Below are 72,089 nucleotides of genomic sequence, written 5' to 3' on the forward strand. Positions count from 1 at the left end.
ATTCTGTTATTATATGTTACCTTATATATGTAATCAAAGTAGTTGAATTAGAATACTGCTGTAGATCACATTATACCCTTTAATATAGAGTGTGTGAGCTGTATGTAGTGTAGTTCTCATTATACTTTTGAGTTAACAGAACATATTCACATATTAGTTCATTAGATAAATGTGCATCACTCTGTATCCTTGATCTGCTGGGAATGTGTTACACTGTTTTCTTGACATGCTTAATTGTTGAATCATGAAGAGAAGGTTGTAAGCAGGAGACTCTGTGTCTAAAGACAGGGGAGATAGATAGACCACATTCCACACCCCCACCTTACAGAAAGCAGAGAAACAACTGCCGAGGTCATAACTTAGGCGCTGTAACAGAGAAAAAATGTGATGTTTTGGCTTTTACGACTAGCTGGGGGCCACTAGAGACTATAAAAAGCTGAGCAACCCGTCACCATTTTGAGACATGTGCCTGACCCTCTGGTAGCATCTCTCCCGTCCGGACGTTGTAATGCTCTGACTGTTGAATTGTATGGAAATAAATGATTGTTGATTGAGCATTGATACACCGAGTATTGTCCCTCCTTCAGCCCAAAGATTCAAAGAATTGGGAGATTTCAACAAGGACAATACAGATTATCAACCAGAGGACAAAAATGCATCTGATAAGTTTGATGAAGAGGTTACGGGTACTGATGCTGCTCCCGCTTTTGCTGAAACATAAATCCAAAAGCGGTAACATCTTTTGGAGTGTAGTACCTCCTGGCTTACATGATAGGGCAACTGCTGCAAATGTCATAAAAATGACCTCTGTGAATACCAGGTTTGTGACATCACCAAAGAAAGAAAGAAAACCACCTTTGATATGACAGACCTTTAAGGAACAAAAGTCCAGAGCAACATTTGGATTGACTTTGATGAAGAATACCTGGATGCCTTCTTGCTGAAGTGTACAGATCCAGTGACAACACCATAGTTTCTGGGACACATCAACAAGCAGAACTATTTTTCAGGCATCTCCAAAAGTTGATTTTGTTAATCTGGACGTAGCGTTTTGTGGTAGAAACATTTCGTCACTCATCCAAGTGACTTCTTCAGTCTCAGCTGACTGCAGGTTTCCCCAATCTTATAAACAGTACATTTGCATAATGACTGAAGCCAGCCCACTGAAGGAACAATGGGCTGGGAGGTCAGAGGTGAACATAGATGAGTATCCCAGCAAGTCAGGTAAATATGACACAATGTGATGTGATTCAAAAACCATTTATGCATGGATTTAAGAAGACGGGAAGATGTGGAAAAAGCAAACTTGTGAGTGGCATCCCTGAGAAAAAGAAAGGAAAACATAACGTAAGAGCTAGTAGCAGAAAGCTAACACAAGAGCAAGGTTAATCAATCCATTTTCTTCCACTTAGCCAATTCGGGGTCATAGGGGGGAAGGGAGCCTATCCCAGTTGGCAGATGCCGACAGCCTACAAAGCGCGTACATAGCAAACTTGTAGTTTCTCCAAATTTGCATTTCTAAAACTTTTGGGCCACTTTACCTAACCTACTCTTCCACCTTTTGTTGACAACATGCATATTTAATTCTAAAACCTAAGAAACACTTAAGACGGGGCACTTAAAACCTGGCAATCAAATTCACATCCACTGGCGGAGAATCTTGGCTGCCCAGCCACATGAGGATCTCAATTATGGCACCCTGGCTGCAGCACTCCGACTCCTGACGACTGAAGATAAAATGCAGTAATAGAAATGCCATCCTGTTACAGAAGCCAGGGCTCCGATGTTGACAAGAAAACAAAACAAAGTCAATACTGAAGAGGAAAAACAATGAAGAAATGGAAAATTGTCAAACGGCAGTCCGACTTGGCAGGAGGAAAACAATCTCGAATGGCATGCAAAACAATGTCAGCGATGGGCCTGTTGTTTTGGTTGTGTCTGAGAGCACAAGTGTGTGTTTGTGACTGTGTGTTTGTGACTGTGTGTGTGTGTGTGTGTGTGTGTGTGTGTGTGTGTGTGTGTGTGTGTTGAGAGAGCAAGAGGAAGACGCTAAAAGGTAGGGCATGTTTTCTTCTGCAGCCTTTTGTCAAAGGCAGCGTAGAGAAAGGTGGCATGTGCTATCTAAAAAGCTCCACACGCGGTCCCAGCTTGCCCACCTGTTCTGCTCCTGCTTTGATTTCAGCTTGAGAGGGAAGGGGAGAGGCTTTTACTGAACAAGCTTCAGCATCCAGAGGCCTGGTGGTGAGGTTTACAGAAACAAAGTAAATTTGCCCTGCCTCCTAATATGTACCAATTCAAAAAAAAAAAAAAAGAAGTTTACATTATCTAAAGCCTTTACAAACAAGCAAAAAAAGCATTTACAAGCCACCTTTCTTTAGACCGTTACTTTAACTTTAACATGCCTCGGGATTCTTTTCTCTGCATCTAAAGAGGAAGTTGGAGGTCGTTCAAGAGGGATACATAGGAATCGTTCCGCTCCCTGAGGAGTTAAGCAAACTGAAAAAGATGAGACAGAGGAGAGAAGGAGTAAGTGATGCAGGCAGAGACAGAAACACAGTATACGAGAGGAAGGAGAAGAAGTAGAGACGGTGCACTTCAGGGCATACCCAACTTAGACATGGCCATCATAAATGATTAAAGGGCGATTTCCCATTCCGACAAGCCTACCAATCTTTGCACAGTGTAATGGAAGCCAAAGTGAAACAAGCATGGAGCACTGCATTTGCATCAAGCAATCGCCAAAGAAATGTGTTTAAAGAATGCAGGAGGAGTGGGGAGGAGGAACGGTTGCACAGAGAGGTTTTACCATTATGGTCTGTTTAAATGGAGGATATTACCTGTTTACCCAGCTGCCGAGGGCAACCAGCATTTTGTTTGAGGTCCTTTCACTAATATTCCTCCCACCGGTGGACAGTCTGGCAGGAGGGAAGGTTGCGATTCAGTCTTTTATAATTCTGTGATGCGATTCGTCAAGAGACGATGGGCCATGACCTCCAAGGCAGAGGTGGAAATTGCAACGGTGGCACACTGAAGAAGAAAAAAATGAGTGATACAGCTGGAAAGGAGACGGGACTCATCATGTAAAGCACAAAAGTGCGTGCCTTGGTGAGCACATATGTATACTGTATATTATCTGTATATTGTTTAATCTAAGAGATGAAGCCAAAGAAGTGAGGTACATTTGATACTAAATTAAGATGAAACAGGGGTAAATGGATGGAGGGGGTTGTACTATGTTGGCCCCAGTAAAAACATCATGGACCCGTCGCCCTAAGAGGACAGAAAAATGCAGTGGCTGATGTGTACCAGTCTGTACCGAGAGACAGATGAGAGTTCAAGCGCTATAACCTATAATATAAAAGATAAAGTTTTTGTCCATTTACTGTGAACCCATTTATACTTTCCTGCCATTTCACTGTTTGTGTGTTAGTTAATAACTTGTGATGTTGTATGAAAGGCAAAGGGTGGGAAGTCTTAATAAAAAGACGTACAACTTATTTCTTTCTTCCCCCCTTTCTCACCGTCTCTTCCCCCCTCTGTTTTTCTTTCTCTCCCTCTCTTTCTTTCATTCTTTCTCCCTGTCCTATCCCCCAGTCATGTCTGTCCTGTTTGTAGCAACCGAAAATAAAATAAATACATAATTATAATAAAGGTCAATCAAGTGGACCAATATGGCAAGGCCATGATGATCCACTTGGTAAAATAAATCCGCTTGGCATCTTTCTTGGCTTTAAGACAACAATTCTGATGGCTAAAGATCCAAACGGGACACAAAAAAAAAAAAAAGACATACAACTTGTGAAAATACTGTTAAAAGTTCAAAATCTATGCACTCCTTCACATTCCATTGTCTAGGCCAGATTTGGGTCTTTGACGGGACAATTCTGCCCCCCCAGGCCTTATGTTTAACAACCTTGCTCCAAAGGATGTCAAGCTTAGAGATGGATGTGAGGTGTTTAATCATTCAGGAGTGGCTAAGACTAAAGCAGCTATTCTTTTGTTTTAAATGGAACACCGAGATGGTTCTGCCTAGTGTTTCTCCTTGTTGGTGTTTTAGGTGTGTCTGAGTGGGAGAAGCTCCTGGGCAGATGTTGAGTAGCTATCTTGTCTCATTATATCTTATGAATGGTTCCAGAAGGTCTCAATATCCTCCTTAGTAGTTGGAGGTCTACGCAACTCTTCTTAAGGCATTTATTTTACAGTAGTCTGAATCAGTTGATGAGTTTATAAACGTTTAGCTTTTTACCACATGGGAATATTCAATATACTTATTGGCCAGATGTACCTGGGGCAGGAACAACAAAAGGGAATACAGGAAGAAGGTTGCTGTGTTCTGAACTATCAGAGAACATCTTGACGCATCTATGAACACAAAGCATACCTGTCTTTAGGACATTGTTTTTAGCTCAAACATACAATGTAAACCTGGTAGTTGGCTTGGGGTGAGGTTGGATTATGTTCACACTAGAAAATAACTATTCTCAAGTTTGCTTGGAATTGCACAAAGACCTTTTGGAGGAGGTGGTTTTGTTCCATGCCCCAGTCTGATTACTGTATTCACACCTGCACAAACAAACTGCACAAAGGAGGGATTTGAACTAGAGTTTGATTTAAAAGGAGGATCACAGGTGAGAAAACACTGCTGCCCCCTGACCTAGTTAAGCAGTACAAAACGGATACATGTTTTTTGAAGAGGTAATGTCAGTAGAAGGAATCTATGAGTGCAGGTAGAAATTATATATGTCTGACACATCAAAAAAAAAAAAGTTTATCTTCAGTACACATGAGGAAAACTGTTGACAGCCCCAGATGTATTGCCTGACATGTTGGGAAGTATTGAGGGGCTGATCTGAAGGTTGTAAACACCATGTTTAGTCTTAAGTTTCAGGCGTAGCCCCAAGCAGCACTAGGCTGTGAAGCAATGGGTGTGCATCTCCGAGGCCATGGATGATGGATCATTTGAGTAATGGTATTGTTAGCCAGTGGGTTTTCCATATAAATGAAGAGTCGAAAGAGTCAAACCTGAGCAGTCTTTCAGTGATAAATAATATCACCCTGTGCCCTAAAGCCTATGCATTTAAATTCATTAGATACCTTTTTGACACATTTTGCTAAGTATTATTTTATGGAATCTTTTACAAGACTAGTATTTCCAAATGATGAGAGTAAGAGAAATAAATCAGCCATATGAAAACTATTTGCAAATTTCCGGCCTGTGAGAATCTATTACACACCACTCTGTAGTTGTGCCACGGAGCACATATTCCAAATGGTGTCAAGCAATGCCTCATCTTGCTCATTTTGCATCTTTATGGGAGCAACACAAGCATGTTATTTTCTAATGTTGAATTTCCTGCAGTTTGCAACGCTAAGGGGCATGTAACATGTTTTGGCAGCTCATATAACACTGTGCTGATTGATGATACACCATGCTTTGACTGCTCTCAAAGAATGCCATGACGTTGTAATATTTCTGACCTACAGACCACCCCTGTTTGTTGTTAAATCCCTAAAGTGCATTGCTCAGTTCCCTTTCCATTTTTACATGGTCCACTTTTTTTTACTTTTTGTTGTCGTTGTTATTGTGAGATATCTGGGTCTATACTCCTTCTTCTACTTTCTATAAATAAGGCCATTACTCAACAGGCACTTTGTAGGACATTTACAAAGAGAATTCTTTCATGGAATTGCTGGGATTCAGTCAAATCCCGAAAAGGTCAGTCGTAACTGGTTTATTGCATGTTGTTATTGTAACAAACTGCAAAACAGCGATGTGACAGGATTTGATTCGGTGTAATCTTCCATCCAGTTTAATCTTCTAAACAAGGACACATATTTCATCACAGACATACATGACAGCATTCAGGCGAGGAGCTCACTAACACAAAAAGATCATTCTGTAAAAAAAACAAAAAACAAACCCGGATCCCTTGTGCAAGCTCTTATTATGATCTACAGTTACATTAAAGTGTTAATATTGCTGTTCTGTAATGGCATTTACATCTCACGGTCATGCACAAGGTATCCTGCTGCAGCAGTTATTGATGCACCAGCTGAGACAATATTGGAAGCCAAGAAACAATGGTCCCCTTTTAAAAAGCTACAAAGTCCACATTAGGAGGTTGCTGGGGCGAGATATTAAACCAGGACATTGCTGTTTGCTTCCTGTTTGGATCATTGTGTTTGGTATTTAATTTTTAGTGCTTAAACCTCATCAGTGGGGTAAAACAAAGCAAAACAATTTGGTTCAGTTTAGGAAAACTTTAAAATATGTGTCTTTTTAAGAATAACCCACCATGTCCAAAAATGATATTCACTCAGAATGCATTTTAATGTAATGCTACAGCTTGGGAGTGCAATGCTATGACAGGGCACTTTGTTCTGCCGTTAGATCAAGCTGTTTTGACAAAACAAAACTATTGAGCAGAAGTGAAAGGTATATTTAAAATGCCGGCACCAACTTTAGATGAATGGTGAAACATCAAGTGTCTTCTTCTAAAATGTAAGCACTTCAAGTTTTGGCAAACTATAAGGTGTATCAAAAAAAAATCCTGCTGTGATTCCACAATCACTCATTGGTAATCATATAAAAAGCATTTTAAAGAGGAATTGATCAGAAATTCATTTGGCATCAGATCTTTCTTTGAGTCATAGATCATGACCACTGAAGAAGGTCATCCATCCATCCATTCATTACCTGCCACTATATCTGGGTCCAGAACACAGGAACAGCAGTTTAACCAAAGCTGCCCAGACCTCTATCTTCATAACCACATCCTCCAGCTCTTCTGGTGGGATACCAATCAAGAGATGTAATCTCTCCACCATGTTCTGAATCTGCCCCGGGGCCTCATCCCAGGTGGGACATGGCCAAAACACCTGACCAAGGAGTCATTCCCAAGATCTTAAAGTCAGATGCTGAACCACCTCAATGTACTCCTAAGGAGGAGAAGTAGTGGCTACTAGTGACTACTGACCAAGCTCCTGACCCTGTCTCTAACACCGTTGGTATTCAAGGCCTCATTCGTTCAATCACTACTTACAGGTCAAGACCACAGATAAGGTAAGCTACAGTAAGTAGCAACAGTTGCTTGTGTGACAAGTATGGGAAGAGTTCAACTATTGAAACAACGTATGCTTTACATCTGAAGGGAGACACAATAAGCACTTGAATATTGTATATTTTGTATTTAAAACTTTATATTCAGTCATGTATTTTCAACTTGTTCATTTCTGAAATTGAATGATTCTTTTTGATACACTCTGTATTTCAGTGGAAAACGGAATCTTTATCTTTAACTCATTTTTAAAGGAAAAAGACAGCAGGACCAGCAGGTAAAGATTGTGCTCACGATTTGATAATCTATCACAACATCCTTCCCTAACCAATCCCACAACAAAGGACTATTTTCATATGTGAATTGTTTTTTTATGTACTTTATTTTATAACAAGACTTTAAGTATCTCCAAGTTTGTTGAACCCCTTTTGGGATATAAAAGTCATTGATTGAAGACTATAATTACCCACACCTGATGTGTGTCTGCTTGATTAGACCAGTGGGACCAAAACTTTAAATTAGATGTCTATGACATTTGTTTTATAATGCACAGTAAATGTGATTGCCTTTTTCTTTTTTCTCTCTTTTTTTTTTTTTTTTTTTTTTGCTGTATCTCTTTTTTGATTGATTTCAATTGTAACAAAAAGGTACGCCACCAGTTTCTCTTGCTAATAATTTGAGAGGGCTCTAAGGTATATCATGAATGATGAATCCCAGTGAAGAGTTAGCATTCAATTTTTCAGCAGATAATCTCGATATTATCAATAAAGATGCTGATATAGTGGGACAAATGTGCTGTTTAAAGGAAGCACACAAACACCAGAACAACTGAAGCACACAATATCAATCTTGGCATAACCCAAATTTCTTTTTCTAATCATATTTTTTTCATTATTTCCTTTTTTGCTAAGGTAATAATTCTCCTGAGTGTAGTATTATTGCCAACTAATCTAACCATTTTATTACTGAAATGCCAAACCATAACCATCCGCAGTTCAAAGGGAGGCTGCACTGCTCATAATAATCTGGAACACATGATTACAATCACATGCTTGGATGGCAAAGACGGAAATGCAATTATTCCAAACAACTGTAATAGAAAGGGAGATTACAGCAAATAAGGTTTTAAAAAAAGTCTAGAATAAAAAGCAGTATGACCAAAAATTCTAACTATTAATCCAATGAACTAGAAAAAAGCTTGAAATCCAACATTCAGAATGAAAACTGTATAAATGGAAAACTGTACAGTATGAATTTGGACAACGGGTGATATGGAAATGTTGAGCTGTTAACGATGTGCCAGCCAGTTCATTACATTCAGCTCCCCAGCTCAACTGCTGAGTAGATTGACGAGATAAGGGGAACCATGCTGGTAACTAGTACTAGCAAAATTCTACTAGGTGACATTTAAGCTATAGTATATATAGTATAGCTGACACTTTTATACTCCTTTTACCCTGAAAAACTCACATATGTTCTTTTTTTTTTAAGAAAACACTTAAAATACTTAGGGTGTTGCAGATGATAACAGCAAATAGCCTGTTTGTCTTAACCAGTCCTCTATCACAACACAATCCCAACTAAGGCTTTTGGCATTTACTCTCAGCTCTGTCCTCTATATGACTGCAAATGCCACCCCTCATGCATCTGATAGCATACAATTAGGTTGAGTTCTTGGATGAAAAAAGGAAAATATCCAGCCCCTTCATCCTCTTACCCCTGTGGAGGAGGATGAACCATAAAAGCAAAGAGTATGGTAAATAATTATCTAATAGACAGAACAAAAAGCCGGCAGGTCAATTGTGCTGCCACTTCTACCATTCAGTATAATATGATAGGAGACACACTAGTAAGGGAACACATTTATGAGTGTGTGTGTGTGTTTGGTTGTGGCAACATATACCGTGCTGTATTATACTGTGTAGTACGGAAACATTGCAACTTAGATATTGCTTTTTGTTTGAGGTTAAATTTAGAGCACGGTGTCCCTTTGCCCTCCTTTAATATAAGTGCTCGGAAACAAACCCCTATTAAGGATCCCTCTCTGTGCGTGTGTGTGTGTGCGTGCTCATGACTAAGACTTTAGCACATGTGCTGTGCGTTTGAAAGTCTTACGCATATCTGTTTGAGCACGTGTGGTAGCACAGAGCCAGGGCACTAACCTCAGGCTGATTCATATTGTCCTGTTAAGCTAGTGGCTCTACTCGTAATGCTGAAACGAGGCAGATTTGTCATAATAGGGATGAACTAGACAGCCCAGGCCATATCACAAGAATGGCCAGCTGGCGTCCAGAAAATAATAAAGTACCAGAGAGACTCTGACTTCTTTTATCTGTTTTTTTCCTTTCTTTTCTTTACAATCACACTAATGGCAATCCCTCTCTTCATGTGTTTGTCTCCATTAATGCCGTATTTTCTCCCTCTCCTCACTGTCTCCTTTACTCTCTTTCTCAGGTTTCGCTGTCAACTTTTTTTTCCCTTCTGTCCTCAACCTGCCCCACTAACTCTCCCCATCTCTTTCTCTTTTCTCCTCCATCTCCCACTTGCTCTCCCTCTTTCTCATGGGGAACAATATATATCACAGTCCTGCTCAGAGCCCTGCTCCGCTAGTTGCCACGGCAACCGACCTCATCACAGCATCTACTCCGTCTCTACCCCCTCCTTTCCTCCTTTTTTTCTCCTCTTGTCCTCCATCTCTCTTTCCCGCTCTCTCTCCCCCAGTCTCATTGTCCTTTAAAAGAGGGGGGGGGGGGCTTTAAATCGTAAGTGGGCTGCCTGGCCCATTGGTGACCAGAGCGTCAAGGTGAATCGTTGGTTAGACAGAGACGCTGACCCCAGACATTGTCTTTCAAAGACACACTATTCGACCCCGATATGGTTTACATATGTAGTCTGCAAAGCAGATGAATCTGAGAGCTCATGTATCATTTGCTCTGCCAGAATGTGTTATCTGGCCCCCTCCCATTTAAACAGATTTTCACCCGGCCTTATGCATGCCTGGCCAATCACAACCATTTATCTAATGGGGCGGGATTGATATGATGACTGACACTTCTGCACACTGTAGTCCAGTTACATTTCTTCCACCAATCAATGCTGCATCTCATGTTTCATTACTCCGATTGGTTTTAGGTCCATCCAATTGCATCCAGAGACATTTTTGGTCTGTGCCCATTGACAAACCCCCTGGAAATCAAGACTGAACTGAGGCACTCCAGACTAATTTGCATTTGTGCATTTGTCTGCAGATGCCAGGCTATTAAATATGGGCTGGTATAAAGACAAATATTTTTCAGTCTACATAAATAGCTGAACAGCAGGCAAAACTATTTGGACACCCAGACATTATACCCATATGTGATCTCATTTCAAAAGCACAAGAATTATAGGGGGTACTCGGTTGTATAATTGTCTTCAGTGGAAGGCGAGCTTAGTTGAGTCTTTTTAATATGAATATAAATGCAAACCTTGACTGATGTTTCACAGTGCTAATACTCAAACACTGACTTTGTGTATTGTGAGAAGAATAACAGTCTTCATAAGAATTACATGAAAAGTCATGGTCTTTTAGCAGACATTATTCTGGTTCATTCAGCCTGCTCCCATTAATCCTTTTCTCAACGTTTTCAGACAAAAAAATAAAAAAAATTAAAAAGGCCATGTTAAACCTACCTTATGCCACCAAATGGCAAAAAGCAGTTTGATGTAAATTTAGTCTGAAACAGCACTTTGGATAATTGCTAATCTGCTAGATTTGTATAGACAACTGTTACCTTTTACATTCTCCAGACAGTTTAATAAGGGGGGGCATGTTTGTTCTATTGCATGTTCTGATGCTAAAGTGTTTGCGGAAAAAAAGAATCCATTATTATTGCTTTAATATTCTTCTAAAACATCTTGCACTCCTAAGGGAGAAGGCTTCCCAAACATGCTGCTACAGCAAAGATTGCCACCATTCAGCCATAAGAACATTAGTGAGGTTAAGCAATAAAGTCTGGCTTGCAGTCAAAGTTCCAGTACACAGTACATTCAAAAAGTTGAATGTGACTGATGTCAAGCCTCTGTACCTTTAAATGATAATAATAATAATGAAAATAGAAACACACACACAGCATGTGAACGTTGGGCATTTTCCATTTGAAATGAGGACGAACCTTCCCCAAACGACAAGCTAGTCTAGGTCACTTTTCAAAATGACTGGTCACTAGAGGTTGTTGTGACAACAGACTCAAGTGAATGTAGTATTCTATGTAGAGGACAGGAGAAAGAAAGGTGAGAGTGAGAACGTAACAAATGTCTTTGTTGGGGTTGATAGATGGGTAGACAAATAGTTAAGAGTCAGACTCCAAAATTTACGTTCAAAGTCTGTTTGTTATTATTTTTACCTTATTACATTTAATGCACACATACATACATACATGCCCACACACTTCCACTCAACCTACATTAATGGTAGATTCAGTCATATTTCAGAAGGGCGACAAGGGCAGGGGAGCTTTTTTCCTGCTGTGGGAATTTATGTGCTATCATTATTTAACCTAATTGCACTGGAGACAAGTGGAGGGCAGCATGCTTTCTTGGAGTGACGAGTACCAGAAACCATTCATCACATGGACTCATACCATGCACACATACATACACTGCATGTGCTTTATGCAATGTGCAATACACACATGCCCAAACCTCCCTCTCTCTCTCTCTCTGTATATCTATCTATATATATATCTATATATATAGAGATATATACGTACATACACACACATACACATACATAGCCAATAGTAAAGTGATAGATGAGGCAACGGGTTTGTCGCACACTTCTCAGTCATACATTTCCACATAAAGATATTATATATCAAGACAATATACAGACATGCTTGCCAAACTTCACAATCTCTTCTCACCCCTCTCTTTATCTCGCTTAGGCTACTCACTAACAAACACATATATACTCACACAGACGTACACACTCCTTACCATGCAAAGCGACAAGACAGTTGTCCTCCATCTGTCAATGTTATTCATGAGGAAACGGAGATTCATGAGTGATGAGTTCTCCTACAGAAAAGGCCTGGCCAAAACCTCTAGCAATTTCACCTAACCCATTTATTATATGAAAAAGTGAATAAATATACCAATAATAAGTCACAAGCAAAAATTCAAGGTGTACGTTAATGGCAAGTTATTGTATATGAACTTCAAGCCTACTTCATCATGCTTGAGTCTATATGCAAGTGAATTTCCTTAATGCACAGTACAAATTTATTTGGAAGAAGAGCAATAAAAAAAATTATGAAATTGCAAAAAGTTTATTTTAAACATTTTCACTTTTGTTTGTTTGTTTGTTTTTGGTATTGTCTAAAGTTCAGACTTTGCTAAATTATACAAATAGATAAACTTAATTGTAATTATTGGCTATTGTAGCAGCAAGAGATGAGGGAGGCAGACCAACTTCCTTGTTCAGCATGCTCCTACAGTACTTATTCTAGTTTTGTTCAATAACTTTATGTGCAGTGCATCAATGAAGAATATCAGTGGTACTGAGAAAGGCCTGCTTATGGATTTGTAATTGAAGGGAAGGAAATTAAATTCCTCTGTTATGGTTCCTAGTTTGGTCTCAGGGTTTGAGTTGCAGTTTGTGGATTTGTATTTCAGTTTTTTGTTCTTTTCTGCTGGATTTTACTGCCATTTTAGTTTTTCATAGGCTGAATTTCTTCTTTTGATTTCTTTATTATTCTGTATTGTGAATCATGATCTACAGGGTGGGCCATTTATATGGAGACCATTTCGATCCGCTCCTCACGTGTTAACCTCTTCGACATGTCAATGGCTGTGAACAAAGAGAAACTTGTAAATAACTCATGACAGAATAAAGTTGCATTGAAACCAAGCACACCATTGTTTTTCTTGTGACATTACCAATAACTTTGATGTGTCACATGGTCCTCTTCCTATTGAAAAAACAAAAGTTGTATCCAAGATGGCCGACTTCTAAATGGTCACCAACCATCTTGAGGAGTTTGCCCCCTCACATATACTAATGTGCCACAAACAGGACTTTAATATCACCAACCATTCCCATTTTATTACGATGTATCCATATAAATGGCCCACCCTGTATATTGTGATGTTGAGTCCTGTTTAGATTAGACTTCCTGTTTTTCTCTATTGTGTTTTTTTATGATGACCTTGATTTTCGTATTATTATTGAATCTCTTGCTGTTTTTACTTTTTGGAATTTCTAGTGAGTGCATCTTTTGTTCAATTGTGGGTCTCTGCTTGGTATCCTCCACTATCTGTTTTTTTTTTTTTTTTAATATTCCTATCTAGTCTACTTTTTGGACTTTGTTACTTTTACACGTCACCCTTGCCTCTATGAAAGGCACCTTGTTTTTGTTGTGAACAAGCTTACAGTACCCAGGTCTTTGCGAGAAGTAGTATACTTGGAGTTGGGTAAAACATCTGGTTTTAACAATAGAAAATGAATGATGATGATTTAATAGATTAATAGACGTTGCTAAAAATGTTTTTGTAGATTAAAAAACTCATGTTTGCTTTGATTATCTGAATGATCTTGAAATTAAATGTAGCAAGGTCACTGTGTTCCCAGGTCTCTGCAGTTCCATTTTGTATATCTAAAGGAAATAGACAACACAATGAAGACACTTTGTTCATAGGAATGATATCTATGAAATGACGAGCAAATATATATATATATAAAAAAAGATGCAATAGCTCTGTGAAACTGTGGAAACCACAGCCAGATTTACTGGCTACATCATATGATAATTACTGTAAAAACATAGCTATTGTAAATTCTAATAATGGTTATGTAAATGAGATTTCTAAAAGTGCTGCCATCACTATCACAGTCCCATTGTGACTTTATTTAAAAGAACAAGATGGCTGAGTGAAATGGCAGGTAGGAAAGCTGCCATGTATCTGCCAGTCACACTCTTGCTCTCTCTTCCTGATTCTTGCTTTGTGTCTGTTGCTCTCAATTTGACACAGTCACCCTGCACCTTTCTTGCAACCTGGACTCTCCCATTACGCAGATGTCAGACACAGTTGTGATATCATCATAAAAAGTTTCTACTTTAATTTGGTCTTCTTTTTTCGTGAAATACACAAACATGCATACAAGCACTACCTTCCGCGTGCTTGTGAGTAAGCAGGGAATGGAAGAAGAGCGGTTCGGGTCGGCGGTAGTCAGACAGAAGTGCAATTACACTCACTGATGTGCTTTGGCTCATATTTTGATGCTGGAGAAAGATAAGATGGCAACAGCACTTGCGCAAAACACACACATAAACGCATACATACAGACAAAACCCCCAGCTATGATGGAGGTTGAGATGCAGACCTACTCCAAGCAGAAAATAGATGAGTTCCCTTCCACTCAACCACATGACATATACATCCTGGATAGTCTCAGGATATGTGTCACGTGAGCGCAAACCTGGAATTTTATAGGAAGTACAACTGATAACACAACCTGGGGTTGCAAATGAAAGAATAAAACATTACAGTTGGACAAGACCATTTCACTGGTGTGCTTCAGTTCTTTCAACCAGGCTGGATTTTTCAGTATGAGAGTAATGCAGAGGTTTAATGTTGGCACCTTTATAATGGTTTTGGTGAGTTCATGTTGGGAAAACAAACTGAAGGTCACTGGCCTTTTGAAGGTCATGACTGTTTCCAAAATAGTGATCAACTGTGTAAATAATCGAAAGCACAAATATATATATATTTTTAAAAATAATTACAAAGAAAAAACTATTAAATGTTAAAATTGAGTCTGAGTATTTTTTTTTTCATTTTCTCCATTACTCATTTTATGCTCCATTTTTGAAAAAGCTCAGAAAAGGGCATGTTTACTACTGCGGAGAAGAGGGAGTTAGAGTTCATGTTATGTCTAGGTTACCCCTAGGCCATGACGTGACACTTATATATCCTCTTCTTTTAACAATGCTCTAAACTAAGCTTTGAATATGTGAGGTTTCTGTATCAAGCAAAAATGGGAAAAATTTCAAACACTTTTGTACTTTTGTAGGGTGCTGAATGTCGTCAGTAAATGAAAGGTATGAACTCTAGGAAGGCCAGTTGTAATATTTCAATAGTCACAATCATTTCATAGACTAAAGTTTTACTACAGAGTCATGCTGCTTTAATATACACAGAATGTGGTTTAGTATTATCTTATTATAAATAAGTGAAAGCCTTCCTTGACATGACCTTGTCTGGATGGAAACGTGTTGGCATTGAACTTAACATTCAGCGTGAATGGTGCCTTCACAAATGCAGATTACCCATGTCATGTGCAGTAATGCATCCCCATACCACCTGTGAATTGCCAATTAAAAAGTCAGATACTCCCGTTTTCCATGCCTGGAAGATGCAGTCTCCATGATTTCCCAAAAGGATAGAGGACTAGATATGTTTTTTTTTGTTTGTTTGTTTATTTGTCTTTGCGTGACAGAATTTTGCATATGTGAATGCAGCACTGCAGTTTGATCTGACAGTGGTTTTAAGAAGTGTTTCTGCTCCAATAAAAATGATTGTGACTAGTAAAATATTACAATTCTATCTGCAGACCTAAATAACACACCAATTTCTACATCCATTGTGCAGTCCTCTAGATCCATTAAATTGATTAATGATTAAGCACAATTTGGTGAGGAAAATTTCATTTTGTTGTGAAGTTGACAATGAAGAATGGAATTAAAGTGAACAATTTCCCCATACAAGCAACTGAACAGCCTATGTTTGTTTGTGTTTAAAGCGCTGCACGTATGTATAGAGGACAAATAAAATGTGCGAATGATAAGGCTTGAAGTTTAAAGTGCTTTGAGGGGTCAATGACACTAGAGTCTAGTCACTTTATGCAAGACACTAGTCTTGCATAAATGCATTCCATTTACTATTAGCAGTCTTTTAGAGTGGTGAGCTCTGAAAGAAGTAGCCCTCTCTGAGATGACTCTTATATAAAAACTTGTGTTATTAACCAAATTAGCTTTGAGTTTTTCCACTTTCTCCTTTTCATTAGGCCCTGCACAGCTTGTCCAGGCTTTTGCCACCATTTTTGTATTACTGGCATCACACTCAAAATTAGCATAGAGTTTAATGAAAGATCTCTTCTATCTCTAAAGTAGCTAATTTTCACTGTTTACACTCACTGGCTACTTTGCTGCACCTGTTGAAAGTCTTATAAATCAAATATATAATCAGCCAATCACATGACAGCACAGTAATGGATTTAGGCATGTAGACATGGTAGAAAAACAACTTGAAGTTCAAACTAAGTGACAGAATAGGGAAAAAAAGAAATTTAAGCGACTTTGAACGTGGCATGGTTATTGATCCCAGATGGGCTCATCTCAGTATTTCAGGAACTGCTGGGTTTATGGAGAATGAAAAAAAGAAACTATCCAGTAGGGTTTCTATAGGGTATAAACATCCAGGCAGTTCCCTGATTGAAACTGCCTTGTTGATGTCAGAGGTCAGAGTAAAATAGCCAGACTGCTTCAAGTTGTTAGGAAGCCAAGAGCAAATAAACACTTGTTACAAATACGGTTTGTAGAAGAGCACATCTCAAAGCACAACACACTGAATGCAGAAGGGCTACAACAGCAGAAGAACACACCTGGTGCCACTGTCATTTAAGAACAGTAAACTGAGGCTACAATTAGCAAGGGTTCACCAACATTGGGCAACACAAAATTTAAGAAAAAACATTGCCTACCTTGAGGAGTTGATGCTGCTGCAACATTCAAATTTAGGGTTAGAATTTGGTGTAAACAACATGGAAGCATGAATCCATCAGGACATGTATGAACAGTCCAGGCTGGTGGTGGTGGTGTAATGTTGTGAGGCATTTTTCTTGGCACACTTTTGCCCCCCTAACACCAAATTAGCATTTCTAAGTATTGCCTCTAGATATCAGTTCTCAATCCAACAGAGTATGTTTTGGATGTTTTGGAAAAATTATAAAATTCATGCCCATGATGAATATATGTAAACTTTTCAGTCCTGCTGAAGTATAAAAACAACATGTTTTCAGTTCATTGTGGCTTACCAACAAACCCTGCTAAACTCGCTGAGCTTTTGACATCATACATTCAATAAGGAGACACAAATGAACTTTTGGGTTTGACTGAGGTTGTAAATCAGTCGGTCCACACAGGTCGAACTTTTCTCTTGTTCTAACCTCATCATAACCTCATTATACACGCTACATAGGTTGGATGTAATTTGTGGGTACACTTTAAATGTAAGCCTTGCCAAGAAATAGTACATAATAGACAGTGGACGAGCGCAATCACTGAGAATACAGGAATGATGATGTCTGTCATCCAGTCACCTGTTATGTAAGCTGACCAATGAAACAACCTCTCAAGCTTGCATTACTCCGCATTTTCCAGCCTGTTAAAATTACAACCCTGTTATGCAGCAGTCTCAGTCAGTGGATGTTTCAGGATGAAATAGCAATTTCCACTTCCAGATGCATATGATTGCTGTGACTTTTTGCATTTTGACTTATCACCTTCTATCTCTCAATCAGTCCGAAGATGCCGGCTCATATCTATCTGCCAGCATGCCCATCAACCACTGGAGTTTTACTTTTTGAAGATCTGTGCTTTTCTGTCTAGACTTCCAATTTCACTTTTGTGAAAGTTTCACAGACACGTCTTACTCTTTTGTTTTAAAACACATTTGGGGTATTGACGGTGTACCTGCTTTTTCATTAAAATCACCCTAGTTGTTGGGAATCACCTATGTAAGAGAAAAAAATTTAAGGCAAGACAAAATGTCTGAAATGGGAACAATACAGGAGAACTGGAAAGCACCAAAAAATAGATGTAACACTTTGGTCTGTTTCTGAGACACCTTGACAAAAGGAAACAATTTGCAATATCTGCAGCCTCATCCAACTGCAATATCTTAACATCACCTTGGATGCCCCTAGTCCTTCTCAAATGTGCAGCCCACACAGGAAGTAAGAGCTTACAGTAGTCCTGTACAGCTGTTTGGCAAAAATACTCTTTCACAGGTAAAGTTCATGGCTCTGGTCACAAATACAATGTGCTACAACATATACTTCACATCTGCTTTTCCTGTAACTCACACCCACATACCCCATGGTATGTCCATTTTCTAAAACCTATACCTACTCTGGTAAGGTAGCCTTAATGCACAGAGTGCATTATGATGTTAACAATTGCAAAAGCTCAACAATTCGCTGCTATGCAGTTTTAAATTAGCCTTGAAAGGTTTAGTGTTTTCCGAAACATCACAAGTGATATTTTTCACTTGTTTTTTCTTACCCTGACAATCTTTACCTCCTAAAGACTAGAAAATAACACAGATTGTGTGTGCTCAGTGCTAGTCTAATTAAGCCTGTCAGACAAAGAGCGCTGAAAAAAGTTTTACAGGATGAAAAAAAAAGGATCTAAATAATAGAGAAAACAACCCAATATGACATCCCTGCATGTTTCCAGAATCATTTTGCATTACTTTAACAAGTAGCTGCTGACAAAATTATACTTTATGAGCAGATATGTTTTATGTTGCAATTTAACACCGGATCCATTGAATATGCAATGTCATTTATGCCAGAGTTCAAGTTTCTTTTTTGTTTAAATTTGTTTTTGTTTCATTTAGCTTGCAGAACAAGGGGGGAAAAGGCAACTGATGTGACAACATTAACCCCTCTGTCATTTTGTCATACTTCTGTGTTTTCACACAGACACAGATCATTTGTCTTTTATTCTTTGTGTCAAGCCAGGAGCCCCTGCCAAGCCTCAGCAGAGGCACATTTTCAGTGCCTTTTGTTTGTCTATCAGCAAGATTATACAGATGATACTTGTTGAAATGCTTGGGCATGGAAAAGGGAAAGTGTGTGTGTGTGTGTGTGTGTGTGTGTGTGTGTGTGTGTGAGATAAAACAGGCTGTTCTTGTGAAAATGTTCCATTGAGTTTTTGAGGGCATTTTAAAAATGAGTACTAGTAAATCAATAACTGAAAAGTGGCTTAGGCCTCTGGAGTCAACGGACACGTCCATGCATCTAAATCACATGACCGATTTAAGATGACCTGGCAGCCTTGCTCAGGCTCTAGTTCTTGTGTCAAAACTATTTACCAGGTTTTAATCATAGCTTTGCAGTTTGGTTTACTGTACTGACAATTTGTTGCGTATAAGTCCTACACCACAAAAACAATAATACATTTGTTGTCTGTACTGTGGCCACATTTTACTTTGAATAACACAGAATCGTTTTTCAGATATGTTATCATCCAAAAAGTGTGATCATGATACTGTTGTGCAACGGATCACGGTTGATCTGTAATCTGAACCGATTCCACTCCAGTTCACAGAGTTGGGACCACAAATAATTTCAGAGAACCGTTGACCCAGAGCAGCAAATAGCTGCGTGTCTGAGGTAAAATTGTATTATTTTAGTCTTTCTAGATCATTGTATATTTAGCACCAGTGCATGTTTTCATGATTTAAGTCACAAGTGCCCTTGTTGCTGAATGCAGTGCTGTGACTGGTCAGATCTGTTTATTATGATCCCAAAAATTGGAAGAATCATGCTTGCTTCAAATAAATATATGCCTCAAATTCATCCAGCAAAATTACAGAGTTGATGTAAATAGTTGCATTAAGAAAATATCTTTAACACACTGAAGTCTACAGGCCTTTAAACACCGGACATGTAAAATCAGAGTGTTAGAACTAAGAACCGTAAGTTAACACAAACAATAATTGACCAATATGTTGTTTCAATAATTTTACTTCCTTCACTATTGCAAAAATGTACATTCATTATGAAGATATGATAATGTACTCATTTTAGATTGTTTGTCCTTCCATGTTCTTTAACCATCTCAACAACTGTTCCATTCAGTCCATTTCAGCTACAACTGCAAAAAACGTTGCTTGGACTATCAGTTCTTACATTGTTTCCAGTTTCTCTCCTACAATGGGGGAAATGCACAGATACAGACTCAGGCATGTTGGCTTGATAATCTCCAAGAAGGCATTCAACACATTCAATGCATTCTCAAGCATTCTTCTCTAAATTAGGTTAATTCAGTCCTGCATGGGTGTAAAAATAAATAAAGCTGATGTAAAAGTTTTTTTGTTTTTTTTTGTTTTTTTTGGGGGGGGGGTCCCAAAAACTGCATCTTAAACATTCACTTTAAGGGGTATCAGTGAATTGTGTAACTTAGCTTATTTTGTTTTAGCTACAATTTCTCAATGGGGTGTGCAGTAGTTTATACAAAATCCACAAGAAGACGCGTCAGTAGAAAACATTCTCACTCCAAACTTGCCACATAAACACTTGGTCAGAGTCTCTTCTAGTCACATTTTAACAGAACCATATTAGCTTTCAACAAGAAGTTCAAGAATTAGTGCTTCAATCACAATCTGGATCAGTGTTGAGAGTCCTAAAGTGAATATTTTCCTTTCTGCTTTTTCTGTTGGAGTGGGGGACAGGTGTGTTACAGCTTCACCAGCTGCAACTGCTTCAGTAATCAGTACCTCTGCAAATACTTAGCCCTGCCACCTTCACATTGCCACAATGCTCTCTTTGCTACCATTCAGTGCAAATGTTTTAGTCTTCTGTTCTTTTTTTGTTTTGTTTTTTTGCAGTTCTGACTGCCTGAATTTATAGTCGACCAGTTTGTCTGTGCTACAAATGAACTTTGTTTGCTATTCAACCTTGCCTGCATCAGCTGATAACTTAACTGATAACCCTCCTTTGGTTTAAATATTGCATGTTCTGGCTCCAAACTTGATGATATCAAAAATGCTAGCATGGAAAATACAGCACACAAAGCAGAATTTTGGTGGCCTCCTTTTTATATGTAGTCCTCAAGACTGAAGAGCTCACCAGTGGCAGGCTTGTAAAACTGCTGCTTTTAGGCATCTCCGGTCAGTGGATCTCATACAGTAAGCCCTGTGTTTATTCAATATCAAAAATACTCTGCAGATGTTCATTTCTATTGCTTTCTTTTTTTGTTTGGTTTTTTTTTCTATATGGGATTAAATTTTTTACAGTTCTTACAGTAGGACGCTCACTCCTTGCTGTCCTTGTGGTCTGTTTGCATTTGTGCTGAGGTTTCATTATGGAGTCGTTAAAAACATAAAGAGCTGACTCGAGTGCTCTGTTGTCATGTGATCTTACAGCTCTGACACTGGAAAGTCATCTTCAATTGCAATGCAGGGGACTCGTTTCTTTTAATCATCCCTGAGAGCCTTGTTTCAAACACTTGAACCGTGGCATCAAACCTCAGAGTCAGTCTACCTTTTCAGAGTGTCTTGTCAGAAAAGAAACGCTGTGGGGAGTGGCTTTTTATCTGCTGCTTTGTCAACAGAGACTAGTAAGAATCTGCTGAGGGGAAAGATCTCCAAGCATGTAAACAAATTACATAATCACTTGTTCTGCTGTGCCTCAGAATACCTTGGTATATCATTGAGTGTTTGTCTTTTTGTATTCATGATATGAATGCTTCTAAAAAAGGAAGGAATGTATAGCCTGAAATCAAGGACATGCTGGTATTTAATAAAAGGATACATTAAGATTGTAGCAAGTATGTTGACAGTGCTTCTCTTTTGGTTAGTGTGAAATAGGTCACCACGCTCTTTTCGGACAACAGCAAGGGTGGTGACAATGTTTATATCTCTGATGGGCGAGAGTGTGTGACAGGTTCCTACCTAGGGCAATGCAAGAGACTGGTGGAGGCCTCAGGGTGTAAGAGCAAAGTGTCTAGGAGTGTTGTCTGTATCATGACAGCAACCCTTGACGATGTTTGGTCTTTTTAGCTTAGGACGTCTGGCCTCAGGATTGACCAGCAGCTCGTGGGAGTGGTGTACTATGAGTTATTAATGTCATGAATTGACCAGACCGTTATAATAACTTGAGCTAGTTTGGGTTTAAAACTGGCTTTAGAGAGATCTACATTGATTATGATCATTTTTCTGAAGATCTAACTCAAATAACCTATTGTATATTAGCTGTCACTGGGCTGTAACTGCTTTCTAGCTGTAACTGCAAACTAGCAAACTAAGATGTATAGTTACAGTAAACTGTATCTGTGCACAGATTAGAGTCATTGGCATTTCCTGGTAATTGCCACAGTTAATCACTCAAATTAATTTGACTTGCATTTTTATCAAAAACAAAAACAGATTCTATGTGTCCGTTATGTGCCATTTTCACACTAAATGCATTAAAATATCATGTCTACATGTCTATACAAGCAGCTGATGATGCAAGTAGTGATGTTCGATTCGTGAACAAATCGTTCAATACTCGAGAATCACTTTACTGACTCGTGAATCATTTTTCACATGCCCAACTGACTCATCCCTGTTTCTGTTAGCAAACTAATTCGCTTAGTAGAAATATATATCTAGCTTATAATTAAAATTGTGGGGGGGGAAATAACAGCCAATTTCTTAACAAAAGCATTTCTGCTCTGAACTGGAAGAAAAAACCCTGAGTAGAAACTCAAATCAAGAAAATAGCTTCTCGCTTCATAGTAGCATCGCTCTGCTAACATGCTAACAGCACATTTGAGCTACTCACCCCCTCCCTTCCTGTGTTGAATCGTAAGCGTAAGCAAATCACTCAGGACTCGCTCACCCCCTCCCTCCTGTGCTGAATCATAGAGCGAACGAACGAATCACTCACTCGCTCATTCACCCCCTCCCTCCTGGCTCACAGCTTCTTCTTCTTCTTGGTTGGCAACCAATGTTAAGACTCTAGAATCTGTCAAATAAAATAAATATTATTAAACTTTCTGGTTTTGCTGTATTGAGTCTGATAACCGTTTCCAGGCTAAGTTTAGCCCCAAAATTGCTTAAGTAAGTGTAGTTTGTTTGGATTTTTTTTTAATCACACAAAAAACCTGTTATAAATGTATAGAATATAACAGATTCCCCCATTTAAAAAAAAAAAAAAAAAAAAAAAAAAAAAAGACCATTCATACTCTTTTGATCTATAGTTGGTAAATGCCCGAAATACAAAAACAAAATACTTAATATAATCATCAGATATATAGAACTCTATAGAATTTTATGCTTATTTTAATAATAACATGAGAGAGATTGTAGCTGTTTACATAATTTTTCACTTCATAGTAGATTTACATTTTGTGCTTGACAAGTGAATTCTTTTTTAACTTTTTTCCCCCCATTAAATATCTGTAAAAAGAGCTGCCCCTTATTTCTTTGAGTTTTGCTTCCATGGAGTGATAAATCCAGATCTGAAAATTTTGGTTGAATTGTCATCAATATGAGTGATGTCAGGAGCGAGTCTAAGGTAAGTATCTACAACCATCTGAGGCTCTGTCATGGTCTGTGTTTGCATTTCAGCCAGCAGTGTTAGGGATTTTGTCAGAATTGGTGGAAATATGAATGCAGAAAAGTACCATCAGATTTTGATCCATCATGCAGCACATGCTGAAAATATGGAGCAGCTTCCAAAACACTATCAATCCAGTCCAAATGTAGGAGGATAGAAAAACATACAATGAAAAACTTCCATCAGCGTCCATGTTTGAGGCTTTCTCATGGCTTAGGGCTCGAAAGAACTGTAAGCCTGGAGAACTATACCTGAAGACTAAAAGGAATTACAAGAAAGTTGCCTAAACTCTTTTAGGCATGTTGAGGAATAAAGGCTGGCCATACTATATTGAAATTTCATGCGTATTAGAATTGTACAAACTGTGTTTTTGCTTTATATGCTGTATTTTTATGTATGCTTGCTCTTGTTATCACTAAATCGCTACACCTAGCACCTAGCATGTCATTTACCTTACAAAATACAAAGAAATGAGAGGTGGCTCACGACTTCACGACTCTGATACAGAGTACTATGCAAGGGTTTGATTGAGACTATGTTTTAGGTCATATTCCATGTCTGCCCCGTGAGGAAAATCATTTCATAAAAATGAAACATCACTGACCTGAGCCATGCTGCTGAACATATTTACAAAATTGTGTATATATTGCTTTTAGTTGGCTGTCCCTGTGTTCACTGAGGGGTTACAATATGCAGCCATGTGTTCACAGTCTCACCTAACCTCTTCTAATGTCTGCACTGAGAGCAGCATTATATTTGACATTTAGTTCTGTTAGCACCAATTACATCATCATTGAATATTGGGGTGTCTAGGGTGCTTTATTATCTGCATCTCCCTGTCAGCTACATCTCCTGCTTAATTTTATTTGTTGTTAGCAGAACCCATTGCATCTCTACTTTCATTTAAAATGAGCATTAGGGTTGCTGGTAAAACCTGTCCATTCCAGTGTTAAAAACACATGCAGGGCTAGGTAGAGATTAAAGGGCTAACACTCCTAAAGGCAACATAACCTTCTTTTTAAGCTGATATAATTTGAGGAAAATTCTGCTTCAGGGAAGAATGATTTCTTTCAAAATCGCCTTGTGAGCAATTCATGCTCAGCTGCAATGAGTCCAGATACATCAGTCTGGTGTCACACCCACACATTCTCATGTCATGGAGAAGATGAAAATGCCATGAGCAAGTGACTGATACTTGCCCAGATCCTCGCAATGGCTTCACGCAGGAAGAGAAGACACCGCACACAGCTGCATGAATAATTTCAGCGGGTGCCAGGGTCTTGTTTTTCACAGAAGATAAAATGAAGAACAACAAGTACTACTTCCGCTTTTTTTCTCCCCTATGATTTATTCAGAGTTGCACAACATTTCAACTCTCAGTCAACCCTGATGGATACTATACAGAAAAGACAGCAGTTCAAACATAGCGGAGGATTTAATTAATGATAGGAACAATGTGACTTTTTTTCTTTCAAGGAAGTGAAGAAATTCATGCCATCTTTTGACTACATGTGCACCACCATAAACACACAACCTTTAAAAGGGTAGATTAAGAAAAAATAATCCTGTAATACATTACAAAGACACACTAGTGACACTGGGCCGATGGAAGCGCCTCTGCCAGGTGACTGATACCTGCCCAGATTTTGTTAATGCCACCATTCCCATGACAAATGATCCCAGCAGACAGCTGTAATGTGACTTCATCTTCTGCTAGTGTCATTACACACAGCCAGTCACAAATCAAGGCCTTTCCTAGCACTGATGAGCAGAAAAAAATAGTTCCTGATGAAAGACTTACTCATACAGGTAATCATAAATCACAAATCTCAAGAGAAATGGAGCAGAAATCTGCTTCAAGTGGCTTGCTGTGAGGCAGCTGTATAGACTTTTTTTTTTAAATGAAAAATTTATTTATATAATGATAAGAATAAGTCATTATGTTCTAACATCTTTTAAAGTCTTTGTCCAAATGATGATTCTTGGTACTTGATTTGATAATCAGGTTCATATTTTATGCACCAGTGAAATTCCCAGAAGACCTTGCACATTCTCCTTATTAATGTAATAAGAAATGATGGTTATCTTTAATCTTCAGAGATGTTTGAAGTAGGGAAAGAAGCCCTTGTACACTATATTCATCTATATTTATTTCTTCTTAGACTTCTTTGAAAAAGTGTGTCTTCTTTTCATTAAATTTTTAACATGTTTAATAATATGTAAGCCAACATTAGAAAGAAGTCATAACCTATCCTCATGATGCCAATTCATAATTAAAAAATTGAAAGTTATGTTGTTTCAAGCTTTACCTTTAAAATATAGTTGATTGTTCTTTAGTATAATTATTGCATATTTACCTAAATTTATTCTTTTCGCTTTTCTCAAACTATTTATAGATTTATTTTCTATTTACAAATATTTTATATCCAGTATTTTGTTTGCGGAGTTTAGAAGCTGTTTTATTCATTCTTTCAAAGGATTTAGCAAATAGAACTGTGTAATAAATGTACTCTCCAAACTATCCGTAAAAAGGTTGCACATTCTAAAGTGATAAGTATGTTTACATGGTACATGTCACATTGAGTTGCACTCAAATATCAGCCTCCAAATACAAAAAGTGAAGTGCTAATAGCAGCTGTTGTAATGGCCACGAGGCTGGCTCCAAAATCAAGTCAAACGCTAGTCAAAGTCAAACCCCATGTCCAACATTCTTATGTTAAGAAGCAGGTTTATGGGTTAGAATTGTAAAATTTGTTATAAAGGGGAAACTATCCATTGTAAACCAAGACCAGGTTGAAAAGCTAGGGTCATGGCCACAGGTGTTCTGACATGTACAGCAGGGCTAGTCTTCTATACTGTGTCTGTGTCATGCTGTTTTAGTTTGTTTTGTAGTTCTATATTGTCCACAAGGCTTAAGTGAATCCTCGTTCCTTTCTATGTTCCCAGGAAAATGTAAAATAGGTACAGTGAGCCCATGAAATGTGCAAAAATAAATACAAGCTTGAAAGTCAATATTTGTGTAGCAGCACGAGTTGGGAATAAAGTAAATACTCTTCACAGTTTAAAAGACAACGCCACCCTGGGAATTTCACCCAGAGAATACTGGAAGTAACACTAATCACCAAGAAGGCAGTTAGGTTTGTTATACTCAGTACAGAGACGAGGTTCAATTATAAAACAAGTTGACAATTTATTAATTATTTAAAACAGCATATAAAAGCACCATCATAAATATCAATGTACAAATATGCTTAAAAGGGTATTCAGAGCCGAGGCTTACCAGTGGAGGGGCAGGGATGCCACGCACAAACTCAAAAAAGGAAAACTCACCAAGACACAAGTGCAGCACACTATCACACACTCACACTAATAAACCAAAAAAGGCAGGTGCGTACACTCAAAAGATCCCACCACCAAGGCACCCTAGTCTCCTCCACGTCGGCACTCCGCATCTGAATAAAAGAAACAAAGAAAATTTTAATAGATTACAACAGAACTAATATGCGGCGCTGGGGGATAACCCAACTGCAGGACCACACTGGTGATCTGCAGCTAGAAAAAGGGCCTCCCACCAGTAGCGTAACGGAATCGCCGTATTGCTCCAACTTGCCGTCTGCCCGACTACAAGTTAATCTTCCAGTCAATCAATATGCACGCCAGCTGACTCGCGTAGCATGCATATGGCCGTTGTCCACGCCGACGTCCACTTTAAAGGCTGGCAGCAGCAGGAAAAGTAACCTCGCAACAGGAACAGACGGTAAAAGCAAAGCAGCAGCACTTCAGTTAACGTAGCGTTCTGTAAAACTAAGGCCCACACTTCTGAGTAAACAGTGTCATGAATCATGAATGGAGTGGCTCATAGCAGACTTCTACAGCTACGACCAGCCGCGATGGAGGCTTCAGAAGGATAACCCGCAAATGATCTCTGCAACACCAAGGGAAGTCAGGTGACCAAAAAGGAGATCACAGGTAAGCGATCCAGGAATGCTCAAATGGCCACTATTTATACCAGCACCCCCCTAATGTGCCAGGCCGAAAGTGGGTTGAATTGAGAAATAACATTCACCCTGCCACATTTGGTATGGCCAACTTTATTCTAGAGCATGGCCTAAACTCTCTTAGACAACTTTTCCTGTAGTTTCTTGAAGTAGTCTTCAAGAATAGTGATGGATCAAAATCTGAGTACATTTCTGTGTTCATAATTCCATCAGCTTTGAGAAGATCTCCAACACCAGCGGCTGAAATGCAGGCACAAACAATGGACAGGTTTTTAAAGATGGCTGTAGATACTCGTTGCACTCTAACTAACAAAACTGTCACCAAGACTGGAGAACAAACTTCCTTGGCAGGTGTTACTTCCATTTTGGCAAGTAAAATTTGAGAATCTTTTTCGATATTCTCTGTCCACTTTACACACACATCCCAAAAAATAAAAAAAGAAACAGATGATAACATTTAAAGTGTGTATCAAATAAAACAATGGCTACATCCATCTATGATCTAAGGTTACAGTGCTCTGTCCATTTCCTTCTATCCTTAACCACATGTGAAGCCTTCACCTAACTTCAGTTTTCTCTGTTAGGCCGCACTTTATCTCCATTTGAAGCTCGGGATCCAACAATTTAATTTGCTTATGCCTTATTCCAGTGAACCAACTGACACCCTTGCTTTTGATCTTTCTGTACAATTCCAAGGCTCTGAACATGTTAGACTAGACTCCTCAGCAGCCTTCAGCTTGGGGTTTTCAGTGCTATATTTCAGTATTCCACATTTCTGTGAAGCAAGTTTACTTTGATGTCTTGCCATCCTAAGGTTGTTCCAAAGAATGTCTTCCCATTTATTGAAACTGGTTGTAAGTAATTGTACAAGGCGGGCATTCCCACATAAGTGGTATGAGACTAACTAAAGCTACTAATCTCTGAAGATTTGACAGAATCTGAATTGGATTTTTTTTTTTTGGATTTTTTTTAGCTATTCAACTGACATAAAATACAGAATTCCTTTGGAAATTGTGCATTTAAATTTTTCACCAAGGTTTATATAGTAAAACGAGTGGTGGACATAGTGACTGATAAGTTCTGAACTGATCATGCATTGTCTTCAATTGCCCAAATCAACTACTGAGGATGCAGCAGCACTGGTTAGCAGACAGCATCATTGCAATCCTAGCTTTTCTTTACTTGCTCCCTGGACTTTTTTAGAATTGATTTTAAGATTTTACTGATCACTTTTAAAGCACATCTGGTTCTGGCCTCAAGCTATAGAGCACAAATGTTGACCCATATGAGCCAGTTTGCAGCCTTAGATCCTCATGTGCGGCCCTTCTGGCTGTTCCAAAGTTGAGGCTTAAATCTAAAGGTGACTGTGCTTTTGCCATCAGGGCCCCTCAGCTTTGGAGGGATCTGCGTGTGGAGATAAGGCTGGTAGAATCAGTGGCTTCCTTTTAAATAGTAATGCCCCGTTATACCAACTTGCTTTTAAGAGTTCATTCATTCATTTCATTCATTTATTTGTTCATTTTCAGGCACAACAAATACCTATATTGAACATAAAATGCACAAAACAAAAAACAAAAATTGCCTGAAAAAGGAGTGGGACGAAGAAAACTTATTAAATCCCACCCCTATACTCACTCATCAACAAAAAAAACAAACTTCCCGCAGCTACGCCCATCATTGCATACAGACCCATCAACAGCCCCGGGCACATACAAGCATCTAAACGGCAGCTCGCAAACAACAATTAGAGCCTTCATAACTGAATACAGAATATATAAATTATAAATTGCATTACCACAGGTAACAGGCAGTAATAACTACAAGTAACAAACACACATACATATACACTCTAAAAAAAGATCTGCTGGCTTAACGTAAAAAAATTAAGGTAACAATTTGCATGGATCTTTTTAAGTTACTTCAGCTTAGCCACTATAGCGTAAATGCCACAAGAGTTCTTTAGTTAGGCAAACTCTATTCCTTACGTACAAACAACATGATTTGCTTTGTCCTCTACAAGCTTAATTAAGTTGAACCAACTTAATTTTAATTGTTTAAAAATTACTCCATTTAGTTATTAAAACTTATTTTTTTACTTTTATTCTACTCAGAAATATCCATGCAAATTGTTACCTTAATTTTTTTGAGTACTAATAACTTACAATAACTTATAACTTACAATTATACAATAAATTACGCATTGAAATTCCAGTTTTATGATCAAACTGTTTATTAGAACACCAGTCCACCATTCCAGACTCATTGACATTTCAATAGCAGACAAAATTGTTGCCTCCATAAAATAAATGACATAAAACACCCCTGTAAATCTGTCTCAAAAAGACTGAACATTTTGACAGTCATGCTCTGATTCAAGTTTGTTTGTGTTAAAGTGATAGTTTAGGTTTTTTTAAGTATGAAGTACATTGTGAGTGTATTACACACAGTAGACAGCAGTCAGCACATTCCTGCCACCGACACGCACGATAGGCTCAGTTTGTTTGTGTGACTTTGGTAAATCTGAACTAACCCGAACTAACACCAAAGTCACCAAATAACACAATTACACTTACTGATCAAGGCAGCAGGAGACCAGCAACTCCTGTGTGCTGTCAGGTAAAATTGCTGTTTTTGTCCATGGACGCTGGTGGGCCAGAGCGATTGAAACAACAAGCAGTAGAACTTCTCTTTCCTCACAGAAAAGGCTGTCTGATAGCAAAATAAAGCAGTAAACATATTCTTGATATAATGTACATTTAAACTGACATCAGTTTTATTAGGATGGAGGCTCATCTTGCATGCCGGTGGCCCCGTCTGCTTCTCCGTAGGTGGAGCTTACTGACTGCCATCTACTGTGTGTAATACACTCACTATACATATGTACCTCATACAGCCTCACTTCAAAAGACCCGAGCTATCCTTTTAAAGTGCATTATTTTGAACTAGGTGTACTTAATGCTCAACGCTCAACTTTACACCTACTGCCTACTGTACAGTATGTAACACAACACATTGCAAACAACAGTGGAACATTTCCCATTTAATTTGAGGATAGCCTCACTCTTCACATTTTTTTAGTACAACAGTTTACTTTTTAGTGACATTACCTTAGGACTGGCTTTCAGATCATCCAGCTCGAGGAATATCTTTTGAAACACTTCAAAAGTGTTTTTCAGTTCTTTTGGGTAGCTGAGGTTGAGTGCATATATCAGCCCCATTAGCAAGGCACAGGCTCTGGGTACATCCAGGTCTGCTAGGACTTCTGTTCCTTCAAGTATGATCCTTGCGTTGGCTGGATCAGACGTTGTGGCACCTCTGGTTACAATCTTCATCACTTCATTGGTAATATCCCCGCCACCATCCTGGTAGGTCAGAATCAATATAAATGTTTTAAGTAATCATACTTATACATGAGAGTAACACAAAATAGGGCTGCAACTAACAATTTTCTCGATTATCTGATTAGTTGTTTGGTCCAGAAAATGTCAGAAAATGGTGAAAAATGTCAATGTTTCTCAGAGCCCAATATGATGACCTCAAATGTCAAACATATTCAGTTTGCTGTCATAGAGGAGTAAAGAAACCAGAAACCATTCACATTTATGAAGCTGAAACCAGAGAATTTGGACTTCTTTTTCTAAAATAATTACTCAAACCGATCAATCAATTATCAAAATAGTTGCCGATTAATTAAGATAAGATAAGATAAGATAACCTTTATTAGTCCCACACGTGGGAAATTTGTTTTGTCACAGCAGGAGTGGACAGTGCAAAAGTTATGAGGCAAAAATTAGAATACAATAAGAATAAATACAGTACACAACTGTACAGAATAGAATAAAATACTATATACAGTAGAATAAAATAAATATACAATAAGATAAAAATAGAATACAAATACTATATACAACTGAGTAAAAATTTAGAAATCAATTAATAATAGATTAGATCGTAGCTCTAATACAAAGTATAGTCATGTCTGATTTACCTGCTCTTTGAAGAGATCCTCCTCCTTTTCCCTGAGATACACCACTAAGCCACGGATAGCGACCTCTCGCCTTCTCTCCACAGAATCATCCTGTGAATAAGAAAAAGAATGTCGAACTGCTCTTCGAGGAGGATGGGTTTTTGATAATTACATCAAAAAAAAAAAAAAAAGATTGACTTTATATGGCCTGAACTGTACCAATTATAGATTTCCAGTGATAATCAAAATAATGAATTGATCATTTCAAAGAGCCATTTCTCTGAAATGATCAATTCATGAACTTGAAAAATCCAGGTAACAAATAGAAAAACTGCAAAATCTTGCAAATTACTCTGCCAATCATGATCCACATCACCTATAATTTGTTTTATTATTAAGTATTTATAGTTTTAATTGATATTTGTGCCTCAAGCTCTAAACAATAATTTGACATAGTTGAGTTGTAAACAGCTACCTTTTAAGACTCAATATCACCTATTGGAAAAAAAAAAACTACATTTCATTCATTCATACCTCTAGCAGCATGTTCTGGATGCGCCGAATGCGCATTTTTGCAGCCCCTCCTCTTGAGGACAGCAAGGACATTATTTTCTGAGAGTACTGGTCCAGCTTTGCCATGAATGTTGTTTCCAGGTTAACAGTGGTGATCCTTCTGAATTCTTGGTTTATCTGTATAAAAAAAAAGGCACAAATAGGCACAACATGTTAATGTATACAATTTACTTTAAAAGAATACATACTGCAAATTATCTTATGGAAAAATATTTACCTGAACTGCATCAAAAAGAGCAGGCCATCTTTCTTTCAGGTCATTGATTTTTGGTGCTTGATTGACAACTTCCTGCCTGCGAATGGAGAATGTCTTTCTTGGTATTTCAAATTTGCAAATTTTACAGATCCACTTCATTTTAAAAACAAACAGTTTAAATTACTTTAACTTGGGTGATTCAGAAGGCTGTAGTACAAACAACTTGTGCTACATCAGCATTACAGTAAATTTTAATTCATTGTTTTTGAATATTCAAGATGAAAAACAAGAAAAATGCTTGTAAACTACTGCAAAGAAATGGGCAAATTACACGCAATCAATATTCACGCTTTTTTAACTATAGTCTTTAGTCTAATCATTATCTCACAGGAAATCCTTATGACATTAAAAGTTAAAACTATGTATATTATTTTTAGTGTTGAGTTTCTCCTAAAAGTTGCTTTATGTTTCCAAATCAAAGATATTTTTTCTTAAGTGATACAACTGCGCTTATGTATCTGCAGTTAACACCCAAAAGAGCAATATTATATTTTATGTGCTAATGCACATTCAATGTAATGTCATTAAAACAACTAGTTTATGAATGTTACTTAAGATCTTTCTTGTGGCGTTTCTACAACATGGCGTTCGCTTCCTCGCCCGCGTTTTTTGACTGAACTTTGACACAGGCTGTTCTTCAGCTAGGGCTCAATTAACAAACTTCAATCTCACATAAAAATAACTCTAGGACTTAAACATCAAAATGCATCGATGTTAAACCGAATGTATACTCAGTAACCTACATTTGTTTAGTCATGAATGTAAAACGGCCCAGCCTTTTGCTGGTCAAACCTTCATCAACGCTGCAACGATTTCAAAGTAGAAAGAAGAAAAACGTGTATTACCCTGTCTTTGCAGAGTTAAAAACTACGGCTACAGAAGCTCAGTGTCAATTAACACCATTTGGCTGCCACCTTAAAACAAAACTTAACAAAGACTAATGTTACGGTCGAATTACTTCACAAGTTAGCCAGAAGTGTAATGTTACTAGCTTATCACCACCACTCGCCGAGGAAGAGTTTAGTGTTGTGTAAAAATAGATTTCTTGCAGTGCGTGTTGATAGAGTTAAAGTTAGAGTTATTAGCTGCTGTGAATAAAACAAGGCAAAAAATTGTACTCACCACAAAGCTTTAACGTTTGATAATGTTCCGTACAAAATGCCGCTTCTCTGCTTTCTCTCTTTGCCTCCGTTTCTTTCGATCAGTGGTCTGAGAGCACAACATGTCCGGGCAAGTCAGCCTTGTACTCAGCTTTTAAAGGACGCTTACGAGATTTTTAAGTTGTATTAACTGAATACACTTTCATGTTAAGTTAACACAGAAATGTCTGTTCAAAATCGATATATTACTGAGCTAAGACTGTTTTCTTTATTTTCATTTCGACCAACTCATTAAATTAAGTTATCAACTGATTACAATGTGTACATGCAACAAACTTAATTTTTTATGCAGAAAAAGCTATTGATTTTAAGCTTTACTTACTAAACCCATGAATCGTTTTTTAGAGTGTACATACATATATATCTACACACACATGTACATATATGTACATACATACGCACACTTTTTTTTTTTTTTTTTTTGGAATCCATACCAGCAATGGTAAGAGAACAGACATTACAGAGCACACTAAAAGCATCATTGAGTATACTGTGACCAGACCAACTGTTTGTAGAGAAATTTAAATCTATGAATATTTTTGCATTGTTTCAATTGTAAACTCAGACTGTTCCAGATTTTCACACCACATACAGACACACAAAAACCTTTACGGGTTGTTCGAGTTCTGGGTAATTTGAATTCTCCAAAGCCTCTCACATTATAAACCTTTTCTCGAATTTCAAATCTAGTTTGTAAATTTGCCGGTAAAAGTTTAGTAAAAGCTTTATACAAAATTATGGATGTATTGTAATTAACCAGATCCTGGAATTTAAGTAACTTTGCCTGAAGAAAGAATTTGTGAGTATGATCTAGATAACCAGCCTTGTGAATAATACGCAGTGCTCGTTTCTGTACTGTGACTAATGGATTAGTTGTATTTTTATATGTGTTTCCCCACACTTCCACACAATATGTAAGATATGGAAGAACCAGAGTACAGTACAGAGTACGAAGTGCATCTTTATCAAGGAATTGTTTCACTTTGTTCAAAACTGCGAGGCTTCTGGAAATTTTGGTTTTTATGTGTCTGACGTGGGGTTTCCATGAAATTTTATTATCAATTACGACTCCCAAAAATTTGTTTTCACTCACATTATCAATTGGTACACCTTCAATGATAATTGGTAATTCTACATTATATTTTAAATTACCAAAAAACATTGCTTTAGTTTTATTTATATTTAATGATAATTTATTTATGTCCATCCATTTTTTTTATTAATTTTAGCTCCCTGTTTACGGTCATTACAAGATCAGTATAATCATCGCTACTGAAAAATATGTTGGTGTCATCTGCGAACAGTATGAGTTTAAGTACTTGAGAAACATCAAAAATATCATTTATGTATACATTGAAAAGTTTTGGTCCCAACACTGACCCTTGGGGAACACCACATGTAATACCAAGTTTCTCTGAGTGGTAGTGCCCTATGCTAACATATTGTTCCCGACCCGTTAGGTAACTTTTTAACCAGTTACCAGCTTTCCCTCGAATACCATATCTTTCCAATTTATCCAATAATATTGAGTGATTGATTGTGTCGAAGGCCTTTTTGAGATCAACAAAAATACCAACTGCATATTTATTTTTATCCAGTGTATCAGTAATTTCTTCTACTGCCTCAATTATCGCCATTGAAGTGGTTCTTTGCGTTCTGAAACCATACTGACCAACATTTATTATTTGATGTTTTTCAAGGAATTTTTCTAATCTTGAATTAAAAAGTTTTTCTAGAATTTTTGAGAATTGAGGCAGTAGAGAAATAGGCCTATAATTGGTAAAACTGTGTTTGTCATTACTTTTATATAGTGGTATTACTTTCGCAATTTTCATTTTTTTTGGAAAACAACCGGACTGAAATGATAAATTACAGATATATGTTAAGGGACTAGCAATATTCAGAATAACCTGTTTAACTACAGACATATTTATGTCATGATAATCCATTGAAGACTTACTTTTACATTTTAATGTGATATTTATTACTTCTTGCTCATTTGTAGCTGAGAGGAACAGTGAAAAGGGATTTGATTTTATATTACTGATATTTTCATTTTTATGACACGGGATGTCTGCTGCTAGTTCAGGGCCAACATTTATGAAGAATTTATTGAACCCATCGACAATATTACTCATGTTGTGATTTTCACCATTTGCATCAGTAAAATATTCAGGATATGATGTTCCAGAAGATCCTTGTTTAATTAAGTTGTTTAACACATCCCAAGTTCCTTTTATATTGTTTTTATTTTCATATAATCTTCTTCTATAATAAAGTTGTTTGCTCGTTTTTATAATATCAGTCAATTTATTTCTATATGCTTTATATCTTTGTTCCACTTCTTTTGTTTTTACTTTGATGAACTGTTTATACAGATTGTTTTTCTTTTTGCAAGCATTAATAATTCCTTTTGTGAGCCAAGGACTTATCTTTTTTTTCTTTTTTTTCGTTATATTTTGTCTTTCCACACTATGTCGGTATTTCTGTAGATATAAGGGAACAGTAGTAGAATGATGAATGTGGTAATGATAAGGATTGTTGCTCCTTTTATGGCAACATCCCTTCTTCACATTTACACGTGTTCCAGGAGATTGACAAAACATTTCCAAATTTGTTCGGTCTACCATCACAGCCATTTCTGAATCCAGAAATCCATTTTTCAATGGTGTGTCAATGTTTTGCAATCTACAGGGAGTGCAGAATTATTAGGCAAGTTGTATTTTTGAGGAATAATTTTATTATTGAACAACAACCATGTTCTCAATGAACCCAAAAAACTCATTAATATCAAAGCTGAATGTTTTTGGAAGTAGTTTTTAGTTTGTTTTTAGTTTTAGCTATTTTAGGGGGATATCTGTGTGCGCAGGTGACTATTACTGTGCATAATTATTAGGCAACTTAACAAAAAACAAATATATACCCATTTCAATTATTTATTTTTACCAGTGAAACCAATATAACATCTTCACATTCACAAATATACATTTCTGACATTCAAAAACAAAACAGCATGGCTGGCAAGAAAGGGTATAAAAGAAGAAAAACTAATGACATGGCCACCTTGTTCACCTGATCTGAACCCCATTGAGAACCTGTGGTCCATCATCAAATGTGAGATTTACAAGGAGGGAAAACAGTACACCTCTCTGAACAGTGTCTGGGAGGCTGTGGTTGCTGCTGCACGCAATGTTGATGGTGAACAGATCAAAACACTGACAGAATCCATGGATGGCAGGCTTTTGAGTGTCCTTGCAAAGAAAGGTGGCTATATTGGTCGCTGATTTTGTCACGGTTCGGCATGGCAAACCGTGGGGGGTGTGGGGAAGGAGGACCCAGGCGCGGTGCTCTATGTACAAGCAGTGCATTTATTTACAGTGGATTGGAACAAAACAACAATAAATCCCCGTGCTTTCCCTGACTCCAGTGTCGTGTCTATTGGGAGACAAGAAGATAAAGGTTTGTAAAGTAGGGCGAATGGTTTTATTACACGTTACAGGACTAGACAATGCACGCTTAATGTAATGATAAGCTCCCTTCAATGTTCCTGTTAATGACCTCACATTTAAATGAAAATAAATCAATAAGCAATCATATTTATCCTAATAAGACATATTTATTCATACCACTGACTGATGACTGTCATCAATCATCTTAACCTTTACTACAGTAAGGCTAGTGTCAAAAAATCAAAAATGGAAATGCAGACATTCAAATGTGTCGGCCAGTATTGATTGAACCTCAGTCTACAGTCATGGTATGTTTGAGACTGACTTTAAAAAAAACAATCAACTGATTTCTAGAAATACCAAGAAGCAGGCAAAAGCTTATAAATGTGATACTAGACAAGAAAATGAAGCTTAAAATGTGCCTTTTTTAAAAGATGACTCATCTCGAAGGAGAATCTGAAACTAAATAAAAAAACTTTTAATAAGTTTTACCTGACCTTCTTATTGTTAAAAGTAACAAATTTTCCTCTCTACCAAAATCTCACACAGGCTCAAAGCTTAAAGAGGAAATTTCATGACGGGAGGCGATTTATTCATGGCAACAGTTTTCAATATACTGCTTTTGTTTGAGACTGGTAACAATTACAATTTAGACTTTCACACTCGGTGAGCCAAGGGGGAAAAGGGAATGAGACCACATGGAGTGGTGGATGCTGCAGGGATGTCTGACACATGACAAATAGATGGCGAGAACAAACAAGGTTGTTTGGTATAAGCAATGGTAAAGATATATGAGGAGGGGTTCCTGCCTTGCTGGTTGGAAGGCCACTGCTGGAAATTTGGATTGAAAGTATCAAGGAGGCAGAGGGCAACTTAGGAGAATTTAGGAAGGTCGGTCACCTGGCGAGAGAAGTTTCAGGGGAAACACGTAGGAAGCCAAAGGTCACGCCTCCCTCTTGTAATGAGTAGCAGAGCCTAGAGCCTGGAGAGAAAAATCTATAGTCTGTGTTGTGGACTGAGAAACCTCTAAGACCAAGCTGTGTGGTTGACTGCAACCATCACAGGCAGGTGGTTGTTTAGGATATTGCTGAGACTCTGGAAGGTTAGTATTTTTTTATGTCACCCAGAAATGTTTCTATTGATATTTTAGTGACTTTATTGTTGCTTTGTATACTGTATTTACATCTATTTGTGCATATTTCAATTAATTTCTACATTCTCCTACTTAAATTTTTCTAGCAAAGTAAAAAGTAATGACTGGAATAAGATTTTCATTAGTTTATTTGAAAATACAGGAATAACAATGGCGAGACGTGAGCATGTGGCGAGGGAATCTCTGATGAGGAGACACTGGAAAGATTGGTTAGAATTTGAGTGGGTCAATACGGAAGTGGAGTGAGAGGCTCGGGAGGCAGGAATTGCCAAGTGAGCGTCCAGGTGAGGAGTAGGTGAGTTGGTTCCAACCTGGTTTCCAGTGATCCAGAGAAGTCAGCAGCAGGTAAGAGCAGTCAGCAATGTTCCCTCTAAGCTGCGCACGTGCACAATTGCACACTGCTGGCACGGTCTCTGTGCACAGAAAAACTGTGTTGCGCACAAAAAAAAAATCTAACCTGAATTGAAATTAAAATGAATACTTTAACAATTCTGTTTCGCAGTGTTAGTCAGTGAGTGACTGGCTGCTCCCGTATGGGATTAGAACAATGCCACCTTATCCCATAGTCCAGCCAATAATGCGATTCACATTCGTATATATGCAGCTAATCAACGTCGTTGACAGGCTATGACAGCATCCTTATGTGCCGACACCGGTGTTTTAGCTAGCAAAGCGGCGTGGCTGATGTGGAGTGAAGCCACGTTAATGACAACGTGTACAACCATTGGAGATGTGAGCAGGACAGACGGAACAATTGACGGAAAAAGTGTGGACTTTATACCAGTTTTTAAATTGTGTTGATAGGCTACGTAAAACCAGAGTTATGATAAAAAATATATGCAATGTTTGGTTTTCTTCCCGAATACTATCTTTGTTTATATTTACTGCGGGAAGAAACGGTAAAAATTGAATTTAATGAGGAAAATGCTTGAAAGCACTCTCCACCTGTGAGCAAAAACAAAACCAAAAACCCCACCATTTCCTATTGGTTGAAAAATGTACCATGTCGACCAATCCAGGGCTCTAAACTAACTTTTTGCCATGGGCGTACCGGTACGCCTAACTTTAAAAAGTTAGGCGTACTGGCACAAAAGTTAGGCGCACACAAATTTTATAATAATTTATATAATATAATGTGTTTTTCTGGATACACTATGCTTTTTCAGCATTTAAAGATTGATGACACCGTGTCAGAGCACTGGCTATGAATGTCAGAAGGATCAGGCCTTAACTTAAAAGAAAAGTTAGCAATAGTTCTTTTCCTATTACAGCTACATCCATGTCTGTCGTGCCTAGGCTGCTCACTAGGGCTGGGTATCATCACTGATTTCTATAATCCATTCGATTCCGGTTTTCAAAGTCCCAATTCAATTCAACTTAGCCTCGGACAGTCAGAAATATTACAATTCTGATCATTTATCAGTACTGACTTCATCAGAATTGTGAACATCACAGCAGATGCCTTTGTTTGAAAGTAACTGAGAATAAAACACAGAAAAACATGAAGGAGACTTTCCTGGTCTGGCTTTTTATAAGATAAGATAAGATAAGATGACCTTTATTAGTCCCACACGTGGGAAATTTGTTTTGTCACAGCAGGAAGTGGACAGTGCAAAAGTTATGATGCAAAAATTAGAATACAATAAGAATAAATACAGTACACAGCTGTACAGAATAGAATAAAATAATATACTATATACAGTAGAATAAAATAGAATAAAAATATACAATAAGATAAAAATAGAATACGAATGCTATATACAACTGAGTAAAAATACAACGATGCCAGAAAAGATTATTGCACTTAGTGTTATTGCACATGTGTGGATGTGTGTGTTTGTTCAGTTAAAGTCTTTATTATGGAGTCTGACAGCAGTGGGGAGGAAAGACCTGCGAAATCTCTCCGTCCCACACCGTGGGTGCCGCAGTCTCCCACTGAAGGAGCTGCTCAGTGCTGTCACAGTCTGCTGCATGGGGTGGGAGACGTTGTCCAACAGGGATGACAGCTTAGCCGCCATTCTCCTGTCACTCACCACCTCCACTGGGTCCAGAGGGCATCCTAGAACAGAGCTGGCCCTGTTCAGTCTCTTCCTGTCCCCAGCAGAGATGCTGCCGCCCCAGCAGACCACACCATAAAAGATAGCAGAAGCCACCACAGAGTCATAGAAGGTCTTCAGGAGTGGGCCCTCCACCCCAAACGACCTGAGTCTCCGCAGCAGGTACAACCTGCTCTGCCCTTTCCTGTAGAGGGCGTCTGAGTTATGAGTCCAGTCCAGTCTGTTGTTCAGATGAACACCAAGGTACCTGTAGCTGTCCACAGCCTCAATGTCCATACCCTGGATGTTCAGTGGTTGCAGTGGAGAATGCTTGTGCCTGCGGAAGTCTACCACCAGCTCCTTGGTTTTACTGGCATTGATCTGGAGGTAGTTCAGCTGGCACCAGTCCACAAAGTCTTGAGTCAGTCCTCTGTACTCCTTGTCGTCCCCATCAGTGATGAGGCCGACTATTGCAGAGTCATCAGAGAACTTCTGCAGGAAGCACTGGGTGGAATTGTTGGAGAAGTCTGCAGTGTAGATGGTGAAGAGGAACGGAGCCAGAACCGTTCCCTGTGGGGCCCCCGTACTGGAGACGACCCTGTCCGACACACAGCCCTGAGTCCTCACATACTGTGGTCGGTCGGTGAGGTAGTCCAAAATCCAGGTAGTGAGGTGATGGTCCACTCCAGAGTTCTCCAGCTTGTCCTTCAGAACCGAGGGAAGAATAGTGTTGAAGGCACTGGAGAAATCAAAGAACATTATAGCACATAACCTTAAAAATATTCTACAATGTTCTGCATATAAAGTTTAAATTTCTTCAGTATTGAACAACAGAAAAAATAAGCTTTCTTGTCCGAAGTCATTTAAGTGAAAAAAAGAAAAAGAAAAGAAAAAGACAGCAGCCACAGCGCTGTAAACAACTGTAGACTGGTGGGTAATAAGCGAATGAATAATACAGAAAACAGAGATTGGAGACGGAAACTGTTCTTGAAGTACAGAGAGAGATAGAGAGAGAGCTAGCTGTGCATGAAGTGTAATTTTAATAGTCGTGGAAGCAAAACAGCAAAATTCATGACGACATTGGCCAAATGTGAAGCTCAGTTTGCTGCTTCTTTTGCTGCTGGCTCGGTGGATTTTGGTTGGAGAGAGACAAAACCGGCAGCTCAGAATCAGCGCAAAAAGACGTAAACACAGCGCGGACCCGACGCATAACTTTTTTGAAGAAGTAACTGTATAATTAATTGCCCAACATTGGTCTTTATATACTGTATTTTGCAGACAGAGAGTTACAGGACTCTCTCAGAGACCACAGACTCATACTCATAATACAAGTCAGAGCTTTATATTTAAAAAAAAAAAAGAAAGTTGTGTTTTTGAAATTGGAGTTCAAGTTATTTTTACTGCTAATAGTGTGAACATACTACACAAAGTCATGAACAAGATGTTATGTTTTTCAATTTTCATTGTAAATGGGCTAAAGCAGTTAATTAAAAGTAGTCTAACATAAATGTAAATGCTGTAATTTGATTATTTTAATAAACCATGTAACTTGGATGGATTCGATGTTGGCGTGACCACAGTGCACACGTCTAATGTTGCTCACAGTCGACCAAGGGGCCGCTCAGGGAGTTTGTGTGTTCGCTCAGACACATGAAAATTTAGAGGGAACATTGGCAGTGAGTAGTTTTGAGTCCGGAGTAACGAATTGCCAAAAGAGCTGATGATTTTTGACATGGAGACCAGCGTCCAGAGAGAAGAGTTACAGGTGAGTAGCTTGGAGACTTGGCATATGAGAAGAGAACAAGATAAGCCTGACTAATGGCTTTAAACAGTTTAAAACTAAAATCCAAAGTTCTGCTTTCTTTTGATTTGATCAGACCAAGCATGAGTCACCACTAGCAATCACACGTTTTTGCTTTTTCAGAATTGCTTCTCTTGCTGGTTTACATCGCCGCCTCTCTTCCATTGAAAAAATTTCTGTTTTGAATTAATTTAGGTGAGTGCTGCATTATTACAGGGTCATACAGAACTTTTGAGCCTCAAGGCCTTTAGTTTGTACAAGCTGTCATAAAGAAAAGAGAAAAATATTAAACTTTGGACTTTTTAGTTTTCTTGATGATACATTTTGTTTTACACACATACACATAAATGGGTAATTTTTTTCTTGAAGCAAAAACAAACCTCAGAACTAAAAACAAAGCACACCATATCAATGTAGCCATCAGTTTACCCTCATGCATACAGCCCTGCATATAGATGTGATTGATCAGTCAACAGAAACAATAATATACTGTGTGACTATCTTTACTTCCCAGTGGTTCCCATACAATAGATATTTCCATCAGCAGACAGTTTGACTTCTTACAGCAGGGAAAGCACAAGTGGAATTGGTGATGGCAGAGTTCCATTAAGTTTCCCAATAATTCATTACAGTTTACATGCATGCACTAGAAGCAGGCTTTCCTAAGTGGGATACAGCTTTCAATAACATGCCTATATTTTTCCTTCTGTGACAAGCCAGTATGTCTAATGTCAACCTGTGAGAAAACATTGCCAAAATGATACACCCATTGCCCTGATCCTCATCTTCATTTTGCAGTTTTCACCATAACTCCTATAAAACACAGGAATCAACAAATTATTGAATTACTATATGTTGTCTATGAATACAGGACATTGTAAGTGAAAATACATGCTTTCATACCACTGCACTTTGACTAACTTGAATTTATCCCTGGATTTCTGGGCTAATTTAATCAGCTGGTCATTACCTTTTTAAAATGCACCTTTATTTATAAATATATATTGAAAGTGGAAAGAGAAATCAAGATTTTAGTGCAAACTATTTTTGTTGTTTAGCTTTCTAACACACATTTAGCACTTACATACTGACACACTTGACTCTTTTTAGACATTTGACAGCAGTAAAAATAACCTGCATCATTCGTTTAGCCTGAAATTTGATGACTTTACGAAAAGTTACCAAAAATACATGAAAATGAAAATATTTAAACATTTTACAATTTTCTACAGGCGATCCACATTTTGTACATAATATAGATGTGCCAAACAGCCTCTAAGGATTTTAGATTACCACAGAGGGCCAAATCACAGATCAATGAAACACTTTCCATGTTAAACTTTAACACTGTCCTGGTAAAAAATACACAAAACATGTTTCAAGTTTAAAGGGGGCTCAAGGGAGCCCTTGACGCTGTCACTAGAACTGTCTGCAGACCCGCAGGTCTTTGAAACGGAAATGGTAAACAAGCATAAGATTGCACATGTGCTATATGTTAAAATTAAAGGCACCTGAGCTGCCATTTCAGTGAACATGGGAAACACATGTGCTAGGCCCACACATGAAGGTTTCCTACCATTGACAAGTACAAATTATTTTGCAATTACAATTTTAAGTTTTGTGTTCTCAGTGTTAATAAATGCTTGCTTTATATCGATAATTATAGATGCTGGTTATGAGGATTTTAAAAAAAATATGGTACAGCAGTGAGGACATGGTTTAATGGTTAGATAATAAATTTAAAAAAAGAAGTACATGAGGGTTGAATAGCAGTCAAAGAAAGGATTATGTTACATTTAGTTTGAAATGTACATGTCAAGATGATGTCTGGATCAGTGTGGAAGTGACTGTCCTCTGCAGGCTTTGTGTTGTTTTTTTCATGGTGAACCTGGCATCAGTTTCAGTCACACTCATTAGAAAATTAAGCTCCCCTCAACACTTTCTTGTTAAAAGAAAGTATTAGAATAAGAGAACCCTTGTAAATTCTCATAATTATGTCTAAAATATTCCACTTGAATGAAATACAGTTCAGACTTTGGCACACTGGAAATCAACTGATTTGGAGTAGTATAATTTGTATGCAAATAAATTAACTGAAAGGTGCATTTGGGGCTTAGAGGTGTCCTCTGTCTTATACTTTGAAGGCACTCCCTACATTTATAGAAGTTTTCACAACAGTATATTCAAAAGGCAACAAGTGAGCCAGAAGATGGAAAGGTATATGGAGCAATATCACACGGGGATAATAAAAGCTCAAAGACTTGGTTTGGTTTTCAAAATTATATTATAAAAACTGATATATCACACATGAATTCCTCAAAACACAGTCGGGGCTTCAGTATGAAATTCTTCCTTAAGCTGTCAATTTTGGCATAAACCTATACCAGAACAAATAATATCTACACAGAGAAGAAATGGTAAACTAAGGCTATTCAACCCAGCACTATACTACTTTGGATCCCATACTATTTCCACAAGACTAGTATTTCATGGGGCACTCTAGTATTCTGCAGTGATTGCTGAGCTGTCTGGGATCTTAATCTTGTGCAAATATGCCACACATGGTAAAAAAAATTCCCCACAAATTACCTGCCATATTTTGCCAATCACATAGGCCCTGTGATAATTAGTCCCATGCAAAGCAGCATCTCTGTGGTCTCAGGATTTTTGTTTCTTTTTGCAAAGTTTTTCTTTTGTGTGCGTGTGTTCTGTGCACCCTTTGTCTACACAGATTCTAAATCAGATCCATAAAGGCTACATTGGCACACTGGAAGTCCTGACAAAGCCCTGACTAATTTGCACCCGACATGGAGAAAGGTAGTTTAAATCTCCTTCCCCCTTGGAGGGTATGGAGAAAGCATTTGTCTTTAAATATTCTCATAGTAATTGTGTGCCACCCATCGATCTGTAGCTGGTGACCACAGGTGTCAGTAAATCTTTTATCACCCATCATTTTCTGGAGCCAGAAGTGAGAACATTTGGACCACAAGGTGGACTGCTACTGCTAGGAACCTATAAACTATATAACCATAAACTGTATGGGTGCAGTGCACCTTTCTGTACTTCACAGAAGATGAAGTACTGAAAGTACATTCCAGTTCAGTAGCTAGAATTAGGGAAGTGATGCCTAGCAGACAGCTCCTGGCTTCAGCTGTCCATTGCCTTGTGACTGCAGTAGTTATTAGTAGTTATTTTGTTAAGAGTGGAAGCCATCTGCATTATCAAGACTACGTAAATATATGTATTATTTTAATCCCTCTAAGACAGGAATGTCAAACATAAGGCCTGGGAGCCAGAATTGCCCTGCCAAGACTCCAATCCAACCCGCTGCATTTTAACTGCATTTTCATAGGTTTTCCTACTGATAAACCATGCGTTTCAACATAGAAGTCTGTGCCACAGAAGCAACTTCAGGTTTGGACAATTGCACATTCATTTTGTGAATTTGTAGGGTCTTTACCTTACAATATAAAGCGCCTTGAGGCAACTGTAGTTGATATATAAATACAATTGTGTTGAATTGAACTTCATTTTCAGGCCTGGAGGTTCCCACTTGGTGAATTTGAGTAAGACACAGGCTTTGATCGTCCCATGCGAATGTGCATGGGGGTAATGACAATGCTAATTCTGCAAATAGATCATAAGCGACCACTCAGAGAGCAGTTTGTTAGTATGTCTGGACTAAAACAACCCTCCTGTTACCTGCCACCTCCATCATAGTTACTCGAGGGCTGCAGCTCAAGTTGGCCCACTTCTGATTTTTCTCCCCATCAAGTGCAATTCAGATCTGATGGTTTCTAATGAGTGTGAAGACGAAAAAGCTGCATGGTGTTGCATTTTATTTCCCCCAGTCCTCATCTGTACTGTGTGGATATGCAGTTTTAAAAAAAGAGATCCCAGGGCCTCTGACCTACATGCAAGTTGTATTCAAACATTGGCCAGAATTCATCAGTGTTTCCATGACGATAGGGTGGAAAATCTTACTGTACTGTACATCATTCATGTGAGACGACTGTCACATTTTCAGTGCCCGCAGCAGCTTGGCTTAATTCCCAGAACTAGGTCTCTCTGCACAGAGGTGGAAGTAAAGGAAGCAGTTAAGACGAGCGCTATTGTCTCTGCACTGTCTTTCATACCGGCACCACCGGCTTTAATGGTGTAATTTTAAAACTGCATAAAAGTTTTACCCAGTTTTAGTGGAATAATTTTCACTTTAGGGTTTATATCAGTAGCATACAAAGGGGTGTGTGTGTTGATCTTTACTCCTTTCGATAGACTTCCGGTTTGGTGAAGCATGTGAAGGCAGTACCGTCTCAGCTCCTCGCAGCGACAATTTTAAAAGTTTATATTCTTCAGAAAATTGAACCTAACCAAGACTGAAACAGCTTACATTTGAAACCCAAACATATTTAATGAATGCCAAGGAAGAAAAAGGCGACTATTATGACAGATAATGAAGATGACGTGGCCACCTCTCCGACAGTGGATAGCACGCCGCTGACTAGCATAGCCAACATGCTATAAGAGCACAGAGCCAGCATCTCAGCCGACTTTAAAACTTCATTTGCAACCCTAGAAGCAAGGCTTGATATGATACAGACAACGATTACAGAACATGGTCAGTGAATGAATTTGCTTGAATCCCACGCTGAACTACAAGAGCAACGACTTCAAGCCCTGGAGGAGAGGTGTGTAGCATTGGCATAAAGTAATACTAAGTTAAAAGCCAAGACTATTTATCCAGAAAGCCGTTGCCGCAGAAACAATATCAGGATAATTGGTCTCCCAGAGTCAATAGAAGGACCTAGACCTACAAACTTCTTTGCTGACCTTCTGGTTGAAGTACTCGGTGAACAAATTCTTCAGTCCCCCCCTGAACTGGATCGAGCCCATAGGAGACTCATTGCTAAACCACAATCTGGTGCTCGACCTAGACCGGTAATAATTCGTCTTCATCGGTATCAGACCAAGGAGCTGATTATTCGAGAGGCTCGCAAGCAACGAGGCAAGCTCCACTATCGCAGGTCACCAGTTCAGATCTTTGAGGACTATAAACCTGAAGTCGCTGAGGAATGAGCTAAATACCGATCGGTGATGGCTGACCTCTACAACTTAGCCCTACGGCCAACACTTCTCTTCCCGGCTCCCTTACAGATTACTCTGGAGAGCTGCGAGAAGAAGAGATTTTCATCACCTGAGGAAGCCACTTCTTTCGTGGGAAAATACCAACAAACCCCAGGACCTGTTTAACAAACTTTAAAACCTTAATGCTGTTTCTCTTAAGGCTAATGCGAGTAATGCCAATTAAGTTTTCTAATAAGAGGAACTGATTCTGTTTCGGTAAGTCTTTAAACGGAGATGGGAGCCTGAAAAGTCTTACCATCTATTGTTATCTTAAGGACAACTGCGATGTTTGTTATTTGGTTCAGTTTAAAGGTCCTTAAGGTCTATTGTGATGTACCAGAATTTTCGACTGATGTAAACCCATCAGCCTAAAGGTGGTGTTATTTTCACTTATTTTAGTTAAGGGCTGTCCCAGTTGATTCAGAAGTAATTTGTACTGAAAGTTAACTTATGACTGTATAAAATGCTGTAATTTATTTTATATTATACTTCATATTCAAGGTTAAAGCTTGGAAAGGTATTATAGAATTAAAATAAAAAGTTATAAAGTAACAGAGGTTAACCTTTGAGATCAATGTGAGTTCAGTTTTGGGTGATTAATTCCCTGTGGGGTATTTTTACTTTAAACTTATACTTTTTCAGTTTTACATCACTATTATATGAAAATTATTATTAAAAAAAAAAAATAAAAATAAAAAAAAAATAAAAAAAAAAATATATATATATATATATATATATATATATATATATATATATATACGCTCCTGCCTAGGGCGTCTGTATCCAGTAAGGGTCCTAAGGCTAGACCCCCTATGCTAAGCAAGCCTACCGCAGACATGAGCGAGACAGATAAATATGAAGGCATGCCGGCTCGGACGTCGCCCGGATCAACAAGGTCCGCGTCAGGTGTTGAGGAACCAGGGCACCCTGACGAAAAGTGGGCTACTGGAACAAGAAGGCATCGGTGGGCAAGAGACGAAAACAGGGCGTTGTTGGAATGCTACTACGCAAGTAACCCCGGCGGAAGGGGCTACATGAATAGGATGAGGGACCTATGGATTCTTCGATACCCAACATCCACAATGACAGCGAAACAACTAGTAGCTCAGTGTTCCAACATTCGAAAGAAGGGACTGCTCTCACAGCTAGAGATTGACGAGGTACAACACAAATGCTACGGCAAGGAGGAGTCAGGACGCCAGGTCAGGGGGGAGATATCATCACCCCCACCCGAGATTGGGTACATAGCCCCAAGTGCGATAGGAGAAGGATCGTTGAGTGCGAGAGGAACTGACCTGAAAAATAGGATCATGGCCAAGCTTGAAACCTGGATCCCCCGTAGCCGGTTACCAAGATTACGTGAAGTACCCTCAGAAGGTCTGCTAGATGATGTTAATGCAGCACTACGGGCAATACCTACAACCACGATTACAGACACTAACAAGCTGATCTACAATACGGCAACAGTGATCAGTGAGATGCTTGGCTACAAGTTGAACAGCGACAAGGGGCAGTACCCTCCATGGAGAAGGAGGCTAGAGGGCAAGATCAAAGTAGCACGGAGGGAGGTTAGCCAACTAACGGAGTTGCAGAAAGGTGCGACAAATAAGGTGCCTAAGAAATACAGCAAGCTGTCCATACCTGAGGCCTTGGAAACTGCCAAGCAAAGACTCACAGCCTTGGCCAGCCGCTTGAGGAGGTACACCAGAGAGATAGAAGGCAGGAGAATAAACCAGCTGTTCTCCACAGAACCAGCAAAGGTGTACTCTCAGTGGCAAGGGATCAATAAGAGAACAGCACCACCAAGGCTGGAGACGGAGCAATACTGGAAGAGCATATGGGAGAAGGATGCAACCCATAACGGCAATGCTCAGTGGCTAGAGGATCTGAGGGCTGACCACAGCGACCTCCCTGAACAGGGTCCAGTAACCATCACAGTGGCAGATATCCAAGAAAGGGTCTCCAGTATGAAGAGTTGGACAGCACCAGGGCCCGACATGGTTCACGCCTACTGGCTGAAGAAGCTGACTGCACTCCACGAGCGTCTGGCAGCACAAATGAACCAGCTGCTAGTTAACGAGAGACACCCGGAATGGCTAACTGAAGGCCGGACGGTCCTGATCCCCAAGGACCCCAAGAAGGGACCGGTCCCCTCCAACTACCGACCAATAACCTGCCTCAGTACTACATGGAAGCTCCTGTCAGGCATCATATCGGCTAAGATGAACAGGCACATGGGTCAATACATGAGCGGGACACAGAAAGGAATTGGCAAGAATACCAGAGGCGCAAAACACCAGCTACTGGTAGACAGAACAATCAGCCGAGACTGCAAGACCAGACTGACCAACCTGTGCACTGCCTGGATTGATTACAAGAAGGCCTATGACTCAATGCCCCACAGCTGGATACTGGAATGCCTAGAATTGTACAAGATCAATGGGACCCTAAGAGCCTTCATCAGGAACTCAATGGGGATGTGGCGTACAACACTAGAGGCCAACTCCAAGCCCATAGCACAAGTCACCATCAAGTGCGGGATCTACCAAGGAGATGCTCTGTCCCCACTGCTGTTCTGCATAGGCCTGAACCCCCTCAGTGAGATCATTAACAAGAATGGCTACGGATACCGACTACGGAACGGAGCAGTTGTCAGCCACCTCCTGTACATGGATGACATCAAGCTGTATGCCAAGAGTGAACGAGACATCGATTCACTGATCCACACTACCAGGCTATACAGCAATGACATTGGAATGTCATTCGGACTGGAGAAGTGTAGTCGGATGGTAACAAAGAGAGGGAAGGTAGTCAGAACTGAGGGGATTGAACTACCAGAAGGCAACATTGCAGACATAGAGGACAGTTACAAGTACTTGGGGATCCCACAGGCGAATGGGAACCATGAAGAGGCCGCTAGAAAAGCTGCAACCACCAAGTACCTGCAGAGGGTCAGGCAAGTTCTGAGGAGTCAGCTGAATGGTAAGAACAAGATCCGGGCCATCAACACGTACGCCCTGCCCGTGATCAGGTACCCTGCTGGGGTAATAGGCTGGCCAAAGGAGGAGATAGAAGCCACTGACATAAAGACAAGAAAGCTCCTTACCATGCATGGAGGGTTTCACCCCAAATCCAGCACCCTGAGGCTGTACGCTAAGCGGAAGGAAGGGGGCCGGGGACTGGTGAGTGTCAGCACCACAGTCCAGGATGAGACAACGAACATCCAAGAATACATTGGGAAGATGGCCCCAACTGACCGAGTGCTCAGTGAATACCTCAGGCAGCAGAAACCCAAGAAAGAGGAGGGAGACGAGGAACCATCATGGAAGGACAGGCCCCTGCACGGTATGTACCACCGGCAGATAGAGGAGGTGGCTGATATCCAGAAATCCTACCAGTGGCTGGACAAAGCTGGACTGAAAGACAGCACAGAGGCACTAATCATGGCAGCACAAGAACAAGCTCTGAGCACAAGATCCATAGAGGCTGGGGTCTATCACACCAGGCAAGACCCCAGGTGCAGGCTGTGTAAAGATGCCCCAGAGACAATCCAGCACATAACAGCAGGGTGCAAGATGCTAGCAGGCAAGGCATACATGGAACGCCATAACCAAGTGGCCGGCATAGTGTACAGGAACATCTGTGCCGAGTATAACCTGGAAGTCCCGAGGTCAAGATGGGAGATGCCCCCAAGGGTGGTGGAGAATGACCGAGCTAAGATCCTGTGGGACTTCCAGATACAGACGGACAAAATGGTGGTGGCTAACCAACCGGACATAGTGGTGGTAGACAAACAGAGGAAGACGGCCGTAGTGATCGATGTAGCAGTTCCGATGTAGCAGTCCAGCTTTGTCCAGCCACTGGTAGGATTTCTGGATATCAGCCACCTCCTCTATCTGCCGGTGGTACATACCGTGCAGGGCCCTGTCCTTCCATGATGGTTCCAGACCAGCTAGCTCCACTTCTACTGCAAATGTTTAATTATTCGTTTGAGCAAGGAACTCTGCCTTTTTTAAAAATTAAAGAAATAGTGGCTTGCATGAGTGTAGGTGGCAGAGACCCACTGAGCTGCACATCCTATCGGCCAATATCACTCCTCCCGGTAGACGTTAAAATTCTTGCAAAAATTCTAGCCCGGCGACTAGAATCGATTATGCCCTCAATGATCTCAGAGGACCAGTTGGGATTTATAAAAGGAAGACGTTCATACTCTAACATAAGAAGACTTCTTGGTGTCATTCTTTCTCCATCATCCTCTAACGTTCCAGAACCCATAATATCTCTTGACGCCGAGAAAGCCTTTGATAGAGTGGAGTGTGGCTATCTTTTCTTTTCTTTAAGACAATTTGGTTTTAGCAATCATTTTGTTTCATGGGTCAAATTACTGTACTCCGCACCTTGCGCCTCCTGTACCTGTCTGTACAAATAATCAATGCTCCACTCCATTTCCACTTTTTCAGGGGACAAGACGGGGGTGCCCACTCTCCCCGTTATTATTTGCATTAGTGATTGAACCACTCTCAGTAGCTTTAAAAATGGTGAAAGAATTAGGAGGGATTGATAGATGGGGTATAAAAATCAGGTGTCGCTCTATGCAGATGATTTGCTTCTTTATGTGAATGATCCTCTACTAAATATCCCACACATTTTATCAGTATTAAATTCTTTCAGCCATTTATCGGGATATAAGCTTAACATCTCCAAATGCGAATACTTTCCAGTTAATCAAATGGCTGCAGACATACCAACATCAACTATACCCTTTAAAATAGCTAATTCGGGGTTTAAATATCTCGGAATTGCAATTTCACGATCTCTGAGATTAATGCGGGAACAGAATATTACTTTACTTACAATGAAAGTTCAGTTTGATCTTCTTTGATCTTTGATGGAACTACCTACCGCTGTCTTTAGCTGGTAGGATTCAAATTATTAAAATGAATGTATTACCTAGATATCTATATGTATTTCAAAGTTTCCCCATTTATCTGCCTAAATCATTTTTCAGAACTATAAATGACGCTATCTCATCATTTATTTGGGCCGGTAAACGTCCAAGGGCTAGTCGCTGCCTTCTTTATAGGGATAGATCAGCTGGAGGATTAGTACTGCCTAATTTAATTAGGTATAATTGGGCATCTAATATGTATAATATATTATTGTGGTGTACGTCTCCCTATACTAATTGGTGCGAGAGTGAAGAGGTTCCTGTTCCTCGTCATTACGTGCTTTAGCATGTGATACCTCACAATCATCCCTATTAAGCCGGTCTTCCAATCCAGTTGTCTCTGAAACATTAAAAATTTAGTCACAAATAAAACGCCACTTTGGCTGGCTCACCCTCCCTCTTGCAACCCCGATCTGTAACAATCACTTATTTGTTCCAGCAAAGACGGACTTAAGATTCTCTGTTTTAGAACATAAAGGACTTGGTACTCTAGGTGATCTATACATTAATGAGGTTTTTGCAAGTTTTAACGAACTAGTTACTCGATTTAATTTCAATAAATCTGATTTTTTTTCTGTACTTCCATTGAAAGAAATGTTCAACTTTATTCCCACAAATCCCAACTTCCAGTGGAATAGATTTGGTTCTCAGAGCCAAAACTTTGGTAAAGGGTCATATTTCTTATCTTTATAAACTAGCTTCTCCACCTAGTGAATCTCTTTTATACAGGACCAAGATGAAATGGGAGTCAGAACTCCATATGAGTTTTTCTGAGTTGTTCTGGGAGGGAGCGGTAAGGGCCATTAATTCGTCTTTTAGTTGTGCCAGACTTTCATTAATACAATTTAACGTTTTCCACAGATTACACTACAGTAAAGAAAAACTCTCAAAATTATACCCAGATAAATTTGATGATAAATGTAACAGATGCTCACAGATACCTTGCAATCTTACTCATATGTTCTGGGCGTGCCCTAGGTTGTCTGAATTTTGGCATCAATTCTTTAAAATAATTTTGGATATATTGGGTATAAAATTGACTCTGACTCCACATATAGCTATATTTGGCAAACCACCAAATAACCTTCATACAACAGCTATTCAAAATAACCTTATTGCCTTTGCTTCTCTCATCGCTAGAAAAAGAATTTTGTTGTTGTGGAAATCATCTCAGCCACCATTAATTAAAGTCTGGCTACAGGATATCTTAGGACTCTTTAAACTGGAGAAGATAAAATTCTCCATCAGAGGTTCATCGGATAGATTTTTTTACTCACTAAAACCATTACTTAAATACTTAGAAAAGTTACCAGGACAACAAATCTCTCTGTAGTCCACCATATGACAGTGTACAAATTTTTCTGCTATTCCCGGCAGTGGCTGTTCTACCTTGTGAGCAATGTTCCCTCTAATTTTTCATGTGTCTGAGCAAACACACAAACTCCCTGAGCGGTCCCTTGGACCACTGTGAGCGACATCAGACGTGTGCACTGTGGTCACGCATCCATCCATCCAAGTTACATGGTTTATTAAGATAATCAAATTACAGCATTTACATTTATGTTAAACTACTTTTAATTAACTGCTTTAGCCCATTTACAATGAAAATGTAAAAAAAAAAAAAATCTAGCCATTGGCCTGTGTAGTATGTTAACACTATTGGAAGTAAAAATAACTTGAACTCCAATTTCAAAAACACAACTTTCTTTTTTTTTTTATATATATATAAAGCTCTGACTTGTATTATGAGTCTGCAGTCTGGGACAGAGTCCTGTAACTCTCTGTCTGCAAAATACAGTATATAATGACCAATGTTGGGCAAATAATTATATAGTTACTCCTCAAAAAAGTAACTCAGTTTGGCAAACAAAGTTTTTTGCAGCTATTTTTTTAAATGCGGCCAAGGCATTTTTAAATAAACATTTCAAACTATTTACAGAACAATCAGCTGTTCTGCATCAAATTTGATGCCACACAAATTATTTGTGCCACTCCAAAAAATAATTTCTGTCCACTATGAGATAAAGGAGAACAACAGCCTGATACCTGCAGGCCTGACAACAGGAGATGTATCACTCCTGTAACACCTGTAACATTCAGCAGTCGCCTCATTGTTCTGACACACACAACAAAACTATTGACTACACTACACACTAACTACACAACATTTTTGCTAAACGTCTCAAATCTCTCTCATCTCAAAACACCGCCGTCACTCCTAAAATTTCCCCCCGTTTCTTAACAGCTAGATGCCACGTTGCCATATCATTTTTTGATTGGTCGACATAGTACTTTTTTGGACAAATAGAAAAGAAAGAGGGGGGTGGGGGTTTGTTTTTGCTCACATTCGGAGAGTGCTTTCGAGCCTTTTTTTCTTATAAAACGCTGTTTTCACCGTTTCTTCCCGCAGTAAATATAAACAAAGATAGTATTCAGGAAGGAAACCAAACATTGCATATTTTTTTAAATCACAACTCCGGTTTTACGTGGCCTATCAACACAATTTAAAAACTGGTATGAAGTCCACACTTTTTCCGTCAATTGTTCCGTCTGTCCTGCTCACATCTCCAATGGTTGTACACGTTGTCATTAACGTGGCTTCACTCCACATTAGCCACGCCGCTTTGCTAGCTGAAACTCCGGTGTCGGCACATAAAGACGCTGTCATAGCCTGTCAACGACGTTGATTGGCCGCGTATACGAATGTGAATTGCATTATTGGCTGGACTATGGGATAAGGTGCGATCGTTCTAATCCCATACGGAAGCAGCCAGTCACTTACTGACTAACACTGCAAAACAGAATTGTTAAAGTATTCATTTTAATTTCAATTCAGGTTAGATTTTTTTTTTTGTGCGCAACACAGATTTTCTGTGCGCAGAGACCGTGCCAGCAGTGCGCATTTGCGCACGTGCACAGCTTAGAGGGAACATTGCTTATAAGAATACTTTATTTAAAGATATTCCAGCATTATTAGTTTGTTTTGACCGAGGAGCAAGTAATCATTAATATTAATATTAATATTGTTACTATTGTTAATATTGGTTAAGATTTGTATCAATACTGATTAATGTTAAGACCTTGTTTTTTGAGGCTAGCAGATGTTGATTTTTAGTATTAAACTATCAGGCTACATACCACTATGTTATTGTTGTTTTATTTTTATTTTTTTTTCATTTATTTATTTATTTTGTATGGGTTTTGCATTTTTTTTGTATGGGTCAATTCATTTTCTCTATATCATACCCATTTTCACATTATTGGGAGGGAGTGGAGGGTATTCAGGTACTCATCCCATTTGTTTTTTTGTTTTTTTTTGTATGTTATAAAAAAGAAAAAGGAAAAGATTATTACCTCTATATGTACCTATGTGTTTTATGACAGTTTGGTATTGAAAAATAAAAGAAAGAAATTATCTTTACTCCTTTCACTGCAGTCTTTTAGCTTATTTTTTACTCTGCTGACTGTAAACTTGTTCACATGAGTAGATGTGAAATGAGCAATATTCAGAGACAAACACACAAGAAGATCTTAACGCCATACCCTTCTGACCCTGTCGCTTCGGGGAGTCACGTGACTTTGTCTGTGTTGGCAAGGCAGCGTCTCTGACAACACGGATGTCATATCTTATTGACCAATCCTCCATGCTGGCATTTGAGCGTGGGAGAGGGATTGGGAGGAAAAAAACATTACTAACCTCAGCCCTGTTGCATTTTTTTTGTACACTGAGGAAGGGGGGACATAAAAAAGGAAGATTAAGACACTTATATGCTTTACTGTCACAGCAGTGCAGAAGCACTTAACTATTCTTCATCTTTTACTGCTGCAGATTTTAACCCACTATCCCTCAATCAGATTATCTTATTATTTTCCAGATTCTGATAAATCCTGAAGGAAACGGGAGATCTGATCTTAATATTTTTCACACCTAAATATAGCTGTTACCTGTCAACTGTAAGTTAGCTTTAATTTAAAGCACAGAAGTAGCTCTTTCAAGCTATAGAAGACCATTTAAGATTTATACATTTCATCATCTCTCTCTCTCATCATCCCTTCCTTGTTATCTCATTCTCATTATCTCTTACTCCTCTTCCTTATTTGCCTCCTCCACCACTACTCTCTTTTCCCTCTTTCACCTCATCACAAACCTCAACTGATGAACTGAAGCGAGGTTCTAACATGTGAAAATGTGTATAAATGTGCTTATTTTTGAAGTATTGTCGCAGTTCCTTTCTGCAGATTTGTTAGATGATCCTTCCATCTAACAAACAATAGCCAGCTAAATGGCTTTTGTCTAATAATTATTAGCTCATAAACAACATTAGCTGGTAAGAAGCTAACATCTTGCCAGCTAATGTTAGGCTTGAGGGTGCTAAATATCACACTTTCTCTCTGATAAATTCTCACTTACTGAATAAACTCTCAGATGATGTGAGCATGTAATCAAACAGAGTCTGACAATGTTAGAGCCACGTTGAAGAAATTTTTTTTGCTTCTGTTAGCTAAAACGGCTAACAGCAGCAAAAATGCTGGTGCTTACTAGGGATGGGTATCGAAAACCGGTTCTTGTTGAGAACCGGTTCCCACTGTTTCAATTCCGTGGAATTGTTTGCCATTTTTGCAAACAATTCCCTTATCGATTCCAGTCGCCCCGAATGACGTCACCACGTTGCGGAGCGTCATTTACCTGCCAGGAAAGATGCCGGCCCAAACACTCAAAGGTTTGGTTATACTTTATGAGAACGGATGACAACAGGGCAACTTGCAATACTTGCAAAGTAGATATTTCGTTTAAGGAAGGAAACACTACGAATATGCAAAAGCATTTGCTCACAAAACACACGATAACCTTAAATGAATGTCGTGTTTTTAACTCCGCTCCGGACTCGTGAATCTCAACCCAGCAGCAGCGGTAACGTTTGCACGTCCTCTCCCGTTAATGCGGCAGGTAAATAAATCAACTAACAGTGCATATTATGTTAGCGCGATCTGCCTTATTACAAAATCTGCCATCACTGTGCATTTATGTGACCATGATGAGAGAGACAGACAGAGTATGGCTGCCTCAGATGCTGGCAGTTCTCGCTGCAGTCTACCGGTAGCGTCTCCTTTCAGGCCAGGATAGACGAATGTCACCGAGCAGGGACTAAGTTTGTGGTAAAAGGCTTGCACCCATTTGCCACAGCAGATGCCCCCGATTTTCGGTAAGTGAATGTGTTTAATTGTAGGCAGGGACATTACTGGTTATTCTGTAATTGCTACAGAATAATTTATGTTATACTTACTGTTATTCCTACAGAAGAATATTTATTTTATTATTTTACATTTACAATTTTTTTTCCTGGGGACCCTGTGACCCATTGAAGAGCCATAGGCTGGATCTCTTAAGATCTCACTGTTTGGTTTGTAAGGCCATGTTACTCCTAAATTTCTATCTTGTTCAAAGAGAAGATATAAAACAAAGTTCTAAGTTAATCGACCTTAGTGTTCTCCTTTTTAAAAAGAATCGATAAGAGAATCGATAAAGAATCAAATCGTTAAACAGAATCGAAAATGGAATCGGAATCGTGAAAATCTTATCAATACCCATCCCTAGTGCTTACCAACAGAAAAGTTCAGATATCTTCAACAGCTCATCTTAGTATCATCTGTCATTGGACAGAAGTGACCTTCACTCACTCATTGACTCATATTGGACTGCTTTAGCAACCTCCTCCAGAGTAAATAGGTATGGATGCTTCTTACCCAGCATTTTGATGTAAACTGTGATCTGTGAACCTACACTCACTACATCAATGATGATGAGTGTTCTAGGTGACTTGCAGATAAAAAAAGTAAAATATCGAAACATATTTGATTTCCACATATCCAGTTTTATTCCTGGTTATTTGCTAAGTATTGATATGAATAAAATATGTTAAAATATAACATATTCTATATAACAAATATAATATTGTCTAGAGCACTTTTATACACAGACAGTAGTACAAATACGTCAGCCAGCATAGAGTTGAAAAAAACAAACAAACATACGCATTAGCATGAGCAACAGCTTTTATGCTCTTGATTTCACGATGAAGCAGCCTGTGTACTCATTACAATGTTAAAAGATTTTGCACAAAAGTTGAGGTTTTTTTGTTTGTTTCCTGAAGACAACATCTCTTTGATTGTAGCCCGGCTCACTGTTAATGGATCTCTTTGTCTTTTTGTTTTGTTTTCTTTGCAAAGTACATTTAAATACTACTAGTGGGTAGCACCGTTGCCTCACAGCGAGAAGGTCCTGAGGTCGACTCCACTGTCTGCGCAGGGCCTTTGTTTTGTGGAGTTTGTATGTTCTCTCTGTCATGGCCGAGGTAGACTCGAAGGAAAAAGGACTCAAAAGCAGGACGCAGAACAGCACAGAGAACTTATAAGTGGAAACATTTATTTTTTGACAACAAGTGTAAGCGAACAAAACTAGAAAACGGAGTCGTGTGTTTAACTTGTGCTAGGAACAAACACCAAAACTAAGGGGCGCTTATGCTACCTGAGTTATGTAAACAATCAGTGATTTTTCAACTGTGGAAACTGCAGTTCTGTGGTTTTGGCCAAAGGGAGAGTCAGACTGGATGGCTGGGTCCCGGGAAAGGTTCAGAGTCACTGAAACAAGAGTACATATGTTCAGGTGTGGTCCTCTAGGAATACTGGCAGCTATTTGTTTTGAATATTCCTTTGCACTGTTTATTTGGCACAGGTGGATCGGTGGCGTGGAGGGGAGAGTGGTCCAGGTGAGTGGTAAGTAATCCGAAATTCCTGACATTGAGGCAGGGAGGCAGGCAGGTGTGTGGAGTGAGTAAAACAGTGAGACTGTCAGGAGGTCGAGCGTCCGGGTGGGGGTTCTATGGTGGAGATTTGCATCTGGTACTCTGGTCCGTAGCTATGAAAGAGAGACACAAGGTGAGACAAGGTAGTTTGCTAAGACGTGTACAAAACATAGCAGTGGCATGCACTGAATGTGGTTAGGTTAACTGGTGATTGTAAATTATCCATAGGTGAGACTGTGAGTGTACATGGTTTTCTGTCTCTATATGTTAGCCCTGCGACAGACTGGTGACCTGTTCAGGGTGTACCCTGCCTCTTACCATTTTGTACCTTCTATAGATCCAGTATCCAGCGAGATCCTGATAGGGATAAGTGGAAGAGAATGGATGGATAGACTAAATATATGATGTGTATCTCAGACTTCAATGGAGCCTTTTCAGAGATTACAAGCAAACAGCAGAATAACAAAAGTGTGAAAAATAAGAAGGTGTAACATTAGCCATGTTACTTTAATCCATCTGGCTATGGGTATGGCTTTGGGAAACCATTTTTTTTTACATGTAATTAGGAAGCAACAAGTGCAACAAGATGGAAAGGTGTAGAAAAATAAAAACTGTAAAGCTTTAACAAATGAACTACAGGCATACAGAAATAAAAAGAAAGTAGCAAACCAGCAGTAAACCTTTTAAAAGCCGGTGGCTCAGGAAAGAACTGCTACTCTTGCCAACCTCCAAGTTAGATATTTTCTTCCCTTTGTCCACATATCCTGTGGCTGAATTTATTGATTTCACAGGACAGTATCCCACTAACAAACAAACAATAAAAGATGACCTAGCCCTCAACTCTATCCTTCCTCTCCCATTACAGTAAAAAAAGAAAGACAAGGAAAAAAAACCAGATTGATTTTTGGGTGGTGGGAGTGGGGAATGTGCTGCGCTTTTTATTGAACTTTTTCATTATGATTGCTGTAATGCAGTCTCCATCCTTGCTTATCTCATTGGTTCAAATGCAACTAAATCTGGGAAAGGGGATTAAGATAATAGGGTGCCGATTAGTAAAATTAAACAACGTGCATGTTTTAAGAAACTGTATGTGCAGTAGTAATGGGTCGGTCGTGATGCGCAAATCATGAATGAATCGTTCAATACTCGAGAATCACTTTACTGACTCATGAATCATGATTCACAAGCCCAACTGACTCACTGACTCATCCCTGTTGCAATGTATCTAGCTTATAATTAAAATTGTGGAGAAAAACACAAAATCCAGTATTTTAACAAAAAGATTTCTGCTCTGAACTGGAAGAAAAAAACCCTGAGTAGAAGCTCACATCAAGAAAATAGCCCCTCGGTTCACGGTAGCATCGCTCTGCTAACATGCTAACAGCACATTTGAGCTACTCACCCCCTCCCTAATGAGTTATTCGTAAGCGAATCACTCAGGACTCGCTCACCCCCTCCCTCCTGTGCTGAATCATGGAGTGAACGAATCACTCACTTACTCACCCCCTCCCTCCTGGCTCATAGCTTCTTCTTCTTCTTGGTTGGAAACCAATGTTAAGGCGCACTACCGCCCCCTGGCTCACATTTCAGTGGACATTTAGATGAGAAAATATATATTTAACACCATCCATCCGCTTCCGCTTATCCTTTTCAGGGTCGCGGGGGGCGCTGGAGCCTATCCCAGTTGTCATAGGGCGAGAGGCGGGGTACACCCTGGACAGGTCGCCAGTCTGTCGCAGGGCCAACACACAGGGACAGACAATCATTCGCACTCACATTCACTCGCACATTCACACCTAATGGCAATTTGGATTTTCCAATTAACCTATCCCCACAAGCTGCATGTCTTTGGACGGTGGGAGGAAGCCGGAGTACCCGGAGGGAACCCACGCAAACACGGGGAGAACATGCAAACTCCACACAGAAAGACCCCGGCCTGATGTTGGAATTGAACTCAGGACCTTCTTGCTGTGCGGCAACAGTGCTAACCACCGTGCCACCGTGCTGCCTTATATTTAACACATTTAAGGAAAATATTAATAAAATAAAAATAAACAAAATACATGTTTATTAAGCAATTTTGATAGGAAATTGCTTAATTTTAGAAATGTTTTTGCTCTTTCTTGCTCTATAAAATAGTTGGGTTTTTTTTTTAGAATCATTCATCTTAGCAGTAGTTTACATGAAAACACAAACAAATTAAGTTTGAGTGAAAATGTAAATTTTTTGCACTCTCTGGTCAACTGACTCAGTGAATCAAATGACTCAAAAAATCCGATTCACTTTGGTGAGTGACTCATTAAAACTTGATTCAGTAAAAAGAATCAAATTTACCATCACTAGACGGGAAACAGAGCCTTGCGTTGCATTTGCCCCTCCCCCCTCTGCTCAGTGCTGAGCTGAGGGGGCGGGACGGTAGTTACACTCGCAACAGCAGTAGCACACAACAAGAGCAGGAGGCAGAGGGAAAGAAAGAGAGCCGGGAGCGACAAGAGAAAACACTGTCACATTGGAAAGGTACAGTAAAGAAAATGAGTGACACCAAGAAAAGAAGCAAAGTCTGGAACCATTTCAATCTTATCGACAAAACAAAGGCAGAGTGTAGAGTCTACAAGAAAAGGATATATAGAGCCGGTTCCACAAACAACATGGACAGGCACCTAAGAACTGTCCACCCATCAGTGCAATGGGAAGAGAAAACGCAGTCAGTTGAGTGTGATATTAATATTTCTAAATGCCAACCTTTCCCTTAACCCTTTAAGACCTACCATAGAACCAAGTCCGCCAGAGCTTATATTATATTTTTACATGTTGTAGACCCATTTTTGGAAGCATTTCAAGTTGCTATACATCAATACAACCATTACAGCCTAAATTTTAATAATATGTATACATTAAGTGCATAGTAATTGCATAAATTGCAAAAAAGTGCAATAAGCTACAAAAAAATTGAAAATCGTTTTTGTTTTTTTTAACATATATTTCTAGTTAGAGAAATTTAAGGGGCTTATCCCTCAAAACTGTAAATACAAAAAAGTTGCACAAAATCGTTTCCCACCACAGGAAATTTATTTTGAGTGCCTTCATAGTTTTATTTTTGAAATGCACCAATTTTTATACACTGCAGGAAAACGAAAATAAATATTATGGTGCAAATTTGCAAAAAAGCCGCATATGCATCAAAATAAACTATTTCCAGCAGTGCAATATTAGTCCTAAGCATCTCAGAAACGACACAGAAAGTCATAAAGTCAAACATAACTTTTAAAAACACCAGTATAGGCTCATGAGACCTTGATGGTAAAAAACTACATTTCCCGCGAAAATGACGTCACTTCCGGTTTCGGGCACTTCATGGCGGACATGCAATAGTTCGCGCTGACGTCTAATTCAACGTAGGAAGTGTTACGAACAGCTGATCGGATCGGCTATCGAATATTATGCTTTTGTTGCTGCAAGTGCTTTTTATGCAGTTTTTGCAAAGCTATATGTGGAAGGAAACCATGATCTAGGACAAGCTGATGGCATAAGATGTAAGTACAACTCCTCCGGTTTCATATGCAAAAAAAAATTATTGCGCTAACTCACGTGGTTGCAGTGCTACTGGGATTTAAAAGTAGTTGCGCAAAACAGAGCGTGCCTGCTCTGACCGGTTTTAAAGGGTTAATTAAAGATCTGGGCGTTCTTTTTTTCCCCACATTTTAATTTAGATTTTATAGTGTTGTGGTTTGCAGTGTTTTGTGTTGTTTCACTTTAAATTAGTTTAAAAGGAAAAAGCTGAAAATTTAAGTAGTTAAAAGTTGAAATGTATAAAATGTAAATAGTTGGGTTTTGTATTTTATAATTTATTTATTACATTTTATGTGGAGTGAATAAATAAAAGTATATTTACAGTGCCCTCTAGAGACAAAGCATGTACAAACTCCAGAACACAACTGAAGTGCTCCAGGATGCTAGGGGCAGTATTGAGCTTTTGTTACCTAGTGGCTACACAAGCCAGGAAGTACCAACAATCGGATTTGGTGTGTGGTAGTAACAGGTAAATTAAGTGTTTTAAAGTTATTTGAATATATATGAGTGTTTGTGTATTAACACAAAAACAATAGACATATGCATTCAAATGTGTAATTTAAGTGATCTAGGTAGCTCTGTTTTGGAAGTTCAGTTAACGCTAGAAATGTGTTTTGGAGTTTGTACATGCTTTGGAATTTCTAGTGCTTTGGAGTTTGTACGTGTTTCGTCTCTAGGGGCCCCCCATAAATATTTATATAAAAACATACATAAAGAAAACTACGTTTTTTTACATTACTAATTCCTTTTGTGCATAATTTTATATTGTTGTTGATAATTAATTCATTAAAGCAACAAAATAACCTGAAGAGCCGGGTGGGAGCCGAAAGAGCCGGATCTTTTTAGTCAGCCGAGCCGAAAGAGCCAGTTCTCTAAAAATAGATGGAAATCCCATCACTAATGTGCAGAGTCATGTGTTCTTGGGTGGTGTTTAGGCTTTTAATGCAGGGTAAATTGATAAGTCCCCCTCATGGAAGCCCTCATGGAAAGTGCAGTAGATTTGATCTCTAGATATCTTGTGTCGTGATTTGACAAGTTTCTCCTAAAGATTGAATCACAGGCCATCACTTTTTCATGTTTCTCAATTGCATGACTGTAGATATGAGAAACAATAATGCAGAGAAAATTTCTTTTTTAATTATTAGTGTCATAAAATGTCAGAAAAAAGTTATAAACTTTCATAAACTCACCTGATCCTCAACAGATCAAACAAATTACTCTAAATTTACAGCATAACCTTTGAGAAAAATGAACAGATTTGGACCTGATTTTAGACTTTGATTATTGAAGTATGACAACTTTTTAGACATGAAATCTTTGGAACAAGTTCAAGCAAAGTCTAGGGAATGCTTAACTCTATTTACAATACACTCAAGAGAAATATTGGTATATACAAAGATAGTAAAGCCTTTATGACGGAGGTCTGGGTGGCCCTGCTTATACAGCTACCCTTGATATGGATAATGGGCGAAATACAGGAAAGAGCTTCCCCCCACATGAATTGCACTGTGGGGGGATTTTCAGTTGAACATACACCAGCTAAACCTCCCTGAACCAATTAAGCCAGATGCTTTCTTTTGACAAAATGGCCCCTGAAATGGCCAGGTGGGATCTGTGATGTATGACTGAAAGAACTGTTGTAAAAAGTGACCCCTTGGTAGAGAAAATAATCGAATCTGAAAACGAAATGATTGGCTCATTAAAGTTCATTTTAAAATTTTGAATAGGAAATCTGACACAGTGACGCGAGCAGCCTGCCAGCCCGAAGATACTGCTGTTCCTTTCATTGGATATGCCATTTAGTTTATGATAATCCACAGAGATTAGGGAGATCAGACAGAAAACAGTATGTTTGGGCCACTGGATTCAGAATCTAAACAGTTTTGTTCTTTTCTAAACCAAAGACTTTTCTCAAATAATACAGGCAGTGATGTCATGTTCTGAGTTTTTGCTTTCAGTCTTTTCTACAGTGTTTCTCAACTAGGTTATATGTATGTATACAGGGAGTGCAGAATTATTAGGCAAGTTGTTGTTTTGAGGAATAATTTTATTATTGAACAACAACCATGTTCTCAATGAACCCAAAAAACTCATTAACCCTTTACAGCCGATCGGAGCGGGCATGCTCTGTTTTGCGTAACTATTTTTAAATCCCGGTAGCTCTGCAACCACGTAAGCTAGCGCAATCATTTTTTTTTGCATATGAAACTGGAGGAGTTGTACTTACATCTTATGCCATCAGCTTGTCCTAGGTCACAGTTTCCTTCCACATATAGCTTTGCAAAAACTGCATAAAAATCACTTGCAGCAACAAAAACATGATATTCCAGAAACACGCTTTGCCGATCCGATCAGCTGTTTGTAAAACTTCCTACGTCCATCAGCGCGAACTATCACATGACCGCATGACCTGCCCAAAACCGGAAGTGACGTCATTTTGCGGAAATGTAGTTTTTTTACCATCGTGGCCTCAAGAGCTTATACTTGTGTTTTTAAAAGTTATGTTTGACTTCATGACTTTCTGTGTCGTTTCTGGGATGCTTAGGACTCATATTGCACTGCTGGAAATAGTTTATTTTAATGCATATGCTGTTATTTTGCAAATTTGCACTATAATACAGTATTTATTTTCGTTTTTCCTGCAGTATATAAAAATTGGTGTATTTCAAAAATAAAACTATGAAGACACTTAAAATAAATTTCCTGTGGTGGGAAACTAGTTTGTGCAACTTTTTTGTATTTACAGTTTTGAGGGATAAGCCTCTTAAATTTCTCTAACTAGAAATATATGTTAAAAAAGCAAAAACGATTTTCAATTTTTTTGTAGTTTATTGCACTTTTTTGCAATTTATGTAATTACTATGCACCTAATGCATATTATTAAAGTTTGGGCTATAATGGTTGTATTGATGTATAGCAACTTGAAATGCTCCCAAAAATGGCTCCACAGCATTTAAAAATATAATATAAGCTCTGGCGGACTTGGTTCTATGGTAGGTCTTAAAGGGTTAATATCAAAGCTGAATGTTTTTGGAAGTAGTTTTTAGTTTTAGCTAATTTAGGGGGATATCTGTGTGTGCAGGTGACTATTACTGTGCATAATTATTAGGCAACTTAACAAAAAACAAATATATACCCATTTCAATTATTTATTTTTACCAGTAACACCAATATAACATCTCCACATTCATAAATATACATTTCTGACATTCAAAAACAAATCAGTGACCAATATAGCCACCTTTCTTTGCAAGAACACTCAAAAGCCTGCCATCCATGGATTCTGTCAGTGTTTTGATCTGTTCACCATCAACATTGCGTGCAGCAGCAACCACAGCCTCCCAGACACTGTTCAGAGAGGTGTACTGTTTTCCCTCCTTGTAAATCTCACATTTGATGATGGACCACAGGTTCTCAATGGGGTTCAGATCAGGTGAACAAGGTGGCCATGTCATTAGTTTTTCTTCTTTTATACCCTTTCTTGCCAGCCACGCTGTGGAGTACTTGGACGCGTGTGATGGAGCATTGTCCTGCATGAAAATCATGTTTTTCTTGAAGGATGCAGACTTCTTCCTGTACCACTGCTTGAAGAAGGTGTCTTCCAGAAACTGGCAGTAGGACTGGGAGTTGAGCTTGACTCCATCCTCAACCCGAAAAGGCCCCACAAGCTCATCTTTGATGATACCAGCCCAGTCTTGACGTTTCAGCTTGTGTGTCTTGTTCAGTGGTGGTCGTCTTTCAGCCTTTCTTACCTTGGCCATGTCTCTGAGTATTGCACACCTTGTGCTTTTGGGCACTCCAGTGATGTTGCAGCTCTGAAATATGGCCAAACTGGTGGCAAGTGGCATCTTGGCAGCTGCATGCTTGACTTTTCTCAGTTCATGGGCAGTTATTTTGCGCCTTGATTTTTCCACACACTTCTTGCGACCCTGTTGACTATTTTGAATGAAACGCTTGATGATCGCGCTTCAGAAGCTTTGCAATTTTGAGACTGCTGCATCCCTCTGCAAGATATCTCACTATTTTTTACTTTTCTGAGCCTGTCAAGTCCTTCTTTTGACCCATTTTGCCAAAGGAAAGGACGTTGCCTAATAATTATGCACACCTGATATAGGGTGTTGATGTCATTAGACCACACCCCTTCTCACTACAGAGATGCACATCACCTAATATGCTTAATTGGTAGTAGGCTTTCGAGCCTATACAGCTTGGAGTAAGACAACATGCATGAAGAGGATGATGTGGACAAAATACTCATTTGCCTAATAATTCTGCACTCTCTGTATATATATATATAGTTTGAAATATATCTATTAGACACTGGTGCTGACAGAGAACTATGAAGATAAATGTTAGAAAACATTTGAACAAAATATTCTTTGATTACTGAGCTATTGTTTTTGCCAGTTCTTTCCCTTTTTTCGTTAACATCTGCTTACCTGAACCGACCATGTGTTAATTTGCATCTCCAATACATCAGAAAGAGACACACACAGACACACACTCACCTTCTCTGTCCCTCTCTCGCACAGACACAGCCACCTTGAAGGAACCCTGTTATCTGCACAGCACATGTTGTCATTGCATATCCAATACATCATTTGCTTTGCACAAATCAAGACGACTGTGCCCTACTTAAAGTAAAGTCAGGGCCGCTTCCACTTCAGGGCAAGTGAGTCAGTACTGACTAAGATATGGTATTCTTTTCGGCCCACCTACACTCTGTAAGCCAATAATCACACCCGTGCTGTCTAACATTGTAAAAAAACGTTATTAGATTTTCACTTTTATATTAATTTGAAAGATACAGGTATATTAAAGCTGACAGCTGGCAGTGTTCTAGACCTCTGGACAGTCCTTCAAGAAGCATTGAAAATGGCAACATAAATGTGAAAGTGGTGATGGAGAAATCAATGAATTTTCTTATTTTGCTGTCACCAGGGAAGTATCATTTGACAGCTTTCAGAATACACAAGCATTTTACCTTGTTTCCCACAAATGAAGTAAGGCAGCTGTGGCCTACTTCACAGGACAAAGAGTAACATTTACTTGAGGGTAAGTGAATCACTATTAGCTGCTGTAATATTCAGGGGAAGACCGTGACCACTTTAGTAGCTTATCACGAATGTAGACAAGGGTTAACTGGTTGCATTAATTAAATGTAGCATTTAACAACAGTAGCTTTAGCAGCCTTTTAGTAAGATTTGTTGATTTTTTTGTTGAGTTTTTCCCCTATACCCCATATGTATATATATTCAACATGAAGTTAAGGAGTTTATTGAAATATAAGAAAGAAGTTGCATTTAAAATATTGGAAACAATGCTGTCAAATTTGGTAACTTGGTATGTGAAAATAAATTAAAGACATGCATAGCTCCCAGGCGAGGCATTCTGCTTACAGATGATTCGTCGCACTACCAACGTAAGACTGATGTTGTTGTAACTATTATTTTGATGGTCATGAGCAGCAGGAATCAGGAAAATGATTCTAGATCGTAGGCAGATAGAAGCCACAAAGAAGTTTTGTAAAGAGCACCATTAATTTAAATCATCATAACTTTGACATCATCTTCATACTCTTTAAGACACCAAATTTTTTCTATGACACTTCTTTTGTCTTCCATTTTTCTAGTGCCCTCAAATCTTTTAATGACAGACTGCACATCATGCTGAGGTATGCCAAGTTTTCACCTAAATGCTTGTCAAAACGTGCTCTCACTGGCAATTTTATAAAGGGTAGAAAGACAAAGCATGGATGGAAACTAAAGAAATGGGGAAAAATATAAACAGGCTGCTAGTAACAAATTGCCTAAAGATACAAAAAAATGTCCTTATGTATACACAACGCTGGTTCATCCTTCGAGTTAGGCATCTCTTATGTTTGAATGATTCATAGATCAGTGTAAAGTGTCTTAACAAACAGAACCCCCCCCCCCCCCAAAAAAAAAATTAAAAATTAAAAATAAATAAATAAAATGAAATAAAAAATGTATTCCTCTGGTACAACTGGACTAAAAATGTGTGGGAAAAGTAGCCAATGTCGGAAAGTAAAGAACATTGGTCTGGAAGACTATTATTTAAGACCGCTTCAAGTCTGGTTCTTTGAAAGGAAAATCTAAAGAAATGAGGGGTAGCTCAAGACTTATGTACAGTACAGTCAAATACATGTAAGGCATTTAATATGTAGGTAACATTTCCTAGTTTCTGTACCTGTTTACTTAGTATTTGGCTAAAATGCAACCCTAACCCTACCCCTACATATTAAGCTAACATTTTTTGTGTACTGTATGTCCCAATACAGAACATGGTTGGTTTTAACTCAAGAAAAAAATGGTGTACTACTTTTAGTTTTTATCAGTTTATAGACGGGTATATCTGGCAAAAGGTCAACGTCCTGACTGATAAAGGCAAATTCCAAATGATGTCTTGCGCATGAAAGTCTGCATAATAGAATGAAATATATCATTTTTTATGCCTCAAAACATCTTAAAAGTGCAGCCATGACATTCTCCTAGAACTGCAAAGTTGTGTCTGTCAACTTAGAGACATGAAAGACCAACTTCATCAGTGACACAGATCAGTGGTTAGAGGACCATGGCAGTGTACTGTATCTGTAACATTAAGGAAATGATACAACTTGACATTAAAGTTCAGTGTGTGACACTGGTGTGCCTTTCCACTCATTTACCACATCATTAATTTTCACTTTAAAGTCTCCTGACGACACACAGAAAACTTGCTGTTAAAAATAATTTGTGAACCTTGAAATCACGAAATCCGTACTGCTGGAGGTTGTAATATTTTATGTTCAGGTGGGGTGTGGGGATTTTGGAAGACGTTCAGTGCAGACAAACGCTTTCATCTGCAGCCATTTACAAGGAATTGATTTCAAAGAGTCACCCGCTCTTACATCATCTGGAGCGAAACCCAATCCTGGTCCTTGTAATTGATGTCCATCGATTTCTCATATATATTATAGAATAATATTGATATTGATGGCAACTTTAGTTTTACTGCACTCAAAAAACAGTTGAGCTAAAATTAAACCAATTCAAAGTCGTGGCCTGTTTTATTACCAACTTTTATCAGTTAACTAAGAGCATTACAGCAAGCATGTAAGAGGCATTCAGCCTGGATTATCCATATATAATACATGTTTGACACATGAGCTGAGACAGCCATGTGGTTTTTTTTAGGTGGCGAGGTGGCTTCTAGCCGTGGCATGTGACTCACTATCAACTAACACATTGCACGCGGCGTCCAGGCCCACCCACTCTGTCTGAACCATATGTACATTGCAGTCTGCATTCAGTTTTGAGATGCCCTAGAAGGGAGGCAGAGCATCACAGTAACAGCGTATTGCCTGTGCTGTCTATGCGGGGGGACCATAATAATAATAATGATTCATGAATCCCAATTATGTTTTCATTTAAATCAGAGATTAGTGTCTAGCAAGGGGCAGTGAGTGTGGTGGCTGTGGTGTGGGCGAGTGGTTGGCAGGCACAAAGATAAGGCAACATCTGTCTGTAACACCAAGCCAAAAGAGAGAGAGAGTGATGGCTGACTGGCCACAATGCACAGAAACAAAGAGATCTGTATGTACGTGTGCGCACATATACAGACATTTTGGCACAAACATACATGCTTTTATAAATGGCTGCCCATTACCGAAGAAATTCTTTTTATATTCATCTGGGAGAGATCCATTTTTTATGTCGTAAAAATCAGCAAAGAAAAAAAATCAATGGGAAAACCTTTTTATTTTCCTCAATTAGACGAACTACAAAAGGGTTAGAACACGAATAGCTTTGCGTGTTTGTGTGTGTGTGTTAGAAAGATAGAGAGAGAGAAAGAAAGAGAAAGAGCAAAAGAAAAAGAAAGGTAAAAGGCTTTAGATTTCTTCTGGCAATTTCTTTCTTGGCAGTATTCTCCGAATCGCTCAATACAATCTCTCTAAAAGTTTTCATTTATCAATTGTTTTCTCTTTTTTTTTGTTTTGGTCTACCCCCCCTCGTTCTTCTTCAAAAGGCCTCAGAACAAGTGAGCCGGGGCCAAGGAAAATCCTTCATTCATTAATGAAAGGCATCTATTACTGTCAAACAGCGACAGAGTTAATGTAAATAAATGAATTCTCCAACCCACTTAACTGTGGTTTATTATGAGCGAGCAAGGCATAATTGTGTTTCTGATCAGTTCAGATAAATTCAGAGGCACAATACCCCCACCCTCAGTGCCACTTCTCATTTGCATGCCAAGATCTGCAACTAAGGGGGATATATCAGATGGCTTATTACCAAGGCTTCAACTAATGACACTGGAATATGACAGGAAATATATTAAGGCAAATATGGTAATTCTAGGCTTTGTAGGGGGGAAAGCCTCTTAAGTAAGTCAGCGGATGCTGCTTCTGCTGCTTATAAGTGTTAGAAAACACATTTCTGAATGTTACAATCTTAAGAAACCCATCTGCATTTCTCTTTAATTCAAACCAACCTATAAATGAGTAGAAGCGATTTCAGTTTCAGCGCCTCAAGCCCCAACATGAGGTAAATGACATTTTTGTCAATGTGTGCTCTAGAGGAAAATGTAAGTTGGGTTTAATAGAAAAGCATGCAAGTCTGTGTTACAATTTCGCTCAACGTACTGTATCATGAACGCAGGCGTATTTAGCATAAGTTGTTCCAGTGGGAATTGAGCCCAGAACCTGTCATTTTTTACACGCCAAGCAGCTGAGCGTCATAATTTTGTTGACACGGTTACCAGGCTGTTCATATGCTTTAAATTAACTCAAGTTATAAGACAGCAGGTTTCTAGCTGACGAATAAAAAGCCACTCGCTGTAATAGACCTTCGGTCATTAATCATCGGTATGCTGACGGCTTCACTCGCTACAACAATGACCCCACTGACTGAAGGTACAAGTGGCAAAGAATGGCTTGATGAACGCGATCAGATCAAGGTAATAAACGTCTCTGATCTCAGCTTGTCTGGAGCTGGGCCGTGTAACAGCTCCAACTGTAAAAAGTTGAATTGTGGAATTTCTTGGGAACACAAAGTCTCATCTCCCACACTGATCTTCAAAAAAAAAAAAAAAGAAAAAAACTTGTACACACTCTGCCAAGTCATGTAACAGTCATGTAAATGTTGCACCTCTTTCTGATAACCAACAATGACAACCAATGTAGTTTAACTTGTTGCAAGTCACCAGCTGCTACATGGGATGAGGAAGTGACATGCTCACTTTGTGCTGTCAGCCAGGAATAGGCGGGCGCATGTGGAGACAAAACTGTCTCAGTAATAAATTTTTAGTGCAGCTCAGACAGTACAGAGACCATCCTTACGCAGACCTAATGGTTAGTACATTTGCAGAAAATAACTCACCGTCTGACTGTCTGGAATGTTGTTTCTACCCATGGTTTCTCCAGACATAGCAGCAAATAAAATATAAAAACTATGTTTCATGCTTCAGTTTGACTGAGCATTTGGAACAATTGGCAACTCAGGTTTCAGAAACCAGACATCATAAACACAAACTGTGAGGGACTTTATTGTCACAATTTGGTAACTGCTTCCATGAACTCTGATCTCACCACGACTTCATTACCATTTCAACCACTGGACTTGCTGTAGTTTTCCTCTAAACAATAGCTTTTGCAGTTAAGACATACTAACCATGTCAGAACAGGTACAGGAAACAAAGTAATAACAGGGGTCTTGATGCATGCTCAATCATCTAGGCAAGTAAATCCCCAAAAGTTGATTCTGTTCATCTGGACTTAGCGTTTCCAGTGGGAGAAACCTTTTGTCACTCATCCAACTGAC

The 72,089-nt window shown here is 38.9% G+C and overlaps 1 protein-coding gene across 1 annotated transcript; it reads right to left on the bottom strand.

The window, feature by feature from the left end:
* Positions 1-29,640: 29,640 nt before the first annotated feature.
* LOC146547768 (uncharacterized) lies at positions 29,641-33,447 on the bottom strand (the record flags this gene model as incomplete). Its single annotated transcript, XM_085265746.1, has 5 exons — positions 29,641-30,790; positions 31,417-31,506; positions 31,930-32,085; positions 32,186-32,261; positions 33,347-33,447. Coding segments are annotated over 5 exons (711 nt in total), but the record flags the coding sequence as incomplete, so codon positions are not given.
* Between the last annotated feature and the right edge of the window lie 38,642 nt (positions 33,448-72,089).

The sequence above is a fragment of the Mchenga conophoros genome, linkage group LG23 (assembly GCF_057382185.1).
Source record: "Mchenga conophoros isolate Kocher_MC1m ecotype Shallow Benthic linkage group LG23, M_conophoros_male_GT1.1, whole genome shotgun sequence".
NCBI classification, from domain to species: domain Eukaryota; kingdom Metazoa; phylum Chordata; class Actinopteri; order Cichliformes; family Cichlidae; genus Mchenga; species Mchenga conophoros.